Source organism: Chelonoidis abingdonii, chromosome 7 (genome assembly GCF_003597395.2).
Source record: "Chelonoidis abingdonii isolate Lonesome George chromosome 7, CheloAbing_2.0, whole genome shotgun sequence".
NCBI classification, from domain to species: domain Eukaryota; kingdom Metazoa; phylum Chordata; order Testudines; family Testudinidae; genus Chelonoidis; species Chelonoidis abingdonii.
The window spans coordinates 3,641,145-3,712,382 of NC_133775.1; the positions used below are offsets into that span (position 1 = coordinate 3,641,145).

At 51.5% G+C, this 71,238-nt stretch overlaps 1 protein-coding gene and 1 long non-coding RNA gene across 2 annotated transcripts; one reads left to right on the top strand and one right to left on the bottom strand.

The window, feature by feature from the left end:
• Positions 1–2,374: 2,374 nt before the first annotated feature.
• Positions 2,375–53,967, bottom strand: ZSWIM5 (zinc finger SWIM-type containing 5). Its single transcript, XM_032804560.2, has 13 exons — positions 53,615–53,967; positions 41,264–41,412; positions 40,047–40,197; positions 27,661–27,840; positions 23,864–24,040; positions 18,204–18,350; positions 17,291–17,428; positions 15,642–15,902; positions 14,049–14,184; positions 12,255–12,412; positions 6,707–6,870; positions 5,694–5,775; positions 2,375–4,723 (listed from the first exon to the last, which is right to left on the bottom strand). The coding sequence occupies exons 1-13, from the start codon at positions 53,916–53,918 to the stop codon at positions 3,861–3,863; spliced, it is 2,910 nt and encodes a 969-aa protein (XP_032660451.1). The 5' UTR covers positions 53,919–53,967; the 3' UTR covers positions 2,375–3,860.
• LOC116838962 (uncharacterized) lies at positions 52,050–53,598 on the top strand. The gene is made up of 3 exons (XR_004377018.1): positions 52,050–52,183; positions 52,285–52,423; positions 53,513–53,598. It is a non-coding gene; the product is annotated as an uncharacterized LOC116838962 (long non-coding RNA).
• Positions 53,968–71,238: the final 17,271 nt, after the last annotated feature.

The following is a 71,238-nucleotide window of genomic DNA, read 5'->3' on the forward strand; positions in this document are numbered from 1 at the left end:
CCCCATCCTCTGACTGCACCCCCAGACCCTCCACCCCATCCAACCCCCCTCCTCCCCGTTCTGAGTGCCCCTGTGACTCTCTGTCCCTTATTCAGCCTTCCCGTCCCCACCGCCCCATCCAACCACCCCCTGCCCCCTTACCATGCCGCTCAGAGCAGCGTCAGGCCACCCAGCCAGAGTCAGTCGCACTGCCCGGCCGGAGCCAGCCACACCCCCCAGAGCGCTGGTGGCACAGTGAGCTGAGGCTGCAGGGGAGGGGCCAGGTTGGAGCTCCAGCGCAGGATGGTCCCACGGGCCGTAGTTTGCCCACCTCTGTGATAGATACTCCAGGGCCAGACACGGACCTGGCGGGCTGAAGAGCAAGAGTCCAGACCCCCTGCAGACACGCGACGTGGGTACTGACATGGTAGCACTTGGGGATTCAGGGATGCTCTGAGCCACAGGCCGGGGGCCGGAAACATCTGCACCCTTCCCCCCTTAGCAATCTGACTCCCGGTAATTACGCTATTGGGTTGGGTCACGGGTTCAGAGATGGCACCATAGTAACGTAGTCCAAAGCCTGATTCAGGCACAGGCAGGAGAGACTCAAGTTTTGGGCCCCAGACTCAGGCAATGACCACAGAATCGGCCTCTACTTTCTTAAAACCAAAACTGAAGGGGCTAATGGTTCTGGCTCTGAGCAAACCCTCCAAAATGTGAGTGTGATGCAGGGACGTGCCTGAGTCTGCAGGGAGCCTGACATGGCTCAGGGTGGGGGTCTGCCCTATGCACCTTACAGTGATGTTAACCTTGAAACACTCTGCTCTAGGGAACCTTCACCAACACCAGCCTGGCAGGGGGCTTGGAGCCCCCCATCATGTCTTGGCTGGGGCAGCACCAGGAGGGCCCCCGGCACACAGCAGGAGGGGTGGAGACTGAGCCCTCCCGAAATGGAGATGGGCCCAGCACACTGCTTGTGAGCAGCTGGCCCCTGCCACCTCGCGAAGAGGCGGGGCCAGAGTGATGAGCCCTGACCAGGGGGGATCCCCCACGTGGGGTCTGGCTGGGACGCTGGATCAGACTTTTCCAAAGCCTATTTCAGGATTTCCATCTGGCCATTCCGCTCCTCGGCAAAGCCACGGGGCAAACAGCCGCCAACGCCCCCTCCCGTGCGTGGTACCAGCACCGCTGGGGGTGTCCTCCAGGGAACCAGAGCGGCTGTCACCCTGTGGTGCAGGCCCCCGACTGCACCCGCTCAGTGCATGCTGGCCTGGGCCCGTGTTACCCAGTGGGCACTTTCCTGAGACACCTTTGGGAACCCCTGACAGCCACATTGCAGGGGGATCCGCTCCCACGTCCCCCCAGGATCAACGAGCCATTGTAAAGCCCAAGGCAGCTGCCATGGCAGGGGGATTTTGGGGAAGGCAGTCCCCTCTCCAGGCACGTGGGATGCATCACGGCTTGGGCTGTACCATGGCAAAGCCGTTCGGAGCCGGCGCAGCCATCCAGGGCTCCCCTAGCAGGTTCCACTGGGCAAAGCTCTGCGCTAAGGCAGGAGGGGAGTTCCCCCGGAGTCGCCCGGCATCCTTCCCTCTTGTGAGCAGGGTGGCAGACACTGGGCCCCGTCCTGCGAGGGGCTCTGCACACCTCAGGCCTGGGCGGCCAGGCCTGCGAGACAGAGCCAAATGCCCGTTCTCAGCAGAGCCAGGAGAGAATAGCTCAGCCAAGTGACGGGCACGCTGGAGACACCCGGCAGCCCACATTAAGGACCAAACAGAGTCTGTGATGGAGCAAGGACAGGCTCCCATCCTGCAGCTGGCTCTGCACATGCATAGCCCTGAGCATCTCCAAAGCCAGTTGCAGAATCAGGCCCTGGGGGGAGGGTCTCCAAAGCATCCACATTGTCCTGACTCTGCTCCCACTGATCACCACGGGCAAACTCCCACTGTGTCCGCAGGCGCACGGCTAGGCCAACGCTGAGCCGCCTGGAGACCCCGCCCTGGAGGGCTCGCTGGCCTCTGCCTCTCGCTCCACGCCACTTGTGCAACGCTCGGAGGCAGATCCCGGAGGCGCTGCCCTGAGACACGTCCCGCAGAGCGCAGCGACTCAGACCCCTTTCCCGGGCTAGGCGTTCTCACACAGCGCCTCCTGGGGGCGCCGACGCCCCTCCAATTGCTGCCCTTTTAGCCCAAATACCAACCGACCTCAATTTGGGGTTTTCCCTCCCCCCCCAACCCCCCATTTTATTCATTATAAAAACAAAGAACAGCACCGAAATTCCAACAGTTTATATAAAAGGGGAGTAGTGATACATAAATAGTATTAGCTTTTTTCTTCTTATTATTATTAAACATTAGGTCAAGAGGTTGCGCACACACAAAAAAAGAGAAACAGGTTGAAGAATGATACTTTTATGGCAACAAATACTGAGTACACCTGGTTTTCCGGTCCACAGCGCAGACACAAATCTCTTTCCAAAAGAAAATCAGACAGTAGATCATCAGTCCACATTCTCTAGCTACAAGTCACCTTCCCCACTGGCCCCAGCCCTCCCGACCCTTTTAAAACTAAGACACACTGGACCAGGGGAACACAAAGACACCTGCAATAAGGAAGACCGTCCCTGCCCCATGACAGGTTTGAATCTAGCCTGGATCACTAAGCAGCAGCAGGAGACGGAGTGACACAAATCAGGAAACGTGACAAGACGCCTTCGTCCATCCGGTGTCTGCGTTAGCCAGAGCGACAAAGACTTGGAAATGGAGAGGAAATGAAAGGACAAAAGTAACCAAAGCTGTGCTCGTGTTCCTGCCCTCCCAGTGCAGAAAAGGCAGTCAGCACCCCCCACGCACACCTCCATGCACCCAGACATTCACTCCTCACACAGAGAAGGCCAAAAATAGAAATACGTACACTCTGGGCACAACGACTTCCGGCCCAATGGCTCCGTTCTTTGTTTTGTGTTCAATCCTCCACCAATTATTTGCGGAATTTACAAGGGGCAGGGCTCCCCTAACGTCCGTCAGCGTCCGACCAAGTCCATCCTTTGCCTGTCCAGATGTCCTGCCGTTAATCCAGCCTACCTAGGTGCCATCCACAGGGTCGCAACCTCACTGTGGTTCTGCTGAGATTCTAGATTCATTTCGATTTGCCGGTTGCCTCCCTCCCACCCCTCTTTTCATGTACCAACGATGCCAGGGAAACCTGAGAAATGGTCACGTGTCTCCTCCTTTTTTGTAATTAAAAAAAAAAAAAAAAAGTCCCAGCCCATGACAATTTCAAGTATCCCCCAAATAAAAGACGGAATAATTATAAATAATTATAACTTTACAATTTAATAATTGACACATATACTATAGTATTTACAGTATAATAAATGCTTTTTTTTGTTTTTGTTACTTTTAGTAAGCAATCCCTGAGAACAGTTACTCTAGTTTTTCTTTATGTATCTTCCCGAATGGAGAAGAGGAGTTTCACGTCTCCGCAGGGTGCGCACGGCGCTGCAAAGCCATCGCTTTTGGTGACGCACGAGGTTTAGTGTTGCGTTTCTCTTTTCCTTTCTATTTTTATTCTTTCCTTTTTGCTTGGCAACCTTGGGACCAGCCGGCGAACGCTTCCTTTAGGAAAGAGGTATTAGATTTCCAGGTTAGCTTTTGGTATTAAACGGTTATACACTCAGGAGTGTAGAATACTGAGTAAATTGTTCTTCCCAGGCTTGTCTTTTGGTCTGATGTGCCCAAAGAACGTTGGAATCCTCGCAGGATGTGAAACGGTTAAATCCAACAAAAGAACAAAAACCCTCTGTTTTGCCAATTGCAGTTAGATTTTCCTTTCTTCTGCGTGTAGTGCCCCTGCCGAACCCTGCCAGCGCCAGCGGGAGCTCACCCAAACCGCTCCCGCACCAGCATCATCAGTTTTTTCTTGCCTTTGTAGATCTGTTTGAGATTGTCTATGAACTGCGCGAACTGGAGGTGGCCATCCTGGGCCAGGAGGAAGGTCTCCCTGGCTTTGCTGAGGAACTCGATGAACTCGCCATAGTGCCGAGGGCTGATGTGGGTGAGCCTGGAGTGGGTGGTGTTGATGTAAGCGCTTATCGTGGCATCCAGCAGCTGGCGCAAGGGAGCCTTGTCGGTGGACATGAGTTTGCCAGAGTTCCTGCGGCCGGGAATGCCGGCCAGGCCCGGGGCTGTCATGGTGCAGCGCCGCAGGATGTCTGACAGCACCGTGGCACAGTGCACGCTCTTCACCACCAGGGGGATGATGGCCGCCAGCTCGTTCTTGCCCAAGGAGTGGCTCAGTGCGCAGGCCCACAGGACGTCGTTGATGGCCGGGTGGGTGTCCTGGTTGTAGGCGAGGTTGAGGTGCGTCATGGCCAGCGAGGCCAGTTTGAAGGCCCGCAGCGGGTAGCCCCGGTGCTCCATGTAGCGGGCGATGGTGAAGAGCTGCGAGTAGGTCATGCCCGTGGCGGCGGCGTCGATGACGATCTGGTAGGCCGTCTCGAAGGCGATGTGGTCTTTTTCGCACAGCGTGAGGGCGGAGAGGGCACAGTTCTGGGGGTCCTTCATGGCACACTGCAGGGCCAGGGTGCGGGCGCAGCCGGCCAGCTCCTCGCGCTGCGGGTAGTCCAGGCTCAGCCGCAGGATGGTGTTGTGGGACATCACTGTTGCCGCCACGATGCTGGTGGCTTCCGTGGGGGTGAAGAGCGTGTACCAGTTCTGCAGGATGCTGAGCAGTGCACGCACACCTGCCAGACAGGAATATGCCATCAGCGTGGGCTGGGGTGCAGTGCTCCAACTAAGGCAGGCGCCTAAATCCTCTAGGCCCGGAATGCTGAGCAATCCCAGCTCCCTCCACTCTCCTTGGGACCTGGAATCGCTCAGCATGGCTGACAAGTGGCCACTTCTCATCCAGAGCCCGGGGGAGGACCTGGGAGCCCTGGGGGAGGACCTGGGAGCCCGGGTTGAGAGCACTGGCTTGGATATACAGGGACAACCAGATGCCAGTCCGCTGCAGACAAACAGCTCCAGGGCTTCAGGCCAACGTTCTGAAACGAAGCTACGAATCCCCCACAGTGCAACAGTGCAACCGTGTCCCCATGAACGGGAGTCAAAGCCAGCAAATGCCAGGGCACTGCAGGTTACAAGCTCCCCTCTAGGAGTCCTGCGGTTCCCACCAGGGTCCTCCACTCAAGGGCTGGGCACTGACAGTTCAGGCTCCAACTGATGGCTAGATCTGGGGTCAGGAAGGAATGTTCCCCCAGTGCAGATTGGCTGGAAGCTTGGGGAGAAGGCAGGGGGAGGGGAGGTTGCATTCCTATGCTGCACGGGGCGTGGGTCACCTGCCAGGATCATCTGGGCACGTATCAGCTACTCAATGCCCTGCCACTGCAGGGGCCGTGGGCACTGGTGCCCCCCGGTCTCTGCCTGAGGCACAGTTCGGTCTCACCCGACTGGCTAGGCTCAGCACAGGGACGGCTGGGGGAGGTTCTCCAGCCTGGACCATGATCCAGTGGTCTTGTCCGGCCTGAAACACCAGGAAATCTACTGATGTCTCATCCCGTCGCTCAGGGGCTCGCCCTGCAGGCTGGATGAAGCGAGCCCCTCCCCGGCCCTTGGCCAGCAGGAAAGGGCAGGCACTGGTTAAAGGGACAGGGAGTGGAGCAGAGACCCAGCCCCTCCTGGAAGGCCAGGACGGCAGTGAAGAGCAGCACCCACCCACTTCCGTCGCACAGGTGACCAGCCACCGCACCATCTCCCTTCGCCTCCAGTTCAGGGTGGACAGAGTCATCCGCATGACCTAGGAGAGAGAAAACAGTGACCAGCCCTCCTCTTCGTCCCTGCTTTGCCCAGCCCCCACGGGGTGCTGTTACCGTCGGCCTCGCTCCCGGCCCACCCCCGGAGCAGTTTGCTGAGGGCGCCCTGGGCTAGGCCTGCAGGCGGAACAGCTCCAAACAGGGCCTGATGCAGCTCCAGACTCGCCACGTCTGGGAGCGGAGCCAGGACAGCCCCGTGCCCTGAGCCATGGTTTGACACTATACAGTTACTGTCACACGGGGACAGGCCCCTTAGTGAAGGGAGCTGGGGCCAACCCCACCTTGGCCAAGCTTAAATAGCTGCGTCCCTGCCTGAGGCATGAGTGTCTGACTGGACAGCTGGGCCTCGTCTCAGGGCTCGGGGAGCCGGCAGACCCAGGATGTGCAAGAAGCCCAGGGCTCTACCGGAGCAGGGAAGGCTGCAAGGGGCTGAGAACAGCCCTCCAAGGGAACCCGCCTGGGGTTCTCAAAGGCAGCCGAGGAAGGGGCCAGGACCAAGGCGCAGCGGGCAAGCTGAGGAGAAGCCCCCAAAGGGCTGAAGAACTCGGTCTGTTGGGACTTTTAGTCAGATGGCTGCTGCCCTGGAAGGGGCTGCACTTGTGACTTTGCCGGAGAGCTAAGCCATGTCTCCAGCGCTGACCAGCGGGTAGAGAGCTGAGAAGACCCACCTCAGGGAAGGAAACTGAGGCAAGGGGCCTGAAGTGCCACACTCGGCCAGCAGGGGCCACTGCAGGGCAGGCACCCCCCCCCCCCCGACAGTCCCGTTCACCACACTCCGAACAAGGCCTTCCCCCAGCCCTCAGCACTGCTGCCCACTCGTCCGGGAAGGACCCAGCCACACTGCCTCAGAACTGGGCCGCCCAAAGCAGCCTCCGAAGACGACACGTTTTTCCTCTATGTGGCCCCCTCCCCTACCTGCAGCCCCAGCTCCAGCGCCACATTGAGCAGGGTGGTGTCGGGGTTGCTGTCTGCGGGTGTGGCGATCTTAAAGGCGTCCTGGGCCAGCTTGAAGATCAAGGACGAGGAGTGGATGTTCTTCTGGATCGCTTCCAGGACGGTGCGTAACTGCAGCATGTCACCTGCACGCACAGGAGGGACAGGTCGGAAAGTCAGCCCCCGCCCCGCCAGGGCCCCTGCCGCTCCAGACACCCCAGTTTTCACTTTGGGTTGCAGCTTCCCAAGTCTGGAGGCCCCTAATTCCCAGGGATTTCCCAGGGGTGAGGATCTGGACTTGTCTGGGCCACACGCAGCGCAGACTGCCTCTGCGTTTGCAGCTGCTCAGAGGTCAGCCCTCTGTGCGTCTACCGGGGGCTCTGCAAGTCCTGTCTGACCTGGTTGTCTCTTGCTCAGCCTGCTGGGAGCAGGGCCCAGAGAGTGCACACAAAACCCAATGCATCATGGACTCTCCTGACAGGGCTTCTCCGAACAAAGCTGGCAAGTGGGATTTCTCTGTGAAAACAGTGTCTGCTCACTGTGCAGGCTTGGGGCAGGGCTTCCCGACACAAGTGCACTGCCAGCTGGGCTGTGACTCTGCCATGCACTAATTGTCAGCACGGACCCTGCCAACGCGGACTAACAGTTTTTATGCACTTGGCTCTGCTCCTGTTTCAAAGAGGACGAGATCAATGCACACTAGCGAACAAGTGATGAGCCTCAGGAGCCACCCCCAGCCCAGCCTGCTGCCAGTTCAGTGTTTGTGCAGACAGGCCCTCGGAGGCCTCACCGCTGACTGGACCAAGGGCAAGTTATTACTTTTGGCTCCTGTTAGCCCTGTGGGAATCATCCCAGCCTAGAGCAATGGACTCCAGGCTGTGAGGTGTACCCCCTCGGCACGGCAGGGGCTGGGATGGAACGCCACCCAGCCCTGCTCCGACCCCAGCCCCAGCGTCAGTTCCCAGCTCTGGCTGTGGTTCCGTTCCTGGTTGCAGCCCCAGCTGGCCTTGGGCTAAACCCCCCAAGCTCCCAGCCCCGATTGTGGCCCCACTCCCAGCTGCAGCTCTGGCCCCTGCGCCCAGCTGTGGCTCTCCTCCCAGCCCCCACTGCGGCTCCACTCCTAGCCCCGGCTCCATCTGTGTATTGCAGCATGTCCACCGATAACTACAGACCTGATACAAAAGGAACATACTCTGCACCCCGAAAGGCTCCAGCGAGGGTCGGACCCTTCCAGCCAGGCCCCAGGGCGTCTCACTGTGTACGATTCCATCCCACTTATGATCAGCCATGTCATCAGTCACTTCCTAATGCCACGTCTCTTACAGTTCTACTCTAAATATTCCCCAACCCTTGGCACGCTATGGCTGTTTGGTGGCCACCACCTAATTACACCACCTAATTACCTAGCTGACGCGTTCACAGACAGGGCAAGCACATTCGTATTCTGTTTGCCCCGGAAAGCACAGACAGCTCAGGAGTAACCTCTACACACTGATACCACATATCCAGGTGCATGACACACAACACAGCACTGGTGGGAGACCATTCGGGTGAGTTCCCCCATCACGTGCCGTATAGCCCCTACTCCTCTGTGACACAGAGCCCCCCTCTCCAGGGGGTTCAGTGAACTCCATAAGAGCGGAAACGTGCTGAGTTTTATCTTCACTGTTCTTGTAGCACATGCTACTTTCCTGCTACGGTTCCATCCACCCCCATTCAGCTCCAAACCAGTCTTCATTCCACAGTTCTGGGATCAGAGCTCTCAAGGCTGGACATTTCTACATAAGGAATAAGGTCTCTTCAGCTGCTTCTCCTAACCACATTTTGCTGAGTCTACCCAGTTCACTCCATGTGGTGGGATCTGCTTCAGCTGTAAACGGATACGTTCAGGTGACCAAATCTCATCATTGCTCCTGAACTGTTCCTAGGACAGAAGAGTAGCCAGTCCCTTCCTCTGTGCTTTGATCTCAGGCGCTAGCTAGCGATGCAAGTCCACCCACAGCCTGGCCAGCAGCCGTGAAATCGGAATTTTTTCCATCAAAGGGTCTGCCCAGATAAAAACCCGGATACAATTAACCAATGTGGTTAACTCTTAATGCTAGATACACTGAAAAAGAAAATGACTTGCCACAGGGATACTCCGTCTTCTGTTAGGAGCTGCTGGGTTGAGCCTCTTTATGGGCTGAATTAACATCTTGTGAATGTGCCCGTTACTCAAGACAGGCGTGCGACAGCGAAGGGGCCACGCCTAAACTAGAGTCTGTCCAGAAACTAGCACTGGGCAGAGGGCTCGGCACGCCCATGTGTGAAAAGACCAGCTGGGGGCAGACTCAGAGAGACGGGCAAACGATCAAGAGAGCCAAGCAGCAGCTGGGCACACGATGGGCCCATGGACAAAGCCAGTGAGAGAGTTTTCTGGCTCTGGTAAGCTAAGAAAATCTTCCTTTTGTTTCTGGCGCCTCCTGCGTTTGGAGAAGCAGGACTTCACACATTCCTCGTATGTAAATCCAGTTGCATCAGACAGTGCCAGCCGCCATCGTCAATTTCTACCCTCAGCTGGAACCCTTCACACCCCGCCCCGGGTCAAATTGCGACACCCCTTCTTCTGTCCCATAAGCCCTTTCCAAGCATGAGCGCCCAGAAACAGCTTTGCACTCACGGAAGTAAATGGAAAGACGCCTGTTGGCTTCAATGGGCTTTGGATCCGGCTCAGGGCGAGTATTGGAAATTTGCAGCAAGGGAACGTTTTTTTAACGTCTGGAACTTTCCACCCACACCTGCCTGGAGGGAGGAAAACTCAGCGTCAGTTGCAGTGTTGGGCTCTGCCTTTGGTAACGCCTGTGGTACCTCATCAGCCTTCTCCAGCGATGCACATGGGCAACAGAGGGCAGAATGCTAAGACAAGGGGATTGCAGAGGTCACCATGGAGGAATTTCACCCATAACCTGGCATACTAGCCATGACGACAACCCAGAAGGGACCCTGTTTGCGACCTAGGTCATAGGTTGAGTTTATAGGGTTGGCAGTTAAAGAAACATCTCTTCTCTGCAAACAGCCCATTAGCCGTGGAGGCTCGGAGATGCGATCGACCAGGAACGATGAAAAGTGACTAAGAAGGTGCAGAGCAGAGCCGGACTAGAAAATGAAAAGAAATTTCAAATGACAAATGATTAAAATGATCTTCTGCCCCCTCGGCAGCAGTCACCCCAGTGACGGGGACTCCTGATCCAAGGCTCCTCGTATGACCAGATGTAAAAGTGGAAGGCGGTGTGTAGGAAAGATGGCCATGAGACTCGATCACCTATGGACACGCTCCCGCGTTTGAACGTTTGGGGGGAAATGGGAGAGCTGGAAGAAAACCAAAAACCCAACTCAAGCGGCCTTTTCATTCTGGTGGAGGATTTGTTATCCTGCCCAGCTCAAGGAGAACAAACACACAAAATTCCTCATTTACTGGGCTCAGCTTAGGGTGACCAGATCACCGCACTAAAATATTGCAACACATTGGGGTGCAATCAGCCCCGCCCACAGTCCACCCCCGCTCTTCCCAGGCTCCGCCTCCACTCTGCCCCAGGTCCTGCCCCCTCCCTGCTCGGCCCCCTCAACGTGCCCTTCCTCATTCCTCAGCCTGCCTCTGGCTCGCTGTGTCCCTCCTCAGTCCCCCACCCACTGCTCACCCCCGCTGCACCCACTTCCCCTCTGACGGGTGGATGCTCGCCACCCCCCCCACCTCTTCCCCGCCCTCACCCCACCCCATTCCACCCCCTTCTCCCAAGTTCCTCCTCTCCACCTCCTCCCCTGAGTGCACCGCAGTCCTCGCTCCTCCCCCCTCCCCTCCCCAAAGCGCTAAGTGCAGCCAAACAGCTGTTAGGCAGCGGGATCGCTGGAGGGGGAGGAGTGGGGACACAGCGCGCTGCAGGGAGGGGGAGAGAAGGTGATGAGGAGGAAGGAGCTTGGCTGCAATTTTTCCCCATGGGTGCGCCAGCCCCGGAGCACCCACGGGGTCAGCGCCTCCCTCCCGCTGGCCTCCTTACCCAAATATCGGGACAAGTGGCGTCCTGACCATACATTGATCGGGACAAAGTTAAATATCGGGGCCGTCCCAATTTTATCAGGACATCTGGTCACCCTGGCTCAGCTTCCTCCGAGATCCCAGGGAGGTGATGGCAACCCAGAGCCCTGAGAATTGAAAAGCTGGGAAAAGCAAGAAGGGGGATGGGAAAAGTTCTCCCGCTGGCCGCCAATGGAAGGGGAGAAGGGTCCTGTTCCGAGGGGCTCCGAGTGACACTGTATCGATACACAGGGAAGCCTGTCAACTGCCTCGGATTTCAAGCCCTCTGAGCACATCATGGCCTGTCACCCGTCTGCCTGATGTCACCATTTGCTTCCCTGTCCTGCCTGGCCTGGGAAGTTGGTCTGGTTTCCTGTCAAACGAAACTTTCATAAATACAAAGTAAAAAATCCATTTGCCTTCTCATCTCGTCCACGCGCCCTGTTCAACAGATCCCTGGCCAGCGGTTTTACAATTTCTGCAGCTGGGATCCCAGCAACGGGGTGGCAGTGGCTTAGGTACCATCCTAACCTTGCTGAGACCCACACGCTGCTTCCACCTTCCAAAACCTTCTGGAGAAAAATCACCCCAACGCTCGCTGTCTGCTTGCAGGAAGCAGCACGAAGAGAACGTACTGAATCCAGAGAGATGGACACCCTCACCCCCTCCTCCTTCACTCCCAGGGTGGGTGCCTCAGAGTCCTGCTTTTTATGTTCTGCCTTCCTGGGCTTCACACTGCAGCCCCCCGCCCCCGTAGAATGGACAGGATACGCAAGCAGAGGCAGTCAGCACATTCCGCCAGCTGGGAGAGCCACGCCCAGAGAACAGGAGACAAGGGGCTTGGTTCAAGTCCCGCTGAAGTCAACAAGGATCTTTCGATCCATTTTGGTGGGCACTGGGTCAGGCCCCAGGAGAAACTGGAGCCGCCTGCCCCTTGGCACTGAGCAACGCCAACCTCCCCAGCTGCCTCCGGCTGTGCACTGCGATGCTGGCACGACCTTGGCCGCACAGGGTGGACTGCCAATCCAGACAACGCTACCGCTGGGATGCAAAGAGCCATCATGTCCGGCTGATCAGGGAACGGATTTGGGACCACAGCCACAAGCAATGCAGGATTTCTAAGATTCCCTTTTTCAGCATCTGAACAGAGTTCTCCCTCACCTGCCTGCGTTCCTGGCCCTGGGGTGAGCCATGGGGGCAGGGGGGTGTCTCATCTTTGAGAGGGTCACACGCCCCATTCCCCTCTCCCTGCTGCACTGGAGGCTACACGGTGTTTCTCTTCCCAGTACTGTGCCCGCAGATCCCTCCCACGGGGAGTTCGCCTCATGCTCCTGGAGCAAGTTCACCTGAAAGAGCCCCCCACTTCCCACATTCCCCTTCCAGCGGGTTCTGCAGTGGAAACCAGCTGGGGGCGCTGGCTCTGCTCCCGAATCTGACCTAAAACCGTCTGCTCAGGTGCAAGACGGGCCCCACACCCACCTTTAGCTGCCGTCAGCATGGTGGAGGCCAATTCACACTGCTGCGATTCCAAGTGGCCCAGGGTAAACCACCGGGGGTACCTGCTGGGGACGACGGACACCAGGTGGTGAGGGTGCGTGATGTCTCCGGAGGGAGCGGTCGTCTCCAGCACAGGCAGCCTAGAAGAGACAGGAGAAGTCAGAGGTTCCCTGCCAACTCAAAGCCCCACACCTTCCTGTGCCGCTAGCCCCCCCGCCCCCCCCGCCCACCCGGCGATGAGGAGGGTTGATCGCAGGTGGCCTGGTGCACCAGCAGGTTCAGCAGGCTCTTTGAACGCACCAAGCTGCATTCCAGGCGTGCGACGACTCCCGAGACTGCATGCAGAACACATGGGCGCAAGGATCAATTTCAAATGGACTTGAAAGGGAGCTGAAAACCGCCAAGTGATTTATAAAACACGAGCTGGAAAAGCTCACTTGAGGCTCCTTTCATCTTTGGGCAAAGTGGTGCTTTCAGGCAAATCATCTGGTTCCTCTTAAAGTGGAGGGCTGGGCTCAGACGTAGCACCACGCTGCTCCAAGGCCCCTGTGGTGGGTGTGTGTTACCTGCTCGCGTGTGAATATTCCAAAGCCGCAGAACTTCTGGGTGACAGGAAACCACAGGTTCCCCCTCCCGCCCAGGTGCTACTGGGAGTGATGACATGCAACAGCTGAGCAAGCAAACGGCTGCCAGGGGACGGGGCGAAGCCACCGTTCAGCCTAGACACTGCGGTGCCAGTAACACGGTCTCCTGGAAGGCGACGTTACTCATCAGCAGTGCCGCGGGTTGCAGTCTCATGGGTGGATCCCAGACCAGCTGGGTTATGGAAGACCATGTGGAGCAAAGGCAGAGGCGGCGTAAGCAGCGCCCGCCCCTCTTCCGCCAGTGAAAGCTGGGACGGTTGCAGCCCAGATTGGAGACCCCAGCATGAAGGTGGGGTGTCGGCTGCGAGAAGACAGAGCCCCCCAAACTCAATCACGGGGGAGCTTTTTGCCATTGTCATTCATCCCTCTCTTCACCCAACTGATGCGAAAATCCAGTCTGCGAGTGGACGGAGCCGGAGGAGTGGGTAACACACCCCGCAGGAACAGCAATTGCAGGGGCCAGACCCACGGCTAGAACGAATCCCAGCGCAGACCTGGGCCAGGGGAGGACGGAGGCTGACAGGCAGAGCAGAGTGCGGGAGCCTGCCCAGCACGGGGCTGGCCCCTTGAGCGTCCTTTCTGCCAGTTGTCCTGCCACCGTCAGTGCAGGGTCAGTTGGGTGCCCAGCCCAGCCATACTCTCTCCTAGCTGGGTTTTCCTGTTCTTGTCTCTTCTCTCAATTGCTCTGCAAAGGGGGAGCTGGATGCGGAGAACCGGGTCTCTGCTTCCAGGCGAAGAGGCCCAGCAGGGCTGGGGTGCAGAGTCTGCCCTGAGATCTCTGCCTTTCACTCTCCTTGCGCCGTGGGAGATGGGGCTGCAGGATGGAGACGAGGGGGAAGGACCCGGCGCGCCGATGGATGCAGCCAGTGCCTGGGTCCTTTCCCCAGCACATTCACCCAGCTCAGCAGATGGGGCGGTTTATATGGGAGGAAATCGGCTGCTGCAGTGCAGGCATTTTCTTGGACGAGTAGAACCTAATCTTGGCCGTCACAAGTTCCCCGCAGTGGCTCCCGAACAAACCAACACTGACCAGACTCTGGGGTTGGAAAGGGAGGGGGGAAATATTGGGAGCGACTTTGCTGCTCTTGAGATCGGATCAAACCCAACCCAGGCGGAAGAAACGCCCACAAACCTCATGGCCCGAAGGGCCAGCTTGTAGGCCAGGTCTGCGTCATGAGGCAGCAAGGCGGAGAACAGGTACTTGGCAAAGGTGTGCATGGGAACGCTCTCCCGCTGGATCACTTCTCCCAGGCCACTGAAGGGACCACCTGCACAACAGCAAAGCCGCGTCAGCCACTGTGCTGCTGCGCCGCTCGGCCAGACAGCTTCCCACCAGCCACGCAGAGCCTCTCAGGTCAGTTCCTCAACGGCTCGGGGAATGCGATCAGCACCGATCTCCACAGCCCCTTGGAGGTGGGCACGCCGGGGTTATCTGAGCAGCAAGAACAAGCTAGCCCCTGGCCCGTTCTCCTAAACTCGGGGGGGCCGTGGTGGCCACAGGTCCTCGTGCCTGGCAGGAGGAAGTTCCCTGTCACGCATCCAGCTAATGGTGCAGTCCTGTACAGCCTGGTCCCCACACTTTCCAGAGTCGGGGCCCCCTTGCCCGTCTGCCACCACGCCGGGAGCGACACAGACAGGGGTAAGGGGCCCATGGCTGGGGCCAGGAATGGAGCCGCAGCCAGGGCCCGAGGCTGGGGTGGGGCTGGGAATGGAGGCAGAGCCAGAGCTGGAAGTGGGGCTGGGGGTGGGAGCAGGGCCGGGAATGGAGGTAGAGCCGGGGCTGGGAGTGACTAGAAGGTTGCAGCTGAGAATGAAGCAGGCTGGGAGTGGAGCTGGGTGGTGATGTGTGTGGCTGGGGATGGGAGCCGGAGTGAGGTGGAGCTGGCGAGTGTAGCTGGGGGTCGTGGCCGGGAATGGAGGCGGGGGTGTGGGAGCTGGGGATCATGGCGGGGGTGGGAATGGAGGGGAGCCGGGGCTGGGGAGGGAGCTAGCGGGTTGCAGCTGGCGAATGGAAGCGGGGCGGGCTGGAAGCGGGGCAGGGCTGGGAGGGAGCTGGGGGGTTTGTGGCCGGAATGAGGCGGGGGTGGGACTGGAGGGTCATGGCTGGGGGTGGGGCTGGGAATGGAGGCGGAGCCGGCGCTGGGAGTGGAGCCAGAGGTTGTGGCTGCGGGTGGGGCCGGAGCTGGGAGGTCGCGGCTGGGAATGGAGGCGGAGCCGGGGCTGGGAGTGGAGCCGGAGCTGGGAGGTCGCGGCTGGGAATGGAGTCGGAGCCGGCGCTGGGAGTGGAGCCAGGGGGTCGTGGCCAGGGCTGTGGGGCAGCGGCTGGAGGGCCAGGGCTGGGAGCCAGTAGCAGGGCTGGGTTGCACTCCCTCCCTCCCCTCCCTGGGGGCTGGTCTGGGCCCCACCCTGCCCCCTCAACGTTCCTCTGTGCCCCTTAGGGGGCATGCCCCACACCACCGCTGCATAGGGACTGGAGCGATAGCCTGCTCAAGCACCAGGCTGGCACGCTCAGGGTTAATGACCCTGGTAACACAGGGGCATGGCAGCAATTATGACTAGTGCCTTCCCAGCACGCGCCTGTAGGGGACCCTCCCTGTAACCAGCCTTCCCCCAGCTCCTCAGTCCCCTGGGCTCCTGCACCGTGCGCGAGGGGTCCTCTCCGAGGCCGGCCTTCAATGCCACCACCAGCTGTGCAGTGCAGCCTGGTTCCTCTCCTCCACCTCACCTTCTAGCAGCAAGATACACTGCTTCCGAAGGGTCTGCACCAGCACCGCGTCCAGCTCCAGCTCCTGCAGCCGGGCAATGATCTGCTCTTCATTGCGGCACACTTTATCCTGCGCGTACAGCCCCTCGGGCATCACCCGCTGCTGCCCCATCCCCATCAGAGCCACCTCTAAAGCAAGGGACAGGTAGGACTCGCCGCTGTCCTGGCAACCGGTCGCCACAGGCATGTGCTGATACACCGGGGGCTTGGCGTCGCTGGCATCTAGAGGAGAAGGCAGTCGCTAGGCTGAGAAATGAGAATGACCTGGGAACGAACCCAGCATGAAACCCAAGCTCAGCGCCATCCTTCCCTGCCCAACCACGGTACTCATTGCTTACACTGGTTCCGCAGAGATCGAGAACTGAGCGAGCCCGCGTGGGAGGATACCAACCTGCATTTCTGACCTGGCTGGAGGGAGTGGCTTGGCTCGGCTCGTTTGGCTGACGGAAAACCCAACCTGACCCTCCCAGTTCTGACTCCAAGGCCAGGTCTACACGACGCGCAAAAATCGATTTTAGATACGCAATTTCAGCTACGAGAATAGCGTAGCTGAAATCGATTATCTAAAATCGATCTACTCACCCGTCTTCACCGCGCGGGATCGATGTGCGCGGCTCGCCATGTCGATTCCAGAACTCCATTGGGTTTGGTGGAGTTCCGGAATCTATGTAAGTGCGCTCAGGGATCGATATATCGCGTCTATATTAGACGCGATATATCGATCCCCGAGCAATCGATTGTAATGCGCCGATACGGCGCGTCGTATAGACGTGGCCCAAGTGCCAACACAACAGGCCGGACCATGAGCATCCTCCCTATTTTACCAGCCATGGGGAAATACGTCAAGTTTGACCAGAACACGTTCAATGTGCCATGGGGCAAAGCCACCCAACGGGCTAGAACGGCCGTGTGTTCCGGGACAACCTAGCACAGCTCTGGGGCGTGGCTGTTCTCCTGTCGTCTGACTGCCTCAGTCTGCGGCCACCCTGCACCGGGGAGGCGCCACGCCCTCCCTCGCTGCATTGGAGGTTCACGGATTCCAAGGCCAGGATGGCTGTGCCCATCTCATTTGACCTCCTGTACAGCACAGGCCCCCAAATAACTCCTAGGGCAGAGAAACGTCCTGTCAGGCTTTAAAAATGGTCAAGAATCCACCGCAACCAGTGGTTAGTGACTCTCAGTGATAAAAACCGAGGCCTTACTTCCAGTCTGAGGTTGTCTCGCTTCAGCTCCCAGCCACTGGATCCTGTTAGACCTTCCTCTGCTGGACTGCAGAGCCCATTACTAGATACTCGTTCCCCATGTAGGTACTTATGGACTGTGATCAACCCACCCCTTAACCTTCTGTTAGGCTAAACAGAGCCTGCTGCGATCCACCCTGGCCCCTTCTCTTCCTCTGCAAGTGCAGAGAGCAGAGCTGGGAGCGACCAAGACTGAGCAGTGGGATAAGAAGCAGGAGACATTTGAAAAGGAGACACAAGAGGCAGACACTGTCCGAACGGAGGCGTAAGGGGCGGGGGAGCCGTTAGCTCTGTCTTGGATTCAGCAGCTCACAGCCTGGAGCCCTGGAAGTTTAACTCACTGGTCTGGACGGGGAAAGACTCGGATACCTGAAATTTCAAGGCAATTTTCCTCTTCTAATCTACAAGCCTCCGTCAAGGTGAGGAACAAGCAGCCAATGGGGTTCAGAGGGTGCCCGACCCAGCCCTCCAGGTTTGTGATGGTTGTGGCTCCCCTCTGCAGTAATTCTGGGGACAGGACAGAAGCAGAGCATTAGATACAGAAACGCTGAGATGAAGGCCTGAAGCCGCGGCAGCGGATCACTCAGGTCCCGCTCAGGTTGGGAAGAACGCACAGCGGGAAGGCCCGGGAGACACGGCGCGAGCGTGCTCCAGCAGCGGTTCTCAACCCCCGGGCCCGAGATCTCCCTGACTGGGCTCAGGAAGGCAGCCAGCTGGTCCCTGGTAGAGAAACACAGTGTGAGAGGCCCCAGGAAGGGTCCCCGCTATAAACAGCTCGTTCATTTACTTTACAAACCCTGGGGGCTGGTCTCCTGAGCAGTGACCCACCATTACCAGTCACCCAGCAGGACTTAGCTCAGCACGAGGGGTCGGTGCATGTGACTCGGGAACGCCAGCAGGAATGTCTCTGGGAGGCACAGGACTGTCTACAAACCCTTTCAGGTTGGTCTTTTCCCCCCTCCCGGACATGCCGTTCTGGGGTCAAGGCCAGGCCGTGGCAATCCAAGCTATCCAATATCAAAGGCTATTTAGGCATTTTTCAGATCTGAAAACCTGGCGTCAGACAGACACACCGGACGAGCGTTCTGGTGGGCAGTGGTCTGCATCAAACGCCCTGCAGCACTGGCAGCGCCCAGCAGAAAACGGACCGGCTCCGTGGCATCCATGCTCTCGCATTCAGCAGCATCTGAGAGAGGGGCCACTGTCATTTGTCCCCAGGATACTGGCCAAGCAAAGTGGTTGATTCCAGGGTTGGGTCTACAAGTCTGGGAACAGCCCATACCTTTCTTCTGATGTTTGTAAATTTCCAGCTGCCTTTGCTGTTGCAATCTCAGTGTATTGATTATGGCAACAGTCAGTCGGAGCGCTTCTTTGGGGTACCCATGGGAACGCAGGGCATCAACCCGGGCACATGCTGTAGGGACGTGCTCTGCAAAACAAGGTCAAATGCAGCGTGCCTGTAAGCCTGAAGAGCACAGAGAGTTACGGCGCTCTGCTGTGGGAAGGAAAAGCACCCGGCACGGTCAGTTTGCTTCTGATGAGCTTTCTCCCTGGAAGTCCAGCCCCTGTTCTCTGCCATCAGCCCCTCTACCGCTCCGTACGGGGATGCTTGCCAAGAATATTAATGGAGTTCCTGCCACATTCTAGGAACCGCAGCTATAAATAACCAGACCCTGCCCTGGATGGTACCCCAGGAAACAAAACTCTGCTTTATCTAATCTAGGAAGCACCACAGTATCTAACTGCCAAACCACCATTGAGGGTTTGCATTACATTTCTCTTCCTCTCCCACAATCCTTCATCTTTCCTAACTTCTGCACATAGGCACGTGCTTTGCATCGTGATTTTCGATCCGGGCTTCTAAACTGCCTCCCGGACGCCTCGCTGGAACCAGTGGTAACAACTGTGTATTTTCTTGTTCTCTTCCCAGCCGTTTATTATTAGGAACAGTTGCATGAAAAACAGAATCATAGTTGCTTAGAAATTCATCTCCTCCTGCTGCTTATTCCCCACCTGAAGTCCCAAGCTACTGCGGAGAGGATTATGACTCTGAGTGAGAAATTAGCAGCAGCAGATGACGTGCCATGCTGTACGGTGAGGAACAAAGATCTCGTCTTCTTGCAAATGTCCCTAGCGAGAAAATAAATGGGAAATAAAGAAAATCTAAAATTGTGGACGTAGGATCATCTGTTTCCACGAAATATCAGAGGGTCTTTGCATAAAAAAATCTCTCTCTAAATCCCAATCTGGTTTATATGTTACACCGAGCACCCCCCTCATGTGGAAATAGGTGAAAAACAACAGGGTTTGCAGAAGAATGTCTTATTGGCTTCCTCTACTGTTCATTTGCTAAATGGGGGAAATATTTGCCTTCTCTCTGAATTCATCATTAAAATGTTGCTGACAAATCAGATGCTTTCCGTGGCATTGTGAAACCCTCCAGAAAGAGGTTGTGAGAATATAAAATGGAAAATGAAGGCAACAGAGCTATTAAAAAAACAATCGGGACAAGAATGTGCTTCATTAAGTCCTTTTACTAGACTAGGGTGAAGCAAGAGGAGTCCGTTATCAAATCTCTGATAGCCAAGGTCTCGAGGAACTGTGTCCCTCTTAGTCCAGCATTCGGTCTCTAACAATAGCGGAGGCCCCCAGCTTCCGAGCAGGGCGCCAAGAGCCCTGCTGTGAGACAGTTATGGAAAAAACTCCCCACTCTGTCCCTTCATGGCTAGTTTATGCTCCAAAGTGTACCAGCTGTAGAGCCTTTTTACCCTCGCTAGCCAGGAACATACTGATGATCTTTACAAACACCGATGTACGTATTTATTCATTATGAAGCTCTTGGCTTCGCTGGTAGCCTTGCGGCAGTGAGTTCCACAGGTTAACCGTGTGGGTTGTCTTTAAACGTTTTCACTTATGTCTTGGGCCTGTTTCATTTCCTTGTTCTTGTGATATGGGATAAGCCAAACAGGGAGGCCGATTTGCCTTCTCTAACCCAGCCATGGTTTTATATAGCGCTGCCTTTTCCCCCTTATCATCTCTCTACACTACACAGGCCTCATTTTTTCAGTCTCTTGCTACACACAAAAGTCTTTTCAGGGCTCTGATCATTTCTGTCACCCATCTCTGCCTCGCCTCCCATTCCTGCACTCAGCCCTGAACCAGTCACAGCATTCAAGGTGACAAGCTGGTTCCAGATCTGCTATAGGTCACAAGCACCCCCATTTAACAAAACCGCCCGGTTGCTATGGGTCACAGAGCCCCACATGCCTGCGAGGGAGAACAACTGACACCCAAAACCAAGGTGATGAAAAACTGCCCTAAGCCTGGTGATGGGGTGGACTCTGCCCTGGTGGAGCCCTGCTGACGGAGGATCTCACCACCACAACCCTGCCCTGGATGCTCCCTGGAGGCCAGGGTCCTCACCCTACTCCTGAGGCCCGGGACCAGACGGACGCGCAGAATTTGTGCTGCAGGAGCTGGGAGGAATGTCAGGAAGTTCCATGTGTGGGAGGGACCCAGGGCAGCAGGGCTTAGAGTCTGGGATGATCTGTCCAGCAACAAACTAAAACAAACGCATGGCACCAAATGCGTGTGCCGTTTTCTGCCACGTGCCAGAGGCATGGCCCGCTCTGGTGGTTCTCTCTGTGCTATCCTCGCTGCTTAGCCAACATCGAGACCCTTTCAATACTCTTCAGTGGAATCCAGGCTCCAGTGAAGTCAATGGGAGTTTCGATATCAACATTAACGTGGCCATGTCCAAGCGTACAAGACTGCTAGCTGGCAGGCCAGCTCCTCGCCACACCCGCCTGGTGGCAGCTGCGCTGGACAGAGATGCTGAGGCTAATGGAGCTCACCCAGGCCAGAACCGGAGAGGTTCGGGAAAAGGATGTTTCTAGCTAAGTGCCAGAGATCAGATCTGGCCAGTGTCTCACGGTGCTGGGGGCCAGGCAAGTCTGGTCTCTCACCAGGAGCCTTGGTGTGCAGGAGGGAACGAACCAGCCCGGCTTCCCCGGCAGCAGCTTTCAGGGAGTGGTGGAAGGCCAGGTGCCCAGATGCCAGGGGATGGGCACCACACAGACAGCACCTGCCCCCAGCCCTCGGAGCAGGACCCTTAGGGTCCCCATGCTCAGGGCAACTGCAGAGGCATTACGCTCAGCCCCCAGAGGCTCGAAGGAGGGGGGGTTACCTAGCCACAGCGGCTGTCCTTGCGCATTGAAGAGGAGGCTCTCACCGTCCCGCTGGTATGAAGGGGACACGTAGAAATCGCTGCTGATTATCCGCTGCAAGTGGCTGTCCTGCCAGTGCAGGTCGCAGCCCTCCATGGCGCGGGTGAACACCGTCCGTCTCGGACGTGCCAGGGAGTCTGCAAAGAAAAGAGCTCTCAGCGGCCGGTTCAACGCCCACCCCGGTTAACAAACCTTCGCCACCCTGGTGCTCAGCTCCCAGGGGCTCCGCTCTGCTCTGTGTGCAAACACCCCCCGCCAGACGGACTAATCTCCTCTCGGCGAGAGCTCGTCTGTGCTTCGGCCACAGAGCAGACGACAGGCTCCGCAGGGAATGGGGGCAGACCAGCTTCCTGAGCCACATGCTTGAGGAGACTCCGGCAGTGGCTGGGCCAGGAGCAGCCAAAGCCAATTTGGAAGGTTTGTGGCAGCTCCTGGGTTCTGCCCCAGGCTGCAGCCCCCTTCATCCTTAATGCAAGTGAAAGCTACAGGGCCTGGCACGTCAATCACTCCTTTTAACCAAGCTGAAGGCTGCTTGGATCAAACCAGCACCCCCTATTGTAGAGCCTAACCCACTACAGAGCCTCCCCCAGAGCCACAAGCTCTGGGCCTTGTCGCCATCTGCCGTGGAACGCAATGGGCTGATCACGAGCCTGGAAACAGGAATGTCTGAGTCGGAATGCCAGTCCTGACACTAAGAACATAAGAGCGGCCACGCTGGGTCATACCAAAGGTCCATCTATCCCAGTCTCCTGCCTTCCGACAATGCCAGTGCCAGTGCCAGGTGCCCCAGAGGGAGTGCACAGATCAGAGAATCATCAAGTGCTAGGGAAACCATCCCCTGCTAGGGAAACCATCCCTGCCCATCCTGGCTAATAGCCACTGACGGACTTCTACCCTCCATCTATCTACTTCCTTTTTAAACCCTGTTATTGTCTTATATAGTCTCAGTTATAGACACTGACTTTCCATGGACTTGGGCAGGTCCCTCCCTGCCTCAGCTTCCACTTCTGTGAAATGGGGATTATGTGACTTACCCACCTCACAGGGTGTTTTGAAACCACACCAAAGATGAAAATCACCCAGTAAAAGCTGCTCTTGTGCAGATCCAGGGGAACCTGCGGGCTCCAGAGAAGCTGCCAGCGCAGCCTTTACACCGCATGTCTGGAGCGCTCCTGTGCTAAAGTTACAGGCCAGCACCCCTTGCCATGTTAATCAAGTGCCATACCAGCGTCAGCTTGCCCAGATCGAACGGGGTCAGTGTTTATCGCCTGTAGAACGGAAAGGAACAGTCCATGTTCTAAGCTTATGTTCCAGCGTCAAGTCAAAAGACTGACAAGACCTGTCTATTTCGGTGATCACCGTAACGGAGATCTGTGATGCTGGGGACCAATCCAACCACTGGCAGGCAGTTATTCCCTGAGGAAGGGGTATTTTGGCAGGCCTGGCTGCTCCATGCTTAAATTTCTGTCATGCTATGTTCCTTGTTGGTCAAGGCTGCTGGGGGTCAGAGGAGGTATGCCTGGGAACTACCGGCTGTGCGGAGAAACGGCAGGGTCGGCTCAGCGCTGCTCCAACGCTGGGCAGCTGATGGCAGGCTAGAGAAACAGACCGAACATGCTTCAATCAGGAAACAAAGGCAACTTGCGCTCAGATTGACTTCTAAAGCGGAATGGGCAGAGCTGGAAAATAAACCCCTGTTCATTCTCAGAGAGCCAGAGCAAGTCTAGGCTGCAGAACTGTTTTCGGGGGAATATTTCAGGCATCCGTTTAGGTTTGAAACACATTATCTTAAGGGAATAAAAACACTAAAACCTCATGGCAAGCACTGGGCTTCTTGGAATTTACATCTTCCAAGTGTTTTACACACAGGAACCTCCGAACACTGTTGGAAGGGGGGGTCAGTGCTATGCAGCCTGCGATCTACAGGAGGTCAGACAAAATGATCCCAACGGTCCCTCCCTTTTGGCCTTGGAATCTAGCAGCCCTATTTTAATGTTGGGGAAACCACAGGCCACATTTTGGAAGGTATTTGGGTGCCTAAAGATGCAGACACTTCGCTGCTTTCGACACCCCACTGGGTACCCATCTGCAGCCTTTGATACCTTTCAAAACCTGGCCCAGNTGCCGTTTTCTGCCACGTGCCAGAGGCATGGCCCGCTCTGGTGGTTCTCTCTGTGCTATCCTCGCTGCTTAGCCAACATCGAGACCCTTTCAATACTCTGCAGTGGAATCCAGGCTCCAGTGAAGTCAATGGGAGTTTCGACATCAACATTAACGTGGCCATGTCCAAGCGTACAAGACTGCTAGCTGGCAGGCCAGCTCCTCGCCACACCCGCCTGGTGGCAGCTGCGCTGGACAGAGATGCTGAGGCTAATGGAGCTCACCCAGGCCAGAACCGGAGAGGTTCGGGAAAAGGATGTTTCTAGCTAAGTGCCAGAGATCAGATCTGGCCAGTGTCTCACGGTGCTGGGGGCCAGGCAAGTCTGGTCTCTCACCAGGAGCCTTGGTGTGCAGGAGGGAACGAACCAGCCCGGCTTCCCCGGCAGCAGCTTTCAGGGAGTGGTGGAAGGCCAGGTGCCCAGATGCCAGGGGATGGGCACCACACAGACAGCACCTGCCCCCAGCCCTCGGAGCAGGACCCTTAGGGTCCCCATGCTCAGGGCAACTGCAGAGGCATTACGCTCAGCCCCCAGAGGCTCGAAGGAGGGGGGGTTACCTAGCCACAGCGGCTGTCCTTGCGCATTGAAGAGGAGGCTCTCACCGTCCCGCTGGTATGAAGGGGACACGTAGAAATCGCTGCTGATTATCCGCTGCAAGTGGCTGTCCTGCCAGTGCAGGTCGCAGCCCTCCATGGCGCGGGTGAACACCGTCCGTCTCGGACGTGCCAGGGAGTCTGCAAAGAAAAGAGCTCTCAGCGGCCGGTTCAACGCCCACCCCGGTTAACAAACCTTCGCCACCCTGGTGCTCAGCTCCCAGGGGCTCCGCTCTGCTCTGTGTGCAAACACCCCCCGCCAGACGGACTAATCTCCTCTCGGCGAGAGCTCGTCTGTGCTTCGGCCACAGAGCAGACGACAGGCTCCGCAGGGAATGGGGGCAGACCAGCTTCCTGAGCCACATGCTTGAGGAGACACCGGCAGTGGCTGGGCCAGGAGCAGCCAAAGCCAATTTGGAAGGTTTGTGGCAGCTCCTGGGTTCTGCCCCAGGCTGCAGCCCCCTTCATCCTTAATGCAAGTGAAAGCTACAGGGCCTGGCACGTCAATCACTCCTTTTAACCAAGCTGAAGGCTGCTTGGATCAAACCAGCACCCCCTATTGTAGAGCCTAACCCACTACAGAGCCTCCCCCAGAGCCACAAGCTCTGGGCCTTGTCGCCATCTGCCGTGGAACGCAATGGGCTGATCACGAGCCTGGAAACAGGAATGTCTGAGTCGGAATGCCAGTCCTGACACTAAGAACATAAGAGCGGCCACGCTGGGTCATACCAAAGGTCCATCTATCCCAGTCTCCTGCCTTCCGACAATGCCAGTGCCAGTGCCAGGTGCCCCAGAGGGAGTGCACAGATCAGAGAATCATCAAGTGCTAGGGAAACCATCCCCTGCTAGGGAAACCATCCCTGCCCATCCTGGCTAATAGCCACTGACGGACTTCTACCCTCCATCTATCTACTTCCTTTTTAAACCCTGTTATTGTCTTATATAGTCTCAGTTATAGACACTGACTTTCCATGGACTTGGGCAGGTCCCTCCCTGCCTCAGCTTCCACTTCTGTGAAATGGGGATTATGTGACTTACCCACCTCACAGGGTGTTTTGAAACCACACCAAAGATGAAAATCACCCAGTAAAAGCTGCTCTTGTGCAGATCCAGGGGAACCTGCGGGCTCCAGAGAAGCTGCCAGCGCAGCCTTTACACCGCATGTCTGGAGCGCTCCTGTGCTAAAGTTACAGGCCAGCACCCCTTGCCATGTTAATCAAGTGCCATACCAGCGTCAGCTGGCCCAGATCGAACGGGGTCAGTGTTTATCGCCTGTAGAACGGAAAGGAACAGTCCATGTTCTAAGCTTATGTTCCAGCGTCAAGTCAAAAGACTGACAAGACCTGTCTATTTCGGTGATCACCGTAACGGAGATCTGTGATGCTGGGGACCAATCCAACCACTGGCAGGCAGTTATTCCCTGAGGAAGGGGTATTTTGGCAGGCCTGGCTGCTCCATGCTTAAATTTCTGTCATGCTATGTTCCTTGTTGGTCAAGGCTGCTGGGGGTCAGAGGAGGTATGCCTGGGAACTACCGGCTGTGCGGAGAAACGGCAGGGTCGGCTCAGCGCTGCTCCAACGCTGGGCAGCTGATGGCAGGCTAGAGAAACAGACCGAACATGCTTCATTCAGGAAACAAAGGCAACTTGCGCTCAGATTGACTTCTAAAGCGGAATGGGCAGAGCTGGAAAATAAACCCCTGTTCATTCTCAGAGAGCCAGAGCAAGTCTAGGCTGCAGAACTGTTTTCGGGGGAATATTTCAGGCATCCGTTTAGGTTTGAAACACATTATCTTAAGGGAATAAAAACACTAAAACCTCATGGCAAGCACTGGGCTTCTTGGAATTTACATCTTCCAAGTGTTTTACACACAGGAACCTCCGAACACTGTTGGTAGGGGGGGTCAGTGCTATGCAGCCTGCGATCTACAGGAGGTCAGACAAAATGATCCCAACGGTCCCTCCCTTTTGGCCTTGGAATCTAGCAGCCCTATTTTAATGTTGGGGAAACCACAGGCCACATTTTGGAAGGTATTTGGGTGCCTAAAGATGCAGACACTTCGCTGCTTTCGACACCCCACTGGGTACCCATCTGCAGCCTTTGATACCTTTCAAAACCTGGCCCAGCAAGCTCGCAGGACTTGCTCAGGTCACCCAGTGAGACACCAGCAGAGCTGGGAACCACACGCATGTGTCCCGACTCCCAGGTCTGTGCTCAGAGCAGGAGGCCAGGCTGCTCCCCAGCGTAACGCCAAGTCGCACTAAGCCCATTTTAAATTAAGATGGTCCTTGACAAAGCTCATTTAAGACGCGAAGGTCTAGCAAGTTGAGAGCGCATCTAGTTCTGAGCTTAGCGGCAACGGGCATCAACACCCAGCTCACCTGCACCACGGCTGGTGTGTCTGCTGGGGGACTGCACGATTAGTGGGAAGGCTTCAAACACTAATTACACCCAGAAGAGTGCAGTTTACTTCTCAATATCGCTGCTTCCCTCCCCCCTTTCCATATTGGCTTCATCAAATACATGGAGACCAACTCTGGGCAGACATCGCTAGAGCAGCATGTTTCAATCAAGGTCTATTTTGAGCAAAGACAAAAAAAGGTGCTTCCAATTAAAGGGATCGAGCACTTTGCCAGGGTTTGAGAAAATGTTTTAGTGCTAATGAACATTCCACAAACAAGTTGCTTGATTCGTGTTCTGCACTTGCGCTGCACTCAGTAGCCCAGGTTAATAACTTCTCTACTGAAATGCACAAGCTAAAATCTAAATAGAAGAGCATTAAGTGAGATTAAACAACCAGTTAAAAAAATGGTGACTGGCAAGGTCTCTATGACATCAGCTAATTCCTCCCACGTGTGAAAATATGACATCAAGGATTTCAGAGCGCCACTTCACTTAAACTCACACAGGGCCGAATTTCTGTCTCGCTTTTCAACTGCCCACTTGGAGCTAAATTCACAGAGCGCTGGCGGCATTAAAGGGAGGCTGTCGAGGAGTTTAGGTCCAATCATTAGGTTGTTTCACAAACAGGTAGAACAGAACTTTTTCATGAACATTTCAAATTAATGCCAGTGAAAACAATATTTTCTACTGAAAATTCCCACAGCAGCTTCCTACTTGGCCACGGGAACCAGCTGTGAAACTGACCAGAAACATGGGAGCAGCCTCGTTTTGGGGTCTGAGCGCAGAGCAGGAAGCAAAATGAGCCTTTTCCAAGTTGAATTCAAGGTTCATGTTGCAGTCTGCACCCAGCTGAGTCTGTATCTTGGACAGCATCCAGACCAGACCCTGGGCTCCTGTGCCCTCCGCCTGCAGCTGGGAGAACTCTCTCCTCTAGGACATTTGTTCTGGGAGGAGACTTTCAAACGTGTTTGCCGCTGGCCTAACTCCACTCCCAATGAAGTCAATGGTAAAACGCCTATTGACTTCAATGGAAGCGGAGTTGAGCTAATGAGGAGTTCTCAAAAATCCCACCACTCTTGTATTTCAAAGCACGTTGGACTTTTTCCATCCCCATTCTAGCACAGCGATCACGCTGTACTCAGCCTGCGCAGCTCTTTTTGGTACAGTGCATTGATACAGGCGAAAAGCCATTGAACACAGGACAAGGAATTTTCTGTAGTGAGATTTTTATCTTGCCTGTATCTGTCACATTTATATCCAGCTGATGCCAACTACAGGTGAACCAAGGGAAACACATCTGGTGAGATCCTGCTGGAGACGGCTCAGGGAAGCCCTCCCAGCCAGGCAGTCCTGACTCACCGTGGCTGTGATTTGAGCTCTGCGTCAGTGCGTTGGTGATGTTTGGAAGCTCGTTGCCGTAACTGCCGTCCTCCAATGGGCACACGTCCATGTCGCCCCACTTCCGGAGCTGCCGGAGCCAGCAGGATTTCTCTTCGAGCTTGCAGTGCGGATTTAACACGACACACACCCACAGGGCCCCTGCGGGGAAGAGAAAATGACACACACACCCACACACTCATGGAAAAATGATTCAGCATGATCTGGCTTCAGCTAGCCAGCTTAGCTAACACCTCCATCCTCCTACCTGCAATGGAAGCGGGAACGTTTCTAAAGCATCAACAGCCCATTGCAGGGAAAGCTACAGAGCCCAGGAGGCAGATTCAGAAGCTTAAAAAAATGCAAGTAAAACTCCTCCATAATGAAGCTAAATTATAACCTCACGAGGTCAGAGCCTGTTTGCTCGTTCGACAGGACTTCTGTCTGCCAGGACAAATCTACTGTTTGAACTGCACATCATAGCAAGCTCAAAGCTGGGGAGTCTGCCTCTCCACAGAGCAACCAGACTCTGATCCTGCCCACTTCTCCACTGGTTTAAACCTACAGCAGGATTGCACCTGCCACTGCTCTTTGGGCCACTTAAACTCGACTATTCAAAATGGAGATTTGATTTATTTTTGTTTTAATCCCTAATGTCCCCAGGCCTCAGCAGAGACACTTGGAGTTTATATCCTGGAGGCAAAGCGCTCCAGGGCTGCGACACTCGGAGAGCTCACAGGCTGGACAGGAGCCCACTCACCCCGGCAAAAGGAAAAACGAGGGTGGTGATGGTAGCGATATAAGCCGGTGGTGCTCGTCCGAGTCGCTGTTGAACCAATACCCCAGCACAGCACTAGGAGGCGCTGTAATGCTGCAGGCGCTGTCTTTTAGATGAGATGCAAACCCAAACTTATGAGCATTTGTGACCGTTAAGATCCAGTGAGATTTTTCATTAGATCAGAACCAAATGTTGCTCTCTGTACACACTTGCACCCCCACTCACTGGAATGGTATCACAGGGGGTATAAATGAGGGGAAAACCCTGCCACCTACCCCACCTGGGGTAATTACATTCCTACACACATCTCCCCTGCAGACTCAACCGGATACAGTATTTTCCATCCCTTCCCTTCCTACCCTGTGGTGCAGTGTTGTTGTGCAGTGCAGAACAGCTGCTGCATTCTACCCCAGAGGAGGCTGCATCACACAGATGCTTCTACTGACATGCCAGGCCGAGGAGGCCAACCTGCCGCCTGCATTCCTTTCCGCACGTGGTCTGTATGGCAGTTCTGGGTGAAAAATGTTCTTATTAATGCAAGAAGCTTGCACTGATCTCAGTGTAATCCAGCCACCTCAGACACTCCAGCATGTGCATTGCATGCAAGTCAAGTTAGTCACTTAGTTCCCAGCCGCAGCCTCACCACTTCCCCTCAGGTCACATCCTGATCTGATTTTAAGCTCTGGATGTCAGCAGGGGACTCAGGCTCTCTGGAGCATCTTCTCCTGGGTCCTATCTGACTTCAGTGTCAGTATCACATTGGCAGCTCGCTGCTCTGTGCTCATGGCAGCCCACCAGCCAGCAGTCAGTATCCGAGAGCTGCGCCGCATGCAGATCACAGACCCTCTGCTGCATGCTGGACCAGATCCCCATTCTTCAGCTGCACTCCTCCCCCAGGTATTCATTAGAGACTAGAAGGCCAGCTGCCCAATAGCCTCGAGGTGACGGCGCTTGGGCAAGACACGAACTGGAGTGAATAGAGATGAATGCAGCTGTTGACACTTTCCCCTCTCAGCCAAGCTCGAGTGCAGAATCATTTTAACATCTGTGGCCCGGGGTGAGGGGGCTGTGTCCTGCCTGGCCCTGGGAGATGGACTCAGAGAGAGGTCTCTTAAGCAGCGTGATCCTCCTACAAACACTGCCTGGTTCTGACAGTATGGTAATGTAAGGCAGTAGCAGGTGGCTTGCTGCGGGAAAACCAATCTGTCCTTCCCCCGTGCCCAGCACACCTCCTGCTACCATGCGCAGAGGTGAATGTTTCACAAACCACCTCCTGGTTTGCTGAGTGCTTAGGCCCTTCTGAAGCAGCAGCTGAGCTCTCTAGACAACCGTGGACCAGGGCTCACTCTCAGCCTCTGCAACACGTGCAGAAACCAGCTCAACCGGCACCAGCCTCAACAGAGCCATTGGGGTCTCAGCTAAGAAGGTGAACGCCGACGCTGAGCAATGCCAATTGCGGAGGGTGGTGCGGCTTACGTGGACACTGGCCTGCCAGGTCCAGCCCATGAGGACTGACTCAAGAACAGCTCGACACCATGGCTCTGGATGGAGTTTGCACTTGACGGCTGTCCTAAGGGGAAGGAGCCATGTCTCCAAGCTACGCAGCTCAGGAAGAACAAACTGGAACTAGTTCTCAGATTGGAAACGTTGGTAACTCAGCTGGCCTGCAAACGGGCCAGGATATAACGTACCTTTCTCTTCCCCTGCAAGTGGCTGTAGTATCCAGCCCCTGGAGCCTCAAGCAGTCACCCTCCAGCTCCAGGAAGGCTCAGAACTAGGTCAAGGCTCGAGGGCCAATCCTCGTTTTTCTCTCAGTTCTGACTCGCTTCATTTCGGTGGCAGTTTAATCTGATTATGGACTGCAGGATTGGGCCCATTGGCAAGGTCCCAGCTCTCCCTCCTGAGACGTTCACAGTCCATAAATACTGCACAAACCTTCTGGATCTTCTGGACAGTCCCTTTTACCACCACTCCCTCATTCCCAGCCCATGGCCAGGTCTGGCTTCCGACTCGCAGAAGTGGCTAACAGGGGCTGGATCCTGGGCAGCAAAGAGCGTGTGGCTTCTCTCCCTCCTAGCCAAGAACTGTTCTCAGCCTCATGCCCACAATTGGCCACCAGCTCACCCCCCCAAACCGACCGTCAGCGAGTCCGTAAAGAACGAGAATCATCAAAGGGAGGTTTCTGCAGGCCACAGCCCATTCGATTGATCTCAGAATTCCTGGACGAAGCCGATCATCATGATAGTGCACAGCTGATGCAAAACGCATGCATAGAAACCTTAACGTGCTGGGTTTCTAATGTACCAGACAGGCAGGTGGCATATGAGAAGTCAGTTCTTGGCTCATGAAAAGATTTCATCCCATGTTCAATCACCGCCCTGTATTTCCATGTTTCCAATCACTGGTTTCCGATCTTCCTTTCCTCTGCCAGCGGGTACGGCCCACCTGGTCAGGCTCTCAGCTTGTGTTGAGCAGCACAGCTCCAGTGAAGCCCACGAGGCTACGTCGGTTTATGCCAGCTGAGAATCCACTGTTATTCACTAGAAGTGATGTTATGATCAAAAGGGAACCAACGTGCACTGCGGGGTCCCAGATTCAGAGTTAGCGCACAGCAAGCCAGGGGGTGAAGCTACAGCGGACTAACTTGCCAGGCAGCAAATGTCCTATGTGCTCTGCCGCGCGCCAATGTGCTCCCGGGTCGCAGCGCACACGACGGAACGTTTAGCATTCGGCGGCAGCAGCAGCGGGGGCCATGTGGACAGGGACTAAGAGGTGAGCTGGCGCGTGGAGCTCCACCCCCCGGCTTGCCATGGTTCAGTAACACGTAAAGCACATGCTGCACGCCCCCAGCACTGATACCAACAGCAGGGCAGACGGTGAGACACTGCTAAAGTGAGCAGAGACACGCCAGAACCATAGGGCATGCGCCCTGCGAGCCGCTATACAGCCAAGCAGTGCCTCATGTCTACACTGCAGTGTAGTGTCCTGCTGAATCTCCGCTGCCTGCCCCCTCTCCCCCTCAGCCGAGACCTTTCCCCGCCGCCTGCACTCCCAGCCGGAGCCTTTCCCCGCTGCCTGCCCCCCCAGCCGAAGCCTTTCCCTGCCACCGCCTGCCCTCACTGCCCTCCCCCAGCCGGGGCCTTTCCCGCCGCCTGCCCCCCTAGCCGGAGCCTTTCCCTGCCACCGCCTGCCCTCACTGCCCTCCCCCAGCCGGGGCCTTTCCCGCCACCTGCCCCCCTAGCCGGAGCCTTTTCCTACCACCGCCTGCCCTCACTGCCCTCCCCCAGCCGGGGCCTTTCCCGCCGCCTGCCCCCCTAGCCGGAGCCTTTCCCTGCCACCGCCTGCCCTCACTGCCCTCCCCCAGCCGGGGCCTTTCCCGCCACCTGCCCCCCTAGCCGGAGTCTTTTCCTACCACCGCCTGCCCTCACTGCCCTCCCCCAGCCGGGGCCTTTCCCGCTGCCTGCCCCCCTAGCCGAAGCCTTTCCCTGCCACCGCCTGCCCTCACTGCCCTCCCACAGCCGGGGCCTTTCCTGCCGCCTGCCACCCCCCAGCCGGAGTCTTTCCCTGCCACCGCCTGCCCTCACTGCCCTCCCCCAGCCGGGGCCTTTCCCGCTGCCTGCCCCCCTAGCCGAAGCCTTTCCCTGCCACCGCCTGCCCTCACTGCCCTCCCACAGCCGGGGCCTTTCCTGCCGCCTGCCACCCCCCAGCCGGAGTCTTTCCCTGCCACCGCCTGCCCTCACTGCCCTCCCCCAGCCGGGGCCTTTCCTGCTGCCTGCCACCCCCCAGCTGGAGTCTTTCCCTGCCACCGCCTTTCCCCACCGGCTGCCCCCACAGCCGGGGCCTTTCCCCACTGCCTGCCCCCCCAGCCAGGGCTGTTCCCCGCTGCCTGCAGCGACAGTGTGAACACAACCTGCTTTTCACCAGGGTGCATAGCTACACGTACCCTACATGCTGCCGTCAACGCAGACAAGGCCTAACTCACTGTGTAGACAAGCCCCTAGTCTCCCTCAAGGATTCCAGGGGTCCAATGACAAGGCGATGGATGACTGGGGGTTTTGTAAGCTCCAGCTGGGCTTTCTCTGCCTCTTACTGCATTGGGAATAAGGAATCTGCAATCAGAGCACAGCGATTTGGCTGATGATGCTTCAGGCAGCACAGACTCCATCTTGCCCTACTACAGACACCCCGGTCCTGCAGGGCTAACGGGAGCAAACAACTGTGTTTTGTCAGTGAAGTCAACAGCCGTGGCTCAGGTCCACGGGGCGCAGCTCAGTGCTGTGCACACGTACTGAGAGATGTCCCTCGCCCCCAGGAGCTTCCAGCCTTGTATGCACCGACCATTTGGGCCACTCCGGGCATCTGGCTAAAAGGCGTCATGGGCCATATCACCCAGGGAACTTGGCACAGGGCTGCTTGGCCCACAAGGAGACAGTTCCAAGCCCAAGGGACCAGGAGAAAGGCCCAGAGCCAGGGATCAGACAGGAGGCTCAGGAACCGCACACACGGTGGAAGTGAAAGCAGCGAGGCGGGCAGCGCAGTTACGCCGGGTGGTGCCAGGGGACAAGGGGCGCGAAGCTGATGTGGAAGGCGGGAGAAAGCCAATGGCAAGATCGGAGCGGAGATTCTGCCAAGGAAGAAGGTGACAGTTTTACAATACTTCTTTGGGATTTCACACCATTTGAAAGGTAGAAGGGCCAGTGATCTGCAGTCGCTGTTCCCAGTGGAGATGCTGCTGTTACCTGGGCACTATTCACATAGTGCTGGAGGTGTGCAGGGGTGTGCATGCAAAACCCAGCGGTGCCCCTGCTCCAAAGAGCTGGGCGTGGAAACCGAGTGAAGACACAGTCAAACTGCCGATGGGGAAGAGGTGCAGGAGAGACAAGAGGGGTGGCTGCTGCCGCTGGGTGCAAACGGAGATGATGATCCTTTCCTGCACAGAACACACGGCCCGTGTATTTGGTGCCTCAGACTCTTCTGGTTCCCATTAGTGGCCATGGCGTCTCCGCTGCAGGAGTGCTTGCCTGTTCAGAATGGGCAGTCCGCATAGCCTCCACCCTCTCAGAAAGGCACTGCCTCAGCACAACTGGCAAGAGCCATTCCTGTGGGGTTTGGCTCCCTTCAAGAGGAAAAACAGCAAGCTCCGTTCTTCCTTTGAAGTTTCCCTGCGTCCCGTTCAGCTGCATGGCCTGGAGCAGTGGTGGGTTTCCAAAGCTGCCAGTTTAAAGAGTCTGCTCTTTCCGAGAGGCTGGGAAGTGATGTGATGCAGAGCACAGCTGGCTCCATGCAGACTTTTACCTCCTGAACTGCACCTGGATCACAGGGGATTCAAGAAGAGTCTTAGAGACCTACGTGGGGCGAGCCAGCACAGGAAGACGACACGCTGAGGACGATTTTAGTCCTGTATGTTTAATAGAAAGGGCTGGGTTCAGAGGCGAAGTGTACAAGCTCGGTAACAAGGTACAGGGAATCTCTGCTGATGTGAGTGATGCACCATGTGACCTGAAGTGGGGGTGTAGCAGATTATATGCAAGGTAAGCCAGTTCCCACCTGCTTTCGCACACCTTCTCCCGGGCCCTGGGCACAACCCTGACCTAGATTCCCTTGTGCTCTCGACACCTTTGACTGTCATCTCATTAATACACCTGAGGAAAACTCCAAAGGGAAGCTCTCAGCATCTCCAGGTTTAATGCCGAATACGAACTGTTCTTCTGACTGAGCTGGGGAACGGCCATTCTCACATAACAGCAATAGGGGAATGCTGAGTGCATCTCGCACCAACGTAAACTGAACGCTAAGGAAACAGGCCACACATATTGCTGCCCCCCTCCTGAACAACCCAAGCGCAGCCTGAACTCTGAGCAGGCGTGTTGGTTCTGTGTGGCCAGGTTTTGCTGATGATGATACGGTTGCTATGGCTTTCGTACATTCCACTGTCCACAGTTCTCTCCCTGGTTTTGTACTGGCATGAGAATCAGTTATAGCATCTGATGGCAAGTGGGGGCTACAAGATAAACAGTCAGGGAAAAATGCAGGAAATCTCCATGAATGGATGATGCTGGAGGGTGGAATTGTTCTAAATATAGTCAACATTTTTATGTGGAAATGACAGCAGTGAAACAAGCCTGTGTGTGACCCACCACCACTTGGCAGCCTATCCTGGCAAAACTTGAGGTCCTGAGGAGCAAGGGGAAACCCCTCAGGTTTTAATTTTAAACATAGCCGGCTGTAGGCATGAATGAGAAAGGGGGCAGAATCGAGTTTGGTATTTCTGAGGAGCGTGACTCCTCTAGCTAAACAGAACAGAGGCAATGTAATAGAAAGGATCATCTGAAACATTTCTTCGGCTAAAAGGTCACTGAAAAGATTCCAAAGAATATTCACTGGTTTTCTGATCAGACTGTCCCAGTGTTGGAAACTAAATCAACCGCTAAAGGGTGAAACGAAGAGATTTTAGACCTTTTTTAATGGAAAACTGCAATGCAGCCTTAACTATGAAGTCACTCCCGCGCGCGCTGGAACAGAGTCATGCAGTTACTAGCGCTGGTCTCTCCTCTATGCAAACAGCCAGGCATGCTTTAAAGGAAAAGGAATGTGGAACGGTGTATTTAACTGCGGCTGAAAACTAAATGCTCTGTACACTCCAAGTGGCTTAGGAGCATTTACGTTCAGCAACTAAGCACAGCAGCGTAACTGCCCAGACTGGGCCGTCGTTTAAGCACTGAAATGCCGGGAATTGAAAAGAAACAGAAAGGCATTAGCATTAATGACTGCGCTCTGCAAATGGCCCTGAAGCTGCACAACAGCTGATGGGCCCCAGCAAACACTGAAATCAAACAGGCAATGCGACTGCTCAGCAGCTTTACAAATCAGACCCCCAGGCTTTGAATCAAGTCTTTGTTGGGTCTCTGGTTCAGGCTGCATGACTTGTAGCCAGGGGATGTTGTGAAGGCCAAAGGTATAACTGGGTTCAAAAAAGAATGAGATACATTCATGGAGGATGGGTTCATCAATGCCTATTAGCCAAGATGATCAGGGCCCCACCCCCATGCATCTGACTGCCAGATGCTGGGACTGGACGACAGGATGGATCACTGGAACTCGTCCTGTTCTGTTCATTCCCTGGTGCTGGCCCCTGTCAGAGACAGGATGCTGGGCTAGATGGGTGTAATGCGAAGAGCTCCCCAAGGCCCCAGGTAAGAGGCTAGCACCACTGGTCTGACCCAGTGTGGACACGATTAACTTCTTATGAGTCTGCCTGAGTTTGGAGACTAAGCCAGTTACATCAGTGGAAAAACCCTTTCCATCAACGTAGGAAGCATCTACACTGCGGTGTGACACGCCCTGGGTCTTGGCTCCAACGAATCCGCAAAGCTGAGGGGCTGGGAGTACTTGCTGCTTTGCCGGGTAGTTTGTGGGACTTTTGGGGAATATTTTAACTCTGATTCCTCACCCCAAAACCTCCACTCGCCTAGAGTTCTCCACTTGCAGTGGTTTGAGGACCCTGCAGGTTGTGCGAAGCAGACGTGTCACTTGGTAGAGTGGGATGAATCTGACACAATGTTCTCTGGGAAATAGAAAAAGGTTTTACCTGCCCTTTGGTCAAATGACATCAGCTGACGAGACTGTTCCTGTAGCCTGGGTTTAGAGGGTTGGGTTTTAGTCTACGTATCCCTTTCTCCTACAGACACACTGACTTGCATTTAGTTGCACTGTCCGCTCTGCTGCTATATAACCCTCCAGCTGAACTTTTCAGGACAATAAGGAAATCTGCCCAGCATGATTCCACTGAGCCCCTAGACAATGATTTCAGCTGGGTGATGGGAGGATGGGGTTAGCAGAGCTTCCTCCAGCCCCAAATCTCTCTGGTCACTTTCCTGAAGAAGACACACACTGACGTTCTGCACCTGAGTTTGCAAAGAATCGAAGAACTTCTCTGATTTCCTACAACACCTGTCCCCTCCCGGACCTGGGGAAATGCCCTGTTGTAAACAAACGGGGGAGATGAATAAACCCGTCTCCAGGCAGATTAAGGTCAGGCTGCAGTTCAGCAGTTTTCTATTTCTCATGATGGGGATTTAATCTTAAATCTTAATGCACTGTTGCAAACCTTCCAAAGCAACACAGTTCTCAGACTAACCCCAGCCCGAATCTTTCCTTTGGCTCAGAGCCCACCACTTTAAATCATGCTCAGCTTGCAGGCTAGATAGAAGCAAATTATGCCTTTGAGGGTGTTTTAAACTACGAAATCCAGCCAAGCCCTTCACTTTTCACCCAGTATAAACCCACAATCTTTTAAGGATGGTCTTTTTCTAGTCGTAAACGAGGCTTATACAAATAATTATTCGTTATTAAGTGTGTCCAAACCCATTGTTTTTAAAGGGCCCGTTTTCTCTTTTATCCCACAAAGCCAGGTTATGGGTATTCCAGTTTATTTAATCAGACAGGCACAGGGCTGCTAACTTGTTACATCTTATGGCTTTGTGTTGAAGGTGTGTCATTCTCTACCACAGGTAGAGCTGCACTGGTGCTAACACAAGTGTAGACAGGGCCCAAGTGTTTTCATGACTGTCACACATATGGCAAACCCGACTCTTAATCTCACTAAATTGGGTCTCAATCACACCTTGCAGCAGTGGATTCCACAGATTAACTGCATTGCATAAAAACACATTTCCTTTTATCAGCTTACAATTTGTTATCTTTCAAATTTCCCTGTATATCCCCTGGCTCTTGTATGAGGAGAATGAGTGAAGAGCAGTGCCCGATTTACAAACCATCCGCTATCTGGTACACCTCCATCCCGTCTCCTCTCACTCCTCCCTTCACTAAGCCAGATGGAAGTCTCTCCACATCACTAATGATTTTCATCACCAATCTCTGAACACCCACTATTTCCATTGTCTCCTTTTGAAAGGTGACTTGGTCTGAAGACAGCATTCCAGGGAGGCTATACATGGATTTACAGACTACCATTGTCATATTTGCTGTATATAGTTTGATTCCAATGTTTCTTCTTCCTGTCTGGTTGTTTGCCTTTTTGACCGAGCTGTCCCCAAAGATCCCTGGATGTTTCTTTGCAATGTGCATTCCCCTGCATTTGCTGGCATTGTATTTCAGCTGCTATCGCACTGACCTAGCCTTGGCGAGTCTCTCTGATGTTCCTCAGATGCTGCTCTCGTTTTGGCTAGACTCATCCATTGTGTCACCTGCAAACGTGCTCATGGCACTGCTCACCTCCTTCCCAGACCACTAATAAGTATCACAGTGCCGGGCCCTGCATGCAACGCTGGGGGACCCCACCACTGGCCCTCTGCCATGCTGAAAATGGACTGTTTAGTTCTACTCTGTTTTCTGACTCTTCACTAGTCTACAAAGCTGCAGTCCGGTGGCTCGGACACTCGACTAGGACCAATTCCTGGCCAAGTGACCCAGCTGGGTGACTCTGGGCAAGATCCTTCCCCTCCCTGTGCATATGTCTACACTGTAAAAAAAAACCCTCTATTGATCCGGCTGGGGCTGCGGGGCTAAAAATAGCAGCATAGACATTCCCGCTCGGGCTGGAGCCCAGACTCCGAGACCCTCCCGCCTCGCTAGGGTTCAGAGCCCCAGTGGGGGATGTCTACCCTGCTAATTATAGCCCAGCAGCCCCTCGAGCCAACTCAGTTGACCCGGGATCTGAGACTCGGTGCCCCAGTTTTTCTGTGCTGGGCAGATGTACCCTCTGCCACCCCTCCCCCTCTCACCCTGAAAGGTCTCTTGCCTATTTAGCTTGATAGCTCCTGAGGGCGGGAACTTTGTGCTTGGGCAGCATCAGCCACACCAGGATCCTGATCTCAGTTGCAGCTTCACCACTAATCATGCAAGGAATCCCCCAGAGAACTTCACACCTCACCCTGTAAATGGTTATGTTTCCTCACGAGGCTCCCATGCTGGCCTGCAATAAAGACTCTTGAAAATCCTAATAGCTCCCAGTGAATTCTCTTTTCCCCCGTTTCGCTGACATGGTCAGAATTCTCAATCAAAGCAGCAGGGTTTTCCTTCCCGGGAATTAGGCTGTTTGTCCCCAGTACATCATATTCCGCTGGATGTCTTCTTCCAATCACTGCTTCAGGCCAGTTCATCTGGCACTGAAGGCCAGTTCCTGGGAAGGATTTCCCAGGATCATGGCAGCACCTCTTTGAAAAGGCAGGTGCCATGTTTGCTACCCTCGGTGATGCTTAAGGTGTCTGGGGTGAATCACAACCGTCTTCTTCCCAACTTCACCTCCAGCAGAACGTCGCCTCTGTAATTGACCAGCACTGTGGGGACGGGTCACTGGGGCACAAATATCTCATCAGCTGAGAAAGTAACTTGTACAGGTTCTAGACCGCAAGTTGGGGTTTTCCTTCACTTGTAACCAATTCCTTCCGCTGGCTTTTATTTGGCTCTGGAACTCAAGCTTTGTTAAACAAACTGCGATCTGGTTTTGTACGGACCTGTCTAAGTGCCTGGTGCTAAGGAGAGTGCTGAACTGAGGGGAAGCTGGTAAACTGGGGTGCTCTGTTTTCATGGCTCGGGGCACTCTGCAGTGTCCAGAAGACAAGGGACTGAGCACCTGAGTGTAACAAAGTCGGGTGTGTAAAGCTGCTCTGGGGAGCAGCGGGGGTGTGCGACACCTCTGGAGCAGCGCGCCTGCGTTGCCTGCAGCTTGGGGATAATCCCTCCCACCCCCACATACATAGACGAGGTTCCCTCCTGCTGTGAGCAGCTGGCAGCGAGTCACCCTGGTTAACCCTGAAAAGCATCACTCCCTCCCCCACACACTGGTGACCTGCCCTCACTGCCTGTCATGGGGAAAAGCTTTGCTCCCTTGGACAAAGCTGAAGACGCCACCTCTCTCCTTGCAGATTAGGGCTCACTAGTAACACTATTTCTGGCTCATGGCAACAAACGGTGCAGACCCCCCCAAAGCTCCTCTGACCTCAGCCACCACCCGAACCTTTGAACGGGTTTCTCTGCCGAAGGCTGAGCAGGGAGATCCAACAGGCAGACAGCTCGAGAGCGCGGAGCATGACGCCCTCGCCAGAGTTGCCAGCCCCAAACCAAAGTCTACTCAGAGATTTCTAGCCAGCCAGACAAAATTCCTTCCCTACCCCCATTGCTAAGCCACAAGCCAAGTTGTTCTCAAAGCAGCCTCTAGGACTTGCAGGACCCTCACGTCCCTCTGCAGACATTTTGCTGAGGAGCCTTCAACACAGTGACCTGCACCCTAACACCAGTTCCGTCTCCTGGGTAGAAAAGGGGTGGGCTGGTTGGTTTGGTTGGTTATTTCTAAAGCGGAGAAGCTAAATCAGGAGGAAAAAGAAATTAATTTCTGTCTGATTGATTGCTATGAAACTCCCCTTCCCCCTACTGCCTATGCACCTGTCTAGCCTTCCGCAGCCCATTAGGGCCCATGGGAAGGCTGGGTGGAGTCAGAAAGTGCTGGGTACTTACAGTCTTTCAGGTCGCTCTGCTACAACAAGCTCTTTCCCACCCTTCCCAGCACAACTGACCTGACAAACTGGCAGCCCCGACAGCCCTGCTGTTCTTTGCAAGATGGGAAACTTACCCAGCTCATCCCAGAGCTGCCTGCATTTGTCCGTCATGCCCGTTCCCTGTTGCCTCCAGAGGGAGAGCCGGGGATCTGCCATGAACTGCTCCGTTATTAACGTCAGCATCCTGGCTCCATTGGAATCTCTCATGCGCAGCATCTCACGGACCTGAAGCGGGGAGGGAGGAAGAGGTCGGGAGAAGTCCTTAGGTTAGACACAGGAGGGGTCAGCTGGAGAGAAGGTGGTTTTTAAAGACACGTTCAGGCTCTTCGGAGACATGCTCCATCTCAACAGGATCACATTAGCTGGTAGAACAGTAGGATGCTGTGTTACCTCTAGGCCAGTGGCTCTCAACCTTTCCAGACTCCGTCCCCCTTTCAGGAGCCTGATTTGTCTTGTGGACTCCAAGTTTCGCCAAACAACTTGCTTACAAAATCAGACATAAAAATACCAAAGTGTCACAGCCGCCCTGTTACTGAAAAACTGCTGCCTTCCTCATTTTACCATATAATTATACTATAAATCAATTAGAACAGAAATACTGTGCTTACATTTCAGTGTATCGTATATAGAGCAGTACAAACAAGTCAGTGTCTGTATGAAATTTTAGTTTGAACTGACCTTGCTAGTGCTTTTTATGTCGCCTGTTGTAAAACTAGGCAAGTATCTAGATGAGTTGATGTACCCCCTGGTAGACCTCTGAGTACCCCCAGGGGTCCATGAACCCCTGGTTGAGAACCACAGCTCTAGGCAACGCGTGGTCACCCATCCAGGCTACTAGACGGACAGTAACTTACCCAAGAGTCTTTTGACAGGGCTAACAAGCCTAGCCCTCAGAACCGTTTGAGGTGGCATGTCCATCCCAGGCTACAGAACTACTGTTTTATTGGGATCTGACTCATTAAAGATCTTAACAACGGGAGCAGAACTAACAGTGCGACTCGCCTTTGCAAGCACCATCCACAAGCATTCACTTGTATTGCTCCTGGATACTCAGCTTGGCAGCCCTCCCACAACCCACGCTGGCAGAGGACATGGGAGCAAGGAGGAAGCCACTTCCTGGAGCACTCTGGGCAGCCTAGTGGGGAGATCATGGCCTGGAACGGACATGCTGGATGGCAACATGCTATGTCAATAGAGGGCCGAGCTGTGCCTTTGAAAGCCCAGCCCCCCACACGATTCTCAGCAGAGCACAGGGTGAGGCGCACGTGGAAAAGAGTAACCAACGGCTCACCTTGGCGAACATGGAGTTGAGCTGCTTCCCAGAGCCGTAGTACCCTCCCTGAGACAGGAACAGTTTCACTTGTTCTCTCACTTGCTCCTCGTCCAAATGCCAGCAGTTTTCGTCGTCGATGCTGGCGCCAGCGGTGGGGTCTGGCGCACCTGTGGAAAGGGAGGTGATCACTTTTATTGCTGCAGGCACCAGACCCGGGCGCTCTCCCCTTGCACGCTTCCCCAGTGGAAGAGGCTCAAAGACTTGCAAGAGATGCTGCCTGCCGGCGTGAGGCCTAAAACGTGGCACTCGTTAACAGAGAGAGAGAAACAAGCATCAAGCCCTCTACAGGCCCTACCACCACCAAGAACTTTTCATGATTCATTTTGTAATGGTCAGCGAATGCTTGTGTTTCTCCTTTTCTGTCACCAACCTAGGCCGGGGGATGCAAACAGGTCACTGACTAGGAGTGGAAGGGGAACTCTCCGGTGAAGCGAGTGAAAGGGGAGAACAGACCCTAGGGGAAAAGTCAAAGGATTGGGGAATGTTCGGGGTCAGGCATCGAAGGGCTCAGTTCACACTCCAACGAGCTGATCCTGCAATTATACCCCGGTGAGCCCTGTGCCAGGAGGCGTTCTGGTGTCTGTGTGGATCCACTGGCAGGATCAGGGCCCAAGATGACAAACCAAAGTGGTGGTGGAGAGGGATAAAATGCACCCAACTCCCCCCACAATCCTCTGCCAAGCAAGGTTAGAGATAAGGAATGAGTCTGGTTTCTTTTAACTACAAAGAGGATAGGGCCAATGTCACTACAGCAGACGGTTGAGGTTTTCCTCTGGCTCTTCCTAGTGTTTGGAGATTTCTGTTTGCCCCCATTGTTGCGAACCTTCCTCAGACAAGCAGTCCTCATTCCCCCTAGTGGCCCCATCGACTTCAGCAGATCTGCTTGTGTGAGCAAGGTTTGCAGGGGCCGAGCCATATTTTCTAACAGCTGAATCAGGATATTTCAAAGGGAAAAATTGTAGCTTCTTAGAGAAAGAAAGAGGAGGATCTGGTTTTCCTTTCACACCTCTCTCATTCTCCTTTTTGTATTTCAAATTCTTCTATCTGTTTTGCTACATTCATACTCACCATGAATGACCGTCCCTTGCTTTGCAGGCTCACACTAACTAGGTTACAGTTCCAGAGCTGGTGGAGGACGGCAGCTGGCGGCACAGATGATATGCCCAGCCTGGTTTGCTGTTTGCATGGAAGACACCCAAATACGGCAGCTTCCAAGACATTCCTTGCAAAGTCAAAAGGAGCTAAGCTTGGAGATGAAAGACCCAGTTGACAGGATTTTTTTCCTCAGAAGCCACTAGATAAAACACAGTTTGTGTCCGTCGAGCACAAAGCAATATTTATTCCCAAGTATTCAGCTGTGCAGCCCTCCTGTTAAATTAAAAAACATTTTGCATCTCGGAGCCGCTGTCGACTTGCGCTGACCACAAATATATAGTATTTTAAAACCTTTCACATTCTTCAAAGGCAGCTTTGTGAGCAGCCGAACAATGCCGCTGCTTTGTGAAAATTATCAGCATCTCTGCATCTGGATGCTTGACATTAGATAACAAAACACTCCGACTCCCCATGCGAGACTGTTCTGGTTCTATACAGCAAAAGGGCTCAACAGAAACTCCTCAGTGAAAAATGGTGACAATGAAAAATGCGAGAGCCTGGAGCATGCTCCGCTGAACTTTAACCTACTTCTCTCCTGCCTATTTTCACTCCTGAATGAGTAAGGGGGTCAAGCGCTGGAACAGCAGGACACCGCACAGCCAGCAGAGGGAAAGCAGTGGCTAAAATGTTTCCAATTAAAGCTGTATGACGTATTCTCTGCTCTGCAGGAATGTGACCAGGAAAGCACATCTCTGCTGTCCCGACCGGCTGGCTGGGGAAGGCAGCTCTGATCTTCCTGATTGTAGCTGGGCCACGGAGAGTTTCCAGCAGGTTCTCCACCTCTAGGAACTAGACTGGCACACCAGCCAGTCAGCTCCCGCGCCGGGCAATGGGCCCAATCCCGAGAGCACTTGACTCCCAGAAGGGCCCTCTTTGAAAACGACAAGAGACAGTCGATGTTGCTACGTCAACGGATGGAAAACAACCCCTCTAAAGTCCAATTCTAATACTTCTGGTGGAGCCAGGTAACTGTTTCCGACGAGAGGGCAACAAACCCAAGACACTTTGCCACCTGTTGGGTGAGACTGAACACATCTGACCCGATAAGATACAATTACATGTCTTTTCTACACCTCTTTTAAAAGCCTCCTTTAATCCTTGCTAGCAATCAACGCGTGCGAGACTTCCCAGCCAAGCCCTAGGCAAACACTGCACTCTACCCAAGGAAGATACTGACTCTAAATTATGCTGCTGAGGAAATAGCAATCGACGGGACAATATCATTGGGGCAGAATTTAAAACAGTAGGAAGGAAATGAACAGACACTGGCTAAGTCCAAAGGAAGCCGTGCGGCGCTCCTGACGTTAAACTAGAGACAACAGGCTGATCCTGATTCCATCGACACCAACGGCCAAACCCTACGACTTCGGCTGAAGGAACGGGCCCAAGGGACTGAGACCCCTTTGGATCAACACCGGGCTGGAGTTTAAACATCTTTCATCTGTACTCCTGGTTAGCTCCTCTCCCTCGCCCACTAATGAAGGAGAGCGAGTGGTGTGACTACCCAGAGCCAGGGACCTCTGACCTGACCTATCTCAGGCACTTATCTGGACGCCATCACCACACTCCCTGAGCCCCTCCCGCCTGCAACGTATTTATCCAAACACCACCCCTGGACAGAGGTAGAGAAGTGCTGCTATCCCATTTCACAGAGACACCGAGAGATCAAGGGCTTGCTCAATGTCATACACGGAGTCTGAGGCAGAGCACGGACCTGAACCTGGGTCTCCCATGTCTAACCACTGGGCCAGACCTTCCTCTCATGACCTGGTTTGTAACGTTCTGAGCACCCATTGCTCTCAATGGATCCGTCTACACGGGGATGAAAAACCCACAGCAGGCCTTGGGCAGCTGGCTTGGGCTCACAGGGCTCAGGATGAGGGGCTGAAAAATTGCTGTTTAGATGTTTGGGCTCAGGCTGGAGCCCAGGCTCTAGGACCCTGCAAAAGTGGAGAGTCCCACCCTGAATATCTACATGGCCATTTTTAGCCCCACGAGCCCAAGTCAGCTGACGTGTAGACAGACCCAGTGTCTCCTAACATAAGAACATGGGGGCGGTCAATGAAATTGAAAGGTGACAGATTTAAAAGTGATAAAAGGAAATACTTTGTCATATGATGTGCAATTAGACTGTGGAACTCATTGCCACAGGAAGTCAACAAGGCCAAGTATTTAGCAAGATCAAAGAAAGGCTGGATGTTCACATGGATAACAGGAATACCCAGAGTTGTAATTGATATTGATAACCAAAAAAAGGGTTGAAGGATATAAAAACTTTCATACTTCAGAACTTAAACCAAGGGATTAAGAAGAGAGCTACATAGGGGGCAGAGTACCCACATCAGCCTACTGTGGGGTTCCTAGCCCTTCCTCCGAAGCATCTGGCACTGGCTACTGTTGGAGACAATATCCTGGGTAGATGGAGTTTGGGTCCGATCTAGTCTGACAATTCCCATGTTCCTAGGGAAACAGTTAAGACTAACAGATCAGACATTGGATTGGGACTCGGGAGACCTGGGTTCCATTTCTGGCTCTGCCACTGGCTTGCTGGCTGACCTTGGGCAAGTCACTTCCCTTCCATGACTCAGTTTCCCTACCTGCAAAAGGGGGGTGATACTGACCTCCTTTGTAAATGTAAATAACAATACATAACTCTGAGATGGCTCTTTACATCCAAAGGTTGTATACATGAGCTAGGTATGGTGATGAGTGGTAAGTGACATCGCTGGGAACTGCGCACACTCAGCGCCTCTGAAAAATGAGGCCACCGGGTTTAAAGTTTAAACTCAAGAGTAATGAACAAGAGGATTGTTTAAAAATATGCAAAACTGGAATGATCCAGGGGTCCTGAGTAGCATGGCCATTATTTCCATCCGGCAATCAGTTATAATGGTCACTGCTCTAAACAAAAACATGATGGCAAGAAAGAAACAGTGTCTGAGTGGATTTTGTATGTAACATTGTCCCCCTCCACCATAACAAGTCACCCGGTTTTCACATCCAATTTTTAGATTTCAGTTGAACGGTAACATACTTCTTGCACTTCAAAATAAATATCTAGTTATTACTTGTGAATTTATTTTGCATTAATATAAAAGATTCATAGAGGATGTTTGTAATATCAGACTCCTACACAGACAACCAGGAAGAGCAGATAACGTATTACCAATTACACCGGGGAAACAGACAAACATGTAAGAGTAAATAATGGGATTTGTGAGATGTTTAAATATTAATGATAGGAACACTCAATTGTATATTGCCAATTTGAACACTGCGGTAACCTAGCCAGTAGAATGTGGTGATGTAAGTAAAACTGAAGGGTGGTTCTGTGTCCGGCCTCCAAATTAGCAGGGAACAGCATGGAAAGCAGGTCTCAAGTCTGCTTAAAATGCTGCTTAACATGCCTGGTCTAAAAACCCTGTTTTCAGATATGCTTGACAGATTTCCAACATTTAAAGAACCACCTCCACACATCTCACCTGGAACGGCTGCAAAATCACCACACAGACTTCAGAAGTACAGTTACACATGAAATTGGTCCAACTAGTGCCAGCCGAACAGTCACATCCATTATTCCAGCCCCAATGCTTAAGAATTTCCCATCCACATACAGAGGTCTCCTTATGGGAAAAAAAGCTAGACCAGAGAATCAAAGCTATCAACCTGGGGTTAAAGAGAAGATAAAACAAATGGCTAAGAAATCAGTTGCTAGATCTGCAGAAAACCCAATTCTGTCTCGGAACGTAATGGCCACATTTCCCCGGCATCTGGCTGTGGAGTGCAGTTGGAACCTAGCTCTGTTCACATGATTACAAGGAAGAGAGTCATTCACATGGCAGGTGACGGAAGAAAAGCAGACCACCAATGAATATTCAGATATTTCCTGGCTAGCCTCCAAAGGCCACAGGGCCCTTGTGTGGATACTCCAAGTGCTTGAGCATGGCCAAGTTCTCCGATGGGTGCTTCCTAATGTGATTCTTCTGGCGTTCCTCTGAGGAAGTCCTTCACTCAAGAGGGTCAGAGGTGTGAAAGAAAGGCCGACAAACCCTGCCTATCTCCACAGATATGTACCTGCCCAGGAAGCACATTCACTAACCAAATGCAGAAGCGGTCACGAAAAGAGATGTGAGAAAGGAGTTGCCTGGGCCAGGAGAGGGACAGGCAGGGGAGGAATAAAGGGGATAAAGCAGAAAGCCTGGCCTCACGGCGGTTCAAACAGTAGATCTATGTATGGATCAGAAATCGTGCTGTCCTGGGGCTCACTGGTGTTGCGTCTGGGACATCTGATGATCCACTCTGTTTCCACGCTGGTTTCCTCTCCCAACCCCCTGCTTTCAAAAGTATTTGTCTAGGGATTTAAACATCCCTCATCACTGTGGTATCTCAAAGCCACATGCTGCAGCCTCTGTTGCTCCAGCTGCCTGGACAGAGTATTCTGCAGAACGCACAGGACTGCAGCAGACCTCAGCCCCTCCCCACCCTCCTTCCTTCTCTTTGCAAAAAAAGTCACAAGCTTGCAACTACACAGTTACAGCCCACAACAAGGAGACTGAACGAGACTGGCATCCGGTTGTACCTCTGTGTGAGAGAGAGATGCCCTTGGCCACACTAGTACTTGGGATGGGAGAGATTTAATAGGCAAGCGCTTTAAAAAAAGGGGGTGGGGGGTGACAAATAAAAAAATCTGAGTAAAAAGAGAAGGAAAAGATTTTTTTTTTTTTTTTTTAAATCTGGAAATGGAGCAAATCCCCTATGAACAAAGACTAGGAAGGCAGCACCTTCTCCAGCCACGAGGAGCCAAATAGAACCACAAGGCTGTTGCTGGTGGATGTGCACTGAAGCACAGTCTGAGCCACAGCTCCTACCTAGGGCGCTGAGGGCTTCCGCTTCGGGGCTTCCTGCCAACCTCCCGTGGACTGATTGGAAGTTTTGAGCAAGGTCAGCAGTGTCTTGAGGCACTTGCCCTGGGACCTGACAGCTTGGGAAGAACCTGAAGCAGATCTCAAGCCAGCTTAGTCATGACCTGCCCCAAAGCCCAGGAGGAATGTCTTATGATTGCACATGGGGCCTTACGGAAAGCCCGCTGGGCTGCTTCTCTGACGTTTGGAGAGAAAACAGAGGTGAATGGAAGCCACCCAGACAAAAGCTCAAGGGGAAAAACAGGCACAAGGAAAGCAAATGACCTATAACAAGAGATAAAAATAGCAGAGAAGTGGAGGGTCATGTCTTTTCATGGGTCTCTCAAACCGCCTCTTCCTTTTTTTTTAAACTAAACGAGATCAGATGAGGTTTTCTAAGGAAGCCTCAGGATTTAGACAAGCGACCCAGCATATAAATCAAATACAGTAACTGAAACTGAGTCAGGTCAGAGCAGTAGTCCTGGAAGCTCCCCTCCTACCAGCAATGGCAGAAGAATTGATGGTGCAGCTGCTCGAGCTGTGTTAGCCGGAACCATGTTTAAACAGGACGGGAAACCACACATCTCACACACGCAGTTACATGCCACCGTGCGCAACATCTCCAGCACCCTGCGTCCGACTCCACTCCCATGGCTCCCAATTCTGAGCAATATCGCTCCTCCCCATATCATCCGAGAGGTCGCCACTGGCAAGTTACTGGAGAACGTGTGCACCAGCCCAAGCCTGCTGCTACACAATGATCTTTTAAATCACCAGCCACACGTTTGCCATCATGTCACCCATTATGGTCTTATCCGCCACACCAGGATGTTAGGGCGGAAACACTCTGACGAGAGGAATGGATCTGTTATAATCCCCAACCAGTCCCTCGTCGCCGGCCTCACTATCTTCCAGCCTGGTTCTGACCAGCCCCATCGCCAGTGGTCCCTGTGGAACAGGTTCCGGACCGGGCAAGGTCTCTGTGCAGCCAACCAGTAGCGCTGGGACGTTCGTGACAGCTCTTTGTGCAGCTGCAGTGCCACACGGATGACGTGGCATGTTGTCGAGGAATGCCTGCTGCCTAGGTTCCGCGGTGGCCTCAAAGAACTGCATCACGCCACTGCAGATCCCATCGCTTGGCTAGACAACTAGGCACACGCTAAATAAATCAACAGCAGGAAGAGGGAGGGTTTCACCGCCACACGGGCTGACCAAGAGCTGAACTGACAGACACCTCAAGGGACAGATACATGTAAATGCAATGCTCCAGGGAGAGGTGTGCCCCATATCACCCCCCTCCTAGTGCCTGGCTCTGCAGGAGTGATGTTGCCAGCGAGACTAACACCATGTGAGGCTTGAAACATTCGCCCTCCGCCTTCTAGCCCAAAGCCCTGGGACAGAGGCTTGAAGGTCAGGATGAGAAGCTTCAACTTCATGCAGAACGCAATGGAAAGGCTCTGAGAAGGGCTGATGTGGTCAGAGCTGCGAGAGGGGAAGCTGGAATGGGAAAGTTCTGTTTAAGCCATCCAGCTCCTCCTCTTCCGCAGCAGTAACCTAATTTTTCCCCCCTAACGAGGGGGATCCAAACCCCAACCTTCTGGCAGGGCTTGAAGAACCGGTTTAAATCCACTGAGGTGCTTATAAATCCGTAGATTCCAAGACTAGATGGGACCATCTAGTCTGACCCCCTGTAGAACACAGGCCACAATAATTCCTAGAGCAGAGCTTCTAGAAAAGCATCCAGTCTTGATTGAAAAATCATCCAACGGTTAATTACTCTCCTCATTAAAAACCAATACCCTATTTCCAGTCTGAATTGGGTCGGTATTAGAGCTTTCCCGGCTAGGCTGAGGACCCTGTTATGAAATATCTGTTTGCCATGTAAGTACTCAGAGACTGTGATCAAGTCACCCCTTAACCTTCTCTCTGTGAAGCTCTTTGCGGCTATCGCTAGAAGGCAGGTTTTCTAATCCTTTCACCATTCTCGAGGCTCTTCTCTGACCCCTCTCCATTTACCAATATACTTTATGAACTGTGGGCACCAGAGCCAGACACAGGATTCCAGCAGCGGTAGCACCAGTGCCATGGGGACAGGTAAAATAACCTCTCCATTCCTACTCAAGATTCCCCCGTTGATGCATCCCAGGCTCCCAATAGCTCTTTTGGTCACAGCGTGACACTGGGTGCCCATGTTCAGCGGATGAGCCACGATGACCCTCAAATCTTTTTCAGAGCTAGCTTCCAAACGTGAACCAAAGAAACTCATGCAGAGTTGCCTTCCTGAGTTTGCAGACTGACTGGCAGCCAGCGCTTCTGCTGCTGCTCAGACCTTCGTCATGCTGCCGCAGTGAAAACTCACCAGCGTTGCCAGTGTTCCACTGTCGCTATTCAGAGCCCTCTGGGCTCCATCTCCTACTACTGCGTCCCTGAGCCCGTTTACGTTGAGAATGAATCCTGGCGCTTCACAGCCTTCTCCCGCAATAGCCTTTCACTTAGAACACACTTCCCCAGCCCAGTTCAAAGATTCTCCTAATCTTTCCCTCCAGTTACCTCCTCAAAGACACACTTCTCTCGTGTGGCATCAGCTAATCCCCTCATTTGAGGAACCGCTGCTAGAGAACCCCTCCCACCCCTCACCCCCCCAAAACGGCTCTCCCTCCTGCATCTGCACCATGCGCTAACTCTGTCGTCATAGACTGCCTTGGGGCAGAACCATGATCTCATGTTCTGTACTGCACCAACCAAAATCATCGTCCCCTCTGTGAAGAGCACAAATTCGAGTTCCGGGAGCTCTCAGGAGCTGGGAATCGATCCAGGTCAGGCAGCTAGCCGAGTGATAAGAAATCCTCCCAACACAGAGAGCAGTGGGTATGAGGGCTGAAGGGGAGAGGAAGACTTCCAGTAGCTTTAGTTTGTACTGCAGCAGAAACAGCCACAACCAGCTTGGTCTGCCTCTTTAGCAGCTCCCCCTTGCTGCCGCCAGCTGCCTGAGGGCCATTACCACCCGAGGCGGACTGCCGAGGAAAAAGGACAAGAAACAGAGTTTGATCTGCAGCGTTAATGACAGCAAGCCCACCATTTTGTGCCATCTCCGGGGGTCACATTAACCTTTACTGCAAGCCCATGAAACTCCCCCTGTGGGAAAATGCTCATAATGAAAGTCTGTGTGGTCACCTTATTAAAACTGCCAGAGAAGACTCAGAACACAGACGGGTTAAGAGGGTGAGACACTTTCATTATGAGTCTTTGCAAGGTTCCATTTGAGCCCATGCCTGACGGTCACTGACAGGAATCATGAGGGGCACTTTCAGCAGCCCCGTTCGATCGATGCCATAGTTTGTCACTGTTCAGCTACATCCCTGGAACGCGGGAGATCCCCTATGTCCCGCTAGGGAGGGGATTTGAGCCCAATGTGGAAATTAACCGCTTTGGCTCCCCAACAGTAACAGGAACGCGCCCTAATACTAAGACACCCAAATGGGCTGCCGGACACAGCTGGCTACACACGATGCTCCATGCTGACTGCTCCGAATGCACTGAGGAACTCTGGGAGGAATGTGATCATCATCATCCCAATTTTATTTCACTGAGGTTACGTGACGGGCCTATGCTCACCCAGCAAATCAGAACACACCCAATTCTCAGCTGCTTGCACTAATCACTAGACAATGCTGCCCCCGCATGACTCACCACGCTGAAGGGTTGACAGCTCAGAATGAGGCTGGTTAGTAAGTGTGAATCACAGGGGCTGGACACCCGGGGCAGGCTGATCGATACATGCACCTCTACAAAAAGCAGCCTCTTCTGTGAGCAGAGCCAGGCAGGGAATATTTAACATTGATCTGACCTGTGAACGCGCTCTCTTCACAGAAAGGTGGGATTTCAGGGCAGACAGCTCCTTCTCCAAGACAAAGTAACCTCAGGCTGATTCAGGCTGTAGAGGCCAACATGCTGAAAGCCTCCCTTTTCAATACCATGAAGGAGACTAAATCTTGGCCCCCGGAGGGTTTCAGTCAGACAAGACCAGAAACAATGGGGGTGGGGGGGGGGGGTGGAGGAGATTAGGGAATATGTCTTAAAAGTACCATTTCAAGTATAGCCATATGATAGAACTTTCAGGGGAACTGAATCAACTTCCCAAAGAGGTGGGTGAATTAAAAAAAAAAATCTACAAAATTTTAAATCACCCAGCTTCAAGAATACAGAAAGCCTGTCCTAGGCTGGCATGTGTTTGGAAAGGAAGGGCAGGGCAACGGAAAAATAGACTAGGCCTCCTTCAGATTGCTTCTAGCTTCAGCCATTGGAGAACTCTGGTGTACTCGCAATCTGGTACCCACAACCCCTTCAAAGGGAGGCTGCAGAACTTCCTGGGTTCCTTGCCTTAGGCCTTGCTGTTCAAGATGCCCGTTCCATATAACTGCTGTGCGTATTGGTGGCATCCACAGTGCATTGCATACTAATAAAAGTTTGCAATACTGATCTGGCTCCCAAGCTAAAACCTGGACAACAGGTGCCTTAGAACACTAACATTTTCTACTGAGCCCCTTAGACTCCAAGACATCTGAGGGAACTGATGATTTATCTTAAATTCTTTGAATCTTGTTCTGAATCCTGGTGCAGTGGGAGAGATTGACTGATTTAGGGTTTGTCAAAGCATTATGGATCTCTCTCTCTCTACTCCAGGAAGCGTGTCTGTGTCATCTCCACGGATGAAGGCATGTGGTATTTAAGTTTTGGCATCAGAGCTATCTCATTCATGAATCTTTGGATAGCTAATCACACCCCTACACTTAGTAAACATGTGTTGCTTTGTCAGATCAAGGTAATTTGTTAGTATAGAGAGAGGATTTTTTAAAAGAATATCTCACACTCCAAACTTTAAAATAGAGACACTAACTAAAAACATGTCTGTATTTTTATAAGGCTTGGAATCAACACGATTTTGGCTGCTATCTGCTGACTACAGCAACAAATGAATTCCCCTTGTACAGGTCTTTGGACTCTTCCTGCTCTGGAGAAAGAAGTGCTACGCAATGGCTCTCACTCCAACTACACCCCAATGGTGAGGTTCAGAGCGAGAAGAGAGCTGCCACCATTTTTTGCTTAAACACTAATTTTGCTCTACACAGGGATTCAGACCAGTTTTGATCCTACTTACCCTTCTACTGGGCTTTCCCTCTTCACAGCACTTTACACACGTTCATCCCTACAATACCCTTACGCAGCAGAGAAGTATTATCAACTCCTCTTTACAGCTGGAGGAATAGACACAGTGACTCCTGGTCTGATTGTCAGAGGTGCGGAGCATCCTGAGACCCCACGGAAGTCAAAGGGAGCTGAAGATGCTCTGCATCTCTGAAAAACCTGGTTGTATGTGTCTGGCTCAAGGCCATGTCAGAAGCCGGATTAGAACGAAGGAGATCTTGGCACTAAACCTTGCGCTCAGATCGCTGGACCAAAAGCATCATACTAATACTCACCTATACACTACCTTCCAGAGGAGGATCTCGCAGCACATTATAAACGTGAACTGAGCCTCAGAACTCCCCCACCCCGCTGAAGTAGGGCAGGATTGCTATGCTCATTTTATACTAGGCAAATAGATGCACGGAGAGATTAACGCCTCATCAACACTTGGCTACCACAGGGTTAGCCCCACAGGAGATGGCAATGTTTGAAGCATCTTCTAATGCAGCTCTGGGCTGGCACAGCTCCCATGGTGCTGCACCGGGGCTCCGCACACAGTTAACGCTGGTGGAGCGGAGCCGGGGACGGGAATGGGAAGAGTGAGCATTTGCCAAGATTTCCCAGGGTTAGATGAGTTGGCCAGAGCAGAGCCAGGAGCCAGAGCCGTCCTCCTGACTCTCTGTCCTGTGCTTTAACCCACCAAGGACTCCTTAGAGGAGACAACCACATGCAGCTCTCCCTCGACTCCTGCCTTTGACTCTCCCCTCCCCCTCTATTCTGTGCTATTTATCGCACATCATCTGTGACCCTTGGTTGTATCTGTCTGTGTGATCCAATGGCCAGCGAATAAACATGCAGCCAACAACACAGATCAAAGCAGATACAAACGTCGAATGCCGATGTGATACTAACGCAGGCGCTGGCTGTCAATTTAATTTGCTCCTTTTCATCTCTCTCTGGGTAGAAGCAGACAGGCAAGGCCGCGTCCACTACTGTGCAATCTCTATTGCCAGCCCCCGCACCTAAAGATATTACTGCAAGTCATCAAACAAGCCGTAAGAATTACCATGCGTTTGGTTGATCTCGGAGTTGGAGGACAGGATGTCATCAGCCAGTTTCTGGGCAGTTGGCAGTACCTCGGTGTGGTGTTCTGTGATTAAATACTGAACAAACTTTTGTAGCTGGTCCCTGTTCATCTGGAAAAGGGTCTCTGAGATGGGAAGACGGAGTTTGACCTGCTCTGGCTTGCGGATCCTGTACAGCGAGAGCGCCACCACATGTGCGCAGTAAAAAATGTCCTTATTCCCGCAGCCGCACGTCACGGAAGTGATCTTGCAGCGGTCGAAGCTGATGGCGACTTTGTAGGTCATCTCTGGTTCTGTCGCCGTTGCCGGCTCTGTTACTGTCCCGCTCAGGTGGAATCCTGGGAGAGAGGGGGCGGAAAAAAATCAAGAAAGGCAATTTTAGCTTTGCAAACGGCCACCAACACAATCCCACTCTGGAACGCTGATGGTGTGAATATCTGCAAGCATCTGCGCATTCCAAAAAACAGCACCCAAAATGTAACTCTTTGGTGAGGACTGAGTCCACGGACTGTGTAATTATTTGTATTACTGTAGCTCCGAGGAGCCACAGTCATGGACCAGATCCCACTCTGCAAGCTGCTGTGCAAACAGAACAGACAGACAGTTCCTGCCCCAAGGAGCTTATAATCTAAATACAAGGCAAGGCAGGACAGACGGATACACGCAGATGGAGGGAACAAATGGGACTATACTGGTCAGCATGACCTCAGCAGCTTAACTGTGGTTAGGTTTTGGCAGGAGCCAGCGTGAAAGAGTTTTGAGGCGGCATTTGAAGGTGGATACTGAGATGGCTTTGTGGGTTTCTGGGGAGCGCCTGCCAAGCACGTGGCCCATCCTAGGAGAAACTACAAAGGTGTCTGAGAACTGAATGAGTTGGCAGCGGGCTGATCAGAGGGGAGCAGGGATAGCTCGATAGGTAGGATGCTGTCTCGTCCTGCCTCATTCCAGGACAATGACATGCTAATCAGTTACACTTTGGGTCCAAGAAACTGCCAGCTCTGCAGAACTCCGCCCCTGCACACCACTCCGTAATCCCCAGGTCCTGTCTCCGTGGCGTTCAGCTTAAATCATCCAAACAAAATATACAGCCGCTGCTTCAGAACGAATCTCCCTCAGTATGTGCCTGTTGCTATTGTCCCTTCCGGCTGGGGAGGACCTGTAACATACACTTCCCATTGGAAAGCTACAAACAGAGCTCTGCTTGAACAGATGCCAATCGGGTGGCTATACTCTGACACACACAAACACCCCTTCAGCCGATTTATTTAACAGCCAAGTCTAAAGAAAAAAGTAGAGCTATTCTGTGCAGTATCCATTCTTCCAAGCATCATCTCTGAATTCCCTCAAGGACACAGGGCCCAATCTTGCCAGCACTTACTCACACAAGAAAGCCCTGCGTGCCTGGTGTTGTCTTATTTAGGTGATCGGAACACACACGTTGAGATTAAGAGGAACCAGCCGATACGTTCTGTTTCCCCGACGAGGATGTATTTTAACACCATGCAGGTTCCTGTTCAGTCTCTCTCAACCAGCCAGGTTGCTTTCAGATATCACAGGAAAAACACGCTTTTCTAAAGGGCTGGAACAAACAATGCAGGGGACTGACCCTCCATCAAAAGCTTCCAGCTCGGCAGCATTGTCTGCTTCTCCGTGAACTTTAAACCCACGTTTGCTTGTTCAATGAATTACATCCCTCTCGGAGCTGGGGAACTGAGCTTCAATGGAATTTCTGTTCCACGGCTACATAGTGTTCTGCCTGTCAAGCACACTGCGTCAAACCCTTCATATCCACAGACACAGGCAGGGTTTAACTTTACTGAGCTGCACTGCCTAACCAAAATGCTCGTTTGTTAACTAGAGGAAACACACACATCTCCCAGGTCAACTGGGAAAAGGTCTGGTGGCTCTTAAAACCAAGAGCATCACCAATTCTAAGGAGCCGGAAGCAGAGGAATAAATATGCCCTGTTATTTGTGATCAAAGCACGACAGGTCTACATGGCGTGTTGCAAATGCCTCTGACACCAGGACCTCTCATGCCACAAATAGCCACCCCAATTTAGTAAGGAACAGGACACATAATTGAGCCTCAGACATGAAAATGAAAGACAGGATCTGCCAGAGAAAATGGGTTTTAGGGAAGGAAGGTCTTTTTGTGCATGGCAAGGAGGGTGCATCAAACAAAGGGGTGTGAAGTTGTGGAGAGAAGATTGTACATTAATCCATCAGCTTTTGAAATTAAGATGGTAGCTAAGAAATCCCAGTGCCTGTCAGGGAGCTCTTTGCACAAGAAAGCTACCAAAGGAAATGAACCACCACACTTGGCTGTGATAGAGCCTCCCAGCAGTGTAACTCCCTGCGCTTCACAAACAAGGCATTTGGCCTTTCACCTCACAGTGCCCCCACACGCCCAGGGAAGAAGGTAAAGATTACGGGCCAACATCTGCAGAAGAAACTTGTGATTCTGTGGGCCCAACCTGAGGCAATTTTTCAGGGCTCCAACTGGAACCAAGTGCAGAGCACCCATCTTCCAAAAACCAGACACCGTTTAAGGTGTCTCATGCTGGGCACCCAAAATCACTAGTCACTTTTGGAAGTCCTGGCCAATAATCCTTGCCTACCTTGGTGGGAGAGCAGCAGGGAAGGGTGCTAGGAGGCACAATGAATGAGCTGCCAAGTGTATTTAGTTCGTCTCCTCCCTGCTCCCCCTCTCCCACCAAAAACAAAGGCACAGGAAAGTTAATTGACTAGCCCAGGGTCACCCCATATGCCAATGTGGGAGCCCAGTGTGGTTCTCCAGAACCCAACTTGCAGTCCCGTGCACCTCGACCACAGTCCTGGCCTCCCTCCCCAGGGAGGATGCTCACTTTGCTTGTGTCGCCGGAGCCCTATTAAGAACCTATTTCAATGGAAGCCTCCCCAGGGCCTCCCATCCCCCTGAAGCAGGCGGCAGACGGCTGAAAGGGTTACAATTAACGACGAGAGAGAGAGATTAAAATACATTAACTGCATAAAACCCTTGTGCATTTGCCAACCCTCACAAAGACTTTCTGAGACAAATTCTACCAGAGGTTTTTAATAAATGGCATAAAAACCGGCTATTCACTGCCAGTCTCTTTAAAGCAAGGCCAAAACCCACATTCGAATCTGATTAAGTGTCAAGGACGCCTGCTTTCACTTTAGAACCCGGGGGAGAAAAAAAATAGACCCGTTCAGCAGAGCTCTGCCATTTGGAGCGACTAAAACCCAGTCCACGTGGTCGATAAAAGCAGCTAATTTGGTAACATTCAACTTCAGAAATAGGCAGGATAGAGCAGGCTCCCTCTGTCTCTCATTTGCACTCGGGACTGAGTGTGGTGTTGAGATCTAAGCGGAAAGCCAGAGGGGGCAGTGTATTAACTAGCCCCTAACTCCACACGAATCCATTCTGGCACAGCCGTGCCACAGAAATCCCCAGGAGAACCCCCAAAGTGTTTATGTTTTACCACATCTTCGGTCTGCGGTACTTGGCCAGCTTCTCAGTTTCACTGCCAGCTCCTTTCAGTTTATTTTTTGAATGAGTTAAAAGGACGTGAAACAAAGTTCTTTCTAATTAGAAAAACCCCAAACTATTAGCTATAAATGCTGCCTTAAACGCTTGCTTTGCAGGGACCTTGAGGCAGGGCATCATCAGTTAACTGGTGTAAACCCAGAGGAACGCCACCAACTTGAGAGAGCTACTTACTTTATACCGGTACAACCGTGTCTGGAATCTAGGTATTTGAGTGTGAGTTTAACACGTGTGAAAGCAAGAGTGTGACTGCACTGGATGCAAGCTTCTTGCACTAACCACTCTCCAAGCTGCCTCCATTTTGAGCAGTGGCATTTCTGGCCCTGACCAGCCACTACTGAACAGCGCTGGTGGTTTTGTGAGGAGCGAGAACGGGGTGACTCACGTTCACTTGGGATCCAAGTCATAACTTGACCCCCACGGTTGTGTCTCCACCATGACATGGAATTACGGTTGCTGCCTGACCTCTCTCGGCGAGCCTTGGTCACGATCTGGCCACTAGTGGACCGAAAGCCAGTACGTTCCACACCCGTGGTGGAAAGCCAGGCTGAGGGCTTGGTCTCCAGCCTCTGCATAGAGACGCTGGACCAGGAAACAAACAGGCAATCTATGCTGAGAAACTCTGTAGCTGTTCTCTGCATACAAGGTGCCAATCCAACAGAGACCCTGAGGAGCATCGGACCCTCCATCTCCTGTCTGCTACTGAAGTGATGCTAAGGAAAAGAGTGAGCTCAGTTCAGGTCCTATATTTTTATAGCAAATAAGACCATTTAATATCTCGGCATCTGCCTAGTTAATCTGGTGCTAGAGCCTGAAGTGTCAGTTTAGATTCTAGCTGTCAAGGCAGCAGGTCTATATAAAATAAACTAGAAGCGCTAAACAAAATATTTATCATAAGCTTAGCTGGAAATTAAACACGGCTAAAGAGAGGAATTGGACATGGCGGCAGTTATTTGGGAATATTTACATTAGCGCTAGGAAAACCTGCAGGTCCCCACAGTTCCTTCGTGTTCTGTAAGCCAGTGGGAGAACCGTCCAAGCCTAATGCAAGGGGAAACCCCTCCTGATCCAGACAGCGCAGCAGCAAGGCTGGGGACTCACCAGGCTGTCATGGCGCCGGCTCCCACTGCCCCCACTCCTGCAGGCAGGAATTTGAAGAGAGGGTGGTTGCTGTAGGGATGAGGAGCTCTGGAATTAGGGAGCATTAGTTAAAGGATACAGCTTTTGCTTGGTCTATTGATATAATTCTCTATTTAAGCACCTATCCCTGGCTCCCAACATATAATGTTGCTGCCCAACAATGCAACACTTACTTGCTACAGGTACAAACCCCTAGTAACCCCACAGTCAAGACCCTACGACCCATATCCCACTCCCCTCTGCAAACATTGCCTATTCAACGTATGCCATCATCTCATCTTCTGCTATTTGGCGAATGTCTTTTTAATGGCTGCTGGGTAGTCAGCTAACTTACGTGGCAGAGTTGTATGCATTCCACTTTGACCACAACATAGCAGAATTCTCTTGCTGCAAATGGAGGGGCTCGATCATGCTGAGAAATGGACACGCTACAAAATAGGTCATTTTGTTTCCCTTTGTCATTTTGTTTCCATGCTTGAAACTGGAGCAGGTAATGCCGAAGAGACCTATATTTGGCTCTGTGTTCTTCCCCCGCAGTTCAGTTTAAGAAGTTCCTACAGTTGAATGCTTATCTAGGACTTTATCTTCTGTTCCAAGTACGCATTTAACACAAACTAACTTAGTGTCTGATTTGCTGCCAGCACAGTGACTGTGCCAGAATTTGAAAATCATGAAAAAATTAAGTCTCTCAGTCATAATTAAGGTCTTGTCAAATTTCATCCAACCTTGACTTGCCTAAGAAACAGCTACAGTTTCTCATAACCTGCTTCCTCCCTGCCCCCATCACAACACCTCAAATATTTATACAAAGGCTCAAAATACTATGGCTACTTCCCAATTTATAACACACACAAATTCATGCCCCGTACATACACAGATTCATCAAACCTGCTTCAGCAGGTCACTGCTAGGTCACAGAGTGGTTAAGGGTGTTTAAACAAGGTGTGTATAAAGTATGTACTAAGCAGAGCTACAAATGTTTAAATCGTACAGTAGATCTCCTTCCTAAATAAGCTCTATTTACCTAACAAATGGATTGGGGATAGTGGCCATATGAAGCCGAAACACTTAAACGTCCTGCACAAGGGCTCTAACCTGTTCGCAGAATCCAGGAGAGAGAAATTCCCCTTTCCCAAACTGATCATAAGTAGCTGGCTTTGTGCAGCAGGTTTACTCTGCTATGACATCTGCAGAATAAAACAAATTCAGTATAGGATAGAGTGGAGTTCCATCTCTGTAGTTTCTAGCAAGCTCTCACTACGTGTATGTACAGTCCCTACCACAATGGGATCTAGCAGAAGATGCATATTCACCTGGGGTTTGATTTCCTGGCCAGGAGGACCCAGGAGTATCATGATCTGGACATCAGGCTAGGATGAGGTTCTCTTTCTGTTCCAAACAGCAGCCCTTCCATCCTGTTAAGGTGCAGCTCTGTCATGGATGCTCTATACAACAAAACTTGACTGTGTTCTGACACAGTCGTGAAGAATCGAGCCAGCTAACTTTCACCGTGTGTTCAAACATCGGAACCTTTGAAAGTGAGACAAGACCACTGAGGTGTCAACACAAGTGCCCTTAAAGGCCATGCTAACTCCCTTGATCTGTAGATCTATCCAACCAAAGATGCTTAAACTCCTCCAGTTTCACCATCATCAGTGGAGACCTTCACCAGAGTTCTGCAAACACAGCCATCTGCAGCTGAACTCATTCATGCTACAAATTCAAAGACAGCGGAAGTCAGAAACCGCCAAATTCTCTTATTTTGTAGATCTCAAAAATGAAGAAAATCTGGAAGTTCTGAAAATTAAATTTGGCAAGATCTTTACAAAAGACTCTCTAATGGTGGGATCCTTAACAAATTCATTTAAAAACACAAAATATAAAGTTGACACACACAGATCACGTTTATCAAACTTAGAATGTGTGTTACTTTAAAACCGCCAAGCCGACTGTCTTCAAGTTTGGATTATATTTCAACCCCCAGAAGAGATACAAAAGTAAGCAAATATATAAAAATCTGAAGTTTCTACCTTAAGAGAACTGGGAATTACCCAGGTGCAAAATTTCTGAGCAGAACATACAGAGAATGTATGTTTTGATGCCTGTACAACTCCAATACAGCTCAACTGATTTTGCTCAAATTTTCCAAACCGAATTCACCTGAGAAAGCATAGGAAGCTGCAGTCCAAGAAACAAGCGTAACCCATGCTTACTCTGCACGCCCTCTAGAGTCTGAGCCGCATACAGAGGTTGGAAAAACGTGAGGAGAAGCTGGTAAAGTACCAGACTTGGACTCTGGAGACCTAGGTTCAGCTCCAAGCTCTACCATAGACTCCGCGTCACTCCCTGATTAAACAGATTTAAACTGTTATCCCCCTTTGGAACATGTGTTCTTTGATTTGCTAGATCTTGCAGGACAGCATGTGCAGTTGTCTCCCACAAAGCAGTAGCACAATCCCGTTAGTCAGCATGTATCAAGGCCCAACCATTCCCAGAATTTGGCACAGGACCAACATGCACTGCCTGACAGAAACCAAGCTCCGGAAAATGGGCTAACTTGTTACAGCACAGTTCTAGCCACTCTGGGATTCAGATTCATGACACCTGGGTACCACAGGGTCAAGTCACTTTGCTGCTTCGCTGCCATGGCTGGGACCGAACAAGAGCCAGCTGACGGGGAAATGCTGACCCAGCTGCCTCTCAGAGGCACTTCAGTGTTCCGCAGAGACTCCCTCCATCACAGAGCTTAAAGTGCTCTTCTCGGAAGCGTCGCTCCTGCGTAAAAGCAGGGAAGTTAGCATCTCTGCGGTGTCCAGCACGTAACCCCCTTTGTTCCCCTGAATGAGACGGACACTTTGGACACTAGTTTGAAATGACAAGATGAGATTGATTTATTCACACGCACGTGCACACACACACACACACACACACTTTGCTACCAGGCTGGTACGTTAAACTGTCAAGTAACTGCATAGCTACCAGGCCAATATTCTGGGAAAGCACCTTCAAGATCAATATTAGTAACCGAAGAGAAAGCCAATATATGCAGCTTCCAGAAACCCTCAGTAATTTCTCTTTGCGCGCTGGCCAACGAAGAGCGGCTGCTGGTGTGGGCAGCTTCACAGCCTCTCTCCTTCACTCTTACAAAGCACATCATCTTATCCCATGCGCCCAGCTCCCAAGAACCCACATCTAATCAGACTAACCCAATTTCAGATCTGCGTTTGCAGCACAACAGGCCGCTGTCCAATTACCAAGCTGACTGGAAAGCAGGCATGTAGTAGTGATAAATGGACGAGAAGGCATGCATCATACGGCTTTTCCTGGATGAGGTTGATTTGGCAGCTGCTGGACTTTAGCCTACCCTCTGTCATCAGCCTTTTCTGTCCTACCCCTCCTTCCCCCCGAGATGCTGGGAGCTAAGGTCAATTCTGGGGCAGTGTGCTGCTATCTGCAGAAGGACTTGCCTGTGGATACGCAGATGTTTTGCAGCATGCAAGACTGTCAAGACTCCCAACCTTCAGACAGACAAATACTTGGAAAAACAAATGGGAAAGAAGACATGGATATTTATGGGACTCAGCAGATGCGTCCAGGCTTAGTTGCAACCCTCAACACGAGTCGTATAAACAAGGTTAACGTGACCCAAAATATTTCAGAATTTCCAGGCTGTCGCGGGAAGGTATTTTAAACTAAACTGAATCCAGGCTCCTTAGTGATTTTAATAAACACACACTGACTGCAGCTCAAGCTCATAGTGGAAAAACCATTTGTTTTTCCATGGAGTGAAACCAATAACTAGCAATGAATAATAATTGCAGCACTGAGTGTTATTTATAACCCACTCTTGGTCACATTTCCAAGATAGAAAACACAACAGCAACATTCCCAGGGTTAACCTAAACCAGTCAATATTTGTCATGGATACACACGCTCTGTAGAGAGATCTCTGGGTGCGCGCGTGCAGTGAGAAAGGGAGGTTAGCAAACACTCAGAAAGCTTTCTAGCTAATAGATCAATTGCTCCAGTCAACTGAAATTGACAATTGCTCTGTCCCTGACCTTGCAGTTGGAAAGAAGATGAGCTCGTGAACTCATTTGCACATGACAATGCTCCAGCAAAGTGGATCGTCTGCCTCCAATAGTAATGGAGAGCACTTCTCCGCACAGCCCTCCCAGGCTCCATTCAAACAGCACAGGGATGGCCTTTTGTTCGGCAAGTGCAAGAAAGACTCCGCTGAAGATGTGTGCAATTAAACCCACTTTTCTTGTTGCTCTTTTGATTGCCCAGGATTCACAGAGGCACCCTAGGCAGGTGTTGCCACACACAGAGAAAATGTGTCTTTTCAGCAAAAAACGGAAAGAGAAAAAGCTGAATCAATTGTAATTTCTCTCTGGCAAAACACAGAATCAGTGGTTAGAGATCCAATTAGCGAAGAGATGGTTCATATGAATTTCAGCCTTTTCCCTTGGAAAGCAATTTCCTCCTGTGACTAATGGATGGCGTAGGCAAAGGGGCTGCAATCGGGTGAGACCTTATCGTGCAGGTCCCTTGCATGGTGTGGGAGGCCAGCTCTTTCCTCTGCTGCAAGAACTTGCTTTATTTATTTTACATTTCTTTCTTTCCCCCTCTCCTTAACACCCAACAAAGCAAGATCAAGATTCTCTGAGCAAATAAGGCATTAAGCTAATACCTTGAGGAATTGTGTGTGTCAGCAAAACCTCAGGAGAGTAACAAAGGGATGAGGCTGAATTAGACGGGTTCTGTTTGAATGTTATCCAACGGGCAGTGGAACAGGCAACACATACCATCTTTACACGTGTGTACACACACACATACACACGCACACGGGTCCAATAAACAGAAAGCACAGACAATTGCAGACCTGGGAGAGAGACTGCAATCTGAGAGGGGCGGAGGTAAAACGGAGAAGATGTAAGTAGACATGTTTGTGCTAGAGGTCATGGTAAGCTTCTCTGAGCAGCTGAGTAAGCTGGAGGGACGCTCTCCTGGCCATCTGCTCCTATCCCAGAACACCTCCTGCAAATCAAGAGTCAATCCATTGGTTTCTATTCCTGTTAACCTCTAATCAGCCACAAGGGCCCTTCTCTGCTTTGCTCTTTATCCGCGCCAGCTAATGCGTGAAGTGGCCTTCGCTTCCCATCTGTTCCAGCATTAGTAGAGTTAAAGAACAATGAAGCTCTCCTGTCCCGAGCATTCACATACACAGATGCCCTTGTATTAACTCCTTTTTCCAGTGTTTCCCACTATTATCCACACAAGATTTTGGGTGTTTGTTTATTTAGAAGCCTGAAACCAAGCTCTTCTTTTCTCTCCAGGCCTTGGAAGCTTTTCAGTGAGGTCTGTACGCCAGGACAATGTTACACATCAATGACATTTTCCCAGAAAATTCAAGTGAAGATCGGACTCAGATTGTTCCCTTATCTTGCCCAACCCCCAGGCTCTTTGTCGTCTGCTAAAAATCTGGGCTGTCTCTCCTTCCCCCACTCCCCAAAATCTCCTGCATCATCCAGAACATCCATCAGTCGTCCTGTAGACAAATGGATTTTTAATCTGCCCAGACGTGCAAATCAGATGGTCTCCTGCTAAGATGACGCAGATTTGCAATAATGTTTGGAAGGAAAAAATTCACAAAACCTAACAAACCTTGGCTGCAAAATGGATTTCCTTTCCTAATTTCAAGCCTGATGAACTGCACTAGTGTATCAGCAAAGCAAGCTGCATCGGAAGATCTGCTTTGTGGTGGTACAGACAATACACAAAATTTGGACAAAGGAAAAATATAGCAAGTCTTCACTAAGGTGTATCATATGCCTGCGTAATACTAAAACGTGACATGCAGTCAAGCCTGTGTTCCATGTTGCAGGACTAACATTTCTAACTCATGGTGATGTCTAATCTGAAGAACAAGAAGCCTTAATACCTAGAGAAAACAAAAACTAACACTGCTTTGTGTAGTAAGTTTCTACAAAGAGCAGGGGAATATGTCTGCTTTGAATCAAGGCAATATAGAGTATTTGTGTGCTTGCAGATCACCACAGCTCAGCCTTCTCTTGGCTTTCATTAACGGATGCATCGGAAGGCTGAATGCCTAATCCAGTCTCGTAAATTCACACAAATACCTTATTCTGCCATTTTTCTCCAAAAATGCATTTGGTGCTACCCTGGTTCGCTACAAGCATTGAGATGTCATAAATGAATTTTTTTTTTTACCTCAGGTACGAGTTCCAGTAACCAGGTTCTGTTTTACACTGATCAAGATTGCAAAAGGGAGCAAGCCAAGCTCCAAATTTTTACTATATGCAAGAACCCAACCCAAGAATCACACAAAATGTCAACACACACATAGAGGGCCAAATCATGAGGTGGTGTAAACTGGCATAGCTCTACTGACTTCAATGGAGCTACCCAGATTTACACCAGTTGAGGACCTGGCTCACAATACACGAAAGGTTTTTAATTAGAAACTGCTTGTTATCAATCCACAAAATCATTACCGCTACAGCATACCTGATCTTCAGCGTGTTTGAAACCTAATGACATTCTCTGCGTGGCCTTTTTAATATGGTGATTCATGCATACGCTACAGAATGCTTCAGTACCACAAAAAATAATCCAAAACGCTAAAGCAAAGCGCCTACCCATGTCTGATTCCTTTTAAAAAACAATGGCATTGTTTTTACTGATGATCCAAATCAAGCAAAAACTAGACCTTTTTGTTAATCCAGCAAACCTGAACTGCCTGGGGTGGCAGGAATTTCAAACCCCAATCCAATTAGCACAGGGCTTTCAATTTTATTATAAAACAATTGAATCAAACCCAGCCGCCCTGGCTGTCACTGCAACTGAGTCACACCTGCAGTATGCAAATACGGCTCAATAGTCCATGTTCATATTTGCTTAGGGAATCATAGAGGGCTAAAAGCAATCAGATCTCATACGGCAGCTCAGAGGAGCTGTTCTTCAGGGGGAAAACCCCTAGCGTCAGCAACTCTGTCTGAATAAAAATTGAGTTACATCTGGATAATCCTGTTAATCGGGCATAGTCTCCTTGTACCCATTGTCCCAGTCTCCCAGTTTACGCTCTTGTCACTATGTACCCTCTGGTAGGGAAAGAAGTTACTTCAGAGCATGGTAATGTCCTTTTCATTCTATACACTCATTCTCATTGGTGACCTGCTTTTCGGAGACACAGCCTCCCTACTGTGTCTGCAAATTTACCAGGCCTTTTGTTCTCTTTACAGGTTTATATTTTGCCTCTAACCAGAGCAGTGCCTTGGTGACAGCTTGTAAGCATAGCTGAAAATGAGAGGGTTGGTCCAGTTCTGCATATGGGGATGTGCAAATGGAAAACAATTTAGAATTAAAAACACTATTAAATAAGATGTTGTCGTCTTCAAATTGCAGCTGCCATTGCCAAGATCACAAGAGTTCGGGATACGATCGTCTCTGCTGCTAGGAAGGGGAAATAACGTCAACCATTGTTACAATTCAAAATGCACTGGAAAATGCCAGCTCCAAGGAACAGGATGCTGGAAAGCACTGAAGGGTCTGATATTGCTAGACAAGAATACAGTGTTAAATGCGAGCGCGCACACACACACACACTCGAAGGAAATAGTGTATGATGCAAGAGTATGAAAGCGAAGAGAAACAGAATTATGTGATAAATGTCACTTCTTACACACTTCGCAGGTCAACTGCACTCTGCCCATTAATGCACCTTAAGACTAATTCTGCTATTCGGAGCAGTTTCCAAAGAGCTACCCTTAAAAAAACCTAATACATGCTAACCAAGCCTCCATGAAAGCCCTTCTCCCACACACAACAAAATAAAGGGCTCAGAGGTGTACGCCCAGTAGCGGGGGAAGGGTCCAAGGTATTGTGACCCGTTGGGATCAGGAAGGGGTATTTTATAGCAGTGAAGAGGAATGGATACCACCCTCTGCAGTTCCCATATCAGACCGTAAAACAGCAGCACTTCAATATACGAGAAAGCTCTCTGGTATGGTTTTCCTGGCCCTCCAGAAGCTTACACAGGTAGCCCTGGTCAACACTAGGGGGAGGGAATCAATCTAAGATATGCAACTTCACCTACGAGAATAGCGCAGTTGAAGTCGACATATAATGGATCGAATTAAAATTATTTACTTTGCATCCTTGCAGCTCGCCGTGGCTCCCCCGTCAACTTTGCTTCCACCTGTCTCTGAGCTGGAGTTCAGCAGTAGACAGGAGAGCGATCAGGGATCGATTTATCGTGTCTATACTACACGCGAGAAATCGATCCCGATAGATCGATCACTACCCGCCAATCCGGCGGGTAGTGTAGACGTATCCTCAGACAAGAAGCAGTTGGCAGCCTAGATTTACATGAAGAGCTGGTCAAAATTTCTCAAAAGGAGACATTTTTTCATTTAAAAAACGTCCTTTTACAAATATGAAGAATTTTGCAAGAAATTACTTCTTAAATATTTTGGCAACATTTTATCAAAAAATAGTGGCTACCAAAAATCCAGCTTTTGGCAAAGGAAGAAGTTCACTAACCACGTCGATAATTGTTTTAATAACATTTTGAGTAAAAATTTCAGTTCATATTTTTCACAAAACAAATTAAGAAAAACCAAACCCCAAAATGGACACGGATCTGTTTTGAGGCCCACAAGATGGAAACGTCTGCAAAAATTTCAACATTTCTATAGATGTTTTTCCAGCCAGCTTTGTTACAGAGCATAGTACCAAACACATTTTTATTATTTAAGACTCTTTGAAGTCTTTTTTCTACAATATCCATGTCACATCAAGAACAGCAGGAGGTGGCTTGATTGGCCTGTTTCAAATACACTACACTTCACACTCATGCTCAGTAATCTTTATACCACTTGCCTCACCTCAGGGTGGATTAAAAATCGATGACTTTAAAAATAAATCAAAATATCAATTCGACCTAAGTTATGCTACTCCAGCTATGTGAATAACGTGGCTGGAGTCGACACACAGCTTAGGTCGACTGACCTCGGTGTCTTCACAACGCTGAGTCGGCAGGAGACTCTCTCCGATCGGCTTCCCTTATTCTTCTTAGAGAACTGGAGTACCAGGGTCGACAGGAGAGCGCTCTGCCATCGATTTAATGGGGACTCACTGGACCCGCTAAATCGATCCCTGCTGCATCGATTGCAGCAGCATCCATCTCCCCGGTAGTGGAGACAAGCCCTTAGTTGAAGTGCTAAACCAGCTTTTGACAGCACAATCCTCTTCTGGTGAAGAGAGAATATTTCTTCATTTCAATTTATTCTACTAGTTCAGGTCAATGACCAATTCATTCAATGGGAGCGAAGAAAGCAGAAAAGCTTGTTTTTCTCTTCCAGTCTATGAATAAAAACTACGTATGAGAGGATGAGATCTACTAGTTCTAAAATCTTGAAGGACATGGTGACCAGAAACAATCAGTTCAATTCATTAACTACAGGTGGCACTTCCTTTGTTTAATACATCAGTTAGATTTAAATGCAAGGCATGTTTTGAAAAACTTTTTGATAATCTTTCTTATGTATCCAACACATTTCATTAATTATGGGGCATTTTTAATTTAATTTGAATTTCCATCTAAACAGAGCTTGAAACCATCACAAGTAAAAAATTAATCAGGTAAATTAGACATGTATTATTCACTATTTTCTAACATAGTAAATATGCAAAAATTAAGAATCTGAATAAATGTAAATTAAACTATATAACTGCTTAAACAAATATGCATAGATATGGTGTATCACCCTGGTCCTCAAAAAGAGACAACAAATATAGTGTAAAGGCTGTATTTAGTTGCAAACCAACATGTGTTAATGGTTACCAACCAATGAGAATTAATCTTTCTTCAGGAAAATAACTAAAAAGTATAAATGCAAAACACAATTGAAATCCATTATTTAAATCAAGTTACACACTTGATTATTTAAATAATGATAAATATCAGTGATTTAATTCATTTTGATTTAAATCAATCCCCCCTACCCCACCTACACTATTTCTCAATTTATATTTAGAAAATTTTGCTTTTCCTAGCTGTTAGTTTGATTTCTGCACCTTCAGTTCTCCAAAATCAGAGTGAGAAAAGTGGCTCTGATGCAGGTAGGGGAATTATATTTTGTCTACAATGAATCTACCGGGTCCTGTGCAGGATTGTACCTGTCCGGATCTGGGGAAGAGGAAAGTGTGGGAGAGTGGAGAGAGAGTCATCCAAAATCTACCTTAGTCATGTGGCTAGTGAAGTCTCTGTAAAACAGAGGCCTAAAAGGAAAACTACATGTCTGCTGTATGCACACTGAGCAAGGTATCCCACTATCCTCACGATGGAGAAATACACGGACAGAGCCTACGGCACAACAGTTCTGAGCTGCTCAACTGAAAGGGGTACACCTAATGTTTTCTATAGCCATCAGTTAATTATCGGAGCATTTCTAGAAGGAAATAATTTGCAATTCCACCTTCCTCACAAACCTGTGGTGCTGGCCCCTACTGGAGTCAGGATATCAGACTAGATGGAACCTAATGTGACTCAGAACAGCTGATGCAACGTTCATCCACTCCAATGAAAGAGGTGAGTTATCAGATTTGCATATGGTGGAGAGAGATTTGAACTGTCCCTTGCAATGAGAGAGAGCTGGGAAGCAGGACCATTAAAGGGAAGGCTTCATTAACATTTCTTTTATAAAGCCCATTGATAATCCAACTATAAATATTCTCTTTTCAAGAGAACTTGGCCTAGCAGATCTCAGCCAAACACTTATTTATACTTGTAAAACCAGAAGAACTTTGAAAAATTAGTTTGACTCACTCTGATGATGGGAGTCCCCTCCCGCACCCCAAAAATACATAAAAATAAAAATGAGTGGATTGCAAAAAAAAAAAAAAAAAATTAAATTCATTTCTTTTATTCAAATCTGAAGATCTGCAGCCTATTAGGGCTGGTCTACATGGGACACAAAGTGACCTTTATTCCAGGGCACAGTGTCAACTCTGAGAGCTATTCTGGAATAATTTATCCTGCAACGGATCATCTGGTCAATTTCACTGTGTAGACAAATGCTTATCCATAACATGAGTGTATCTGGCTGGCACAGTTTGTCTGGCAAATCTCCCTCTGTTAGCAGGCACTGATACTGCTGGGTGGCTGCAGGCTCTGACAACTCATCAGGGCTGGTGGTGTGTTACTCCATCGGGATAAGGAAAGTGGGAGTAGCTCTGGAGAGACAATCTAGCTTGAGTATTTTAGAGGAAGGGCCCTAGAAGCAGCCAAACGTGGTTTAAGCTGAATTTTATCTTATTGTTAATTTCTGTGTTTGGAAACCCCAAACCAAAGAAGGCGGGTGAGTCTGGACTCTACATTGTTTGTGGATCACGTGGAGAAGGTGCTTTCCCCAAACTTCTTTCAACCAGCGAGGCAGTGCTGGAGGAGTTCTCCACAGGAAACAGCATAGGCCTGTGTCAAGAGCTTTAGGTGCTCCATTCTCCAGGCTTTGAATGCCACATCAAGGTCTGCGTCCTGGTATTCCAAAACTTCCATGGAACTGCTCCAAACCACCCAAGAGACCCCGTTCTACTGTGACTTCCCATGGACAATTACTTTCCACTAGTACTATCTGCCTCAAGAGGCAGTCTTCTCAGTGCAGGAGACCACACTTTCGGACAGCTGGACCAAGTCTGTGGAATCCACTGGAGATAAGGCCCCCAAATTTTGCCACAGTTAGAACCAACTGCAGATACACTTCTTCAGATGTGCCTTCCTGCAACAACTACTTTGATTTAAGAAAACCGCAAAGAAAACCAACAATTGCAGCTAGAGAAAGGATTTAGGCACTAGATAGGGAAGACAACACACTGTGCACGGTGCTAGGAGGGGCACTTGCAGTTGGTGGTAGCCGCTTTAAAGGGGGGGGGGGTCTCCCAGGCTAGGATCCGAGTGCGCTCAGGGCCTCCTTGCCTCCTCCATGAGGTATTTGCAGAGGCAGAATTCCCAGGACTCTCTGGTCGTAGATGGGAAAGACTTACAGATAACACAATTCGCCGAGACGTGCACCTCGCCCAGACAGTTGGAGAAGGAACGAGGACAGGAGACATCGTTCTTGAAACCCGGGATTCTGGGCTTGTGAAGGGTTGAGCCTCCCAGACCAGGGAAGTTACACACCATACTACACAAACTTATTTAACTAACTCTATAAAGTACCATAAGCTATCTACAAAGCACGGAACAGCTCTCTTGGCATGCTAAGCGCGAAGAAGGAACGGGGGTTCCGACTCAGGCCATGTGGCATTAGGAGGGAACTGGAGCGGTGTCAGCCCACTCTGCCCCTTATATCCTCAGCAGGGAGCATGAGGAAATGCACTACACAAATGCGGTCAACGGACACTGCTTGGAAACGCTTCCAGACGCAGGTGCATGGCGCACATGGGCACCCACATGTGGCGTACACATAGGGTATCCCTCGAAGAACAACGTCTACATCACAGAAGTACGTGCAGGGAGAACGGGGCTGACTGTGGCTGGGAAAACTGTTGCAGCACCAGCAAAATAAGAACATGAGTCAGACTGAGGGGGAGTCAGCCATTTACCAACCAAAGGACTGATTTTCACAGCAGGAAAACAAACACACACACACACGAGTGTGATGCTCTGATACCGCAGTTATGAATGAGAAATCAGCCCCAAGAAGAAAGCTTCCTTCACACACGTCAGGCCCCAGCCTGCAGGCGGGTGTCCTCAATTCCCATTGAAGTTAAAAGGAGTTGAGGATGCTCAGCAACGCGCAGGATCAAGCGCAAAATTATGAAGACAAACAGGCGATGGGCAGGATTCTGCAAACTACGCCGTGGCAGTCTCATCTCGTGCAACATCAAGGAG

Coding starts and splice junctions, on each gene's coding strand:
- ZSWIM5 (XM_032804560.2), bottom strand. CDS start 53,918: ATGACCTACAAAGTCGCCATCAGCTTCGACCGCTGCAAGATCACTTCC. Junction 41,413..53,614: donor CGAGATCAACCAAACGCATG/GTAATTCTTACG, acceptor CCCTTTCCACAG/GTGCGCCAGACCCCACCGCT. Junction 17,429..18,203: donor TTACAAACATCAGAAGAAAG/GTATGGGCTGTT, acceptor TCCTGTCCCCAG/AATTACTGCAGAGGGGAGCC.